Here is a 72,089-nt window from a genome sequence, read left to right as displayed (position 1 = left end):
TCCGGCCCTTCAGTGATGAGGGGAGTTCGGCTAGTCTCCTGACCTGCCGATAACACAGTCCTGTCCAGATCTGTGGTAGTGAGTCCCGTAATTGTGGAGAGTCCGGTGGGATCCGCACTCCCATCTTCGGACCCAGCAGTTTGCTACGGATCTAAGGCGAAAGCGCCGGTCGCCGTCGCGAACCCCTCGAAGATCAAGTCTCCTCGGATATCGACGACGTAGTTCAGATTTCCAAAACTAATTTGATGAACAGGGGCGTAGCTGTCGATCTGCTCTAGGTGTCTGCTACCTCTTGAGCACTGCGTTGGTTTTCCCTTGAAGAGGAAAGGGTGATGCAGGAAAGTAGCGTAAGTATTTCCCTCAGTTTTTGAGAACCAAGGTATCAATCCAGTAGGAGGCTACGCGTGAGTCCCTCGTACCTACACAAAACAAATAAATCCTCGCAACCAACGCGATAAGGGGTTGTCAATCCCTTCACGGTCACTTACGAGAGTGAGATCTGATAGATATGATAGCATAATATTTTTGGTATTTTTATGATAAAGATGCAAAGTAAAATAAAAGCAAAGTAAAAGCAAAGGAAATAACTAAGTGTTGGAAGATTAATATGATGAAGATAGACCCGGGGGCCATAGGTTTCACTAGTGGCTTCTCTCAAGAGCATAAGTATTTTACGGTGGGTGAACGAATTACTGTTGAGCAATTGACAGAATTGAGCATAGTTATGAGAATATCTAGGTATGATCATGTATATAGGCATCACGTCCGAGACAAGTAGACCGACTCCTGCCTGCATCTAATACTATTACTCCACTCATCGACCGCTATCCAGCATGCATCTAGAGTATTAAGTTCATGAAAACAGAGTAACGCCTTAAGCAAGATGACATGATGTAGAGGGATAAATTCATGCAATATGATAAAAAAACCCATCTTGTTATCCTCGATGGCAACAATACAATACGTGCCTTGCTGCCCCTACTGTCACTGGGAAAGGACACCGCAAGATTGAACCCAAAGCTAAGCACTTCTCCCATTGCAAGAAAGATCAATCTAGTAGGCCAAACCAAACTGATAATTCGAAGAGACTTGCAAAGATAACCAATCATACATAAAAGAATTCAGAGAAGATTCAAATATTGTTCATAGATAATCTTGATCATAAACCCACAATTCATCAGTCTCAACAAACACACCGCAAAAAGAAGATTACATCGAATAGATCTCCACGAGAGAGGGGGAGAACATTGTATTGAGATCCAAAAAGAGAGAAGAAGCCATCTAGCTAATAACTATGGACCCGAAGGTCTGAGGTAAACTACTCACACTTCATCGGAGAGGCTATGGTGTTGATGTAGAAGCCCTCCGTGATGGATGCCCCCTCCGGCGGAGCTCCGGAACAGGCCCCAAGATGGGATCTCGTGGGTACAGAAGGTTGCGGCGGTGGAATTAGGTTTTTGGCTCCTGTTCTGATCGTTTGGGGGTACGTAGGTATATATAGGAGGAAGGAGTACGTCGGTGGAGCAACAGGGGGCCCACGAGGGTGGAGGGCGCGCCCTGGGGGGTAGGTGTGCCCCCTACCTCGTGGCCTCCTGGAAGCTTCTCTTACGTAGGGTCCAAGTCTCCTGGATCTTGTTCGTTCCAAAAATAACGCTCCCGAAGGTTTCATTCCGTTTGGACTCCGTTTGATATTCTTTTTCTGCGAAACTCTGAAATAGGCAAAAAAACAGCAATTCTGGGCTGGGCCTCCGGTTAATAGGTTAGTCCCAAAAATAATATAAAAGTGAATAATAAAGCCCAATAATGTCCAAAACAGTAGATAATATAGCATGGAGCAATCAAAAATTATAGATACGTTGGAGACGTATCAAGCATCCCCAAACTTAATTCCTGCTCGTCCTCGAGTAGGTAAATGATAAAAACAGAATTTTTGATGCGGAGTGCTACTAGGCATAATTTCAATGTAATTCTTCTTAATTGTGGTATGAATATTCAGATCCGAAAGATTCAAGATAAAAGTTCATATTGACATAAAAATAATAATACTTCAAGCATACTAACTAAGTAATTATGTCTTCTCAAAATAACATGGCCAAAGAAAGTTCATCCCTACAAAATCATATACACACAAGAATGCTCTCATCATGCACAACCCCGATGACAAGCCAAGCAATTGTTTCATACTTTAGTAATCTCAAACTTATAAACCTTCACGCAATATATGAGCGCGAGCCATGGACATAGCACTATGGGTGGAATAGAATATGATGATGGGGGTTATGTGGAGAAGACAAAAAAGGAGAAAGTCTCACATCAACGAGGCTAATCAATGAGCTATGGAGATGCCCATCGATTGATGTTAATGCAAGGAGTAGGGATTGCCATGCAATGGATGCACTAGAGCTGTAAATGTATGAAAGCTCAACAAAAGAAACTAAGTGGGTGTGCATCCAACTTGCTTGCTCACGAAGACCTAGGGAACTTGAGGAGGCCCATTGTTGGAATATACAAGCCAAGTTCTATAATGAAAAATTCCCACTAGTATATGAAAGTGACAAAACAAGAGACTCTCTATCATGAAGATTATGGTGCTACTTTGAAGTACAAGTGTGGCAAAGGATAGTAACATTGTCCCTTCTCTCTTTTTCTCTCATTTTTTTGGCCTTCTCTTTTTTTATGTCCTTTATCTCTTTTTTTTTCTTTTTTTATTCCTCACTTGGGACAATGCTCTAGAAAACTGATGATCATCACACTTCTATTTATTTACAACTCAATGATTACAACTCGATACTAGAACAAAGTATGACTCTATATGAATGCCTCCGGCGGTGTACCGGGATATGCAATGAACCAAGAGTGACATGTATGAAAGAATTATGAATGGTGGCTTTGCCACAAATACTATGTCAACTACATGATCATGCTAAGCAATATGACAATGATGAACGTGTCATGATAAACGGAATGGTGGAAAGTTGCATGGCAATATATCTCGGAATGGCTATGGAAATGCCATAATAGGTAGGTATGGTGGCTGTTTTGAGGAAGATATAAGGAGGTTTATGTGTGAAAGAGCGTATCATATCACGGGGTTTGGATGCACCGGCGAAGTTTGCACCAACTCTCAATGTGAGAAAGGGCAATGCACGGTACCGAAGAGGCGAGCAATGATGGAAGGGTGAGAGTGCGCTTAATCCATGGACTCAACATTAGTCATAAAGAACTCACATACTTATTGCAAAAATCTACAAGCCATCAAAAACCAAGCACTACGCGCATGCTCCTAGCGGGATAGATTGGTAGGAAAAGACCATCGCTCGTCCCCGACCGCCACTCATAAGGAGGACAATCAAAGAACACCTCATGTTTCAAATTTGTTACATAACATTTACCATACGTGCATGCTATGGGACTTGCAAACTTCAACACAAGCATTTCTCAAATTCACAACTACTCAACTAGCACGACTTTGATATTATTACCTCCTTATCTCAAAACAATCATCAAACATCAAACTTCTCTTAGTATTCAAAACACTCATAAGAAAGTTTTTACTAATCTTGAATACCTAGCATATTAAGATTATTTAAGCAAATTACCATGCTATTTAACACTCTCAAAATAATCTAAGTGAAGCATGAGAGATCAATAGTTTCTATAAAACAAATCCACCACCGTGCTCTAAAAGATATAAGTGAAGTACTAGAGCAAAACTATATAACGCAAAAGATATAAGTGAAGCACATAGAGTATTCTAATAATTTCCAAATCATGTATGGCTCTCTCAAAAGGTGTGTATAGCAAGGATGATTGTGGTGAACTAAAAATCAAAGACTCAAAACATACAAGACGCTCCAAGCAAAACACATATCATGTGGTGAATAAAAACATAGCTCCAAGTAAAGTTACCGATGGAAGTAGACGAAAGAGGGGATGCCTTCCGGGGCATCCCCAAGCTTTGGCTTTTTGGTGTCCTTAGATTATCTTGGGGGTGCCATGGGCATCCCCAAGCTTAGGCTCTTGCCACTCCTTGTTCCATAATCCATTAAATCTTTCACCCAAAACTTGAAAACTTCACAACACAAAACTTAACAGAAAATCTCGTGAGCTCCGTTAGCGAAAGAAAACAAAAGACCACTTCAAGGTACTGTAATGAAATCATTCTTTATTTATATTGGTGTTAAACCTACTGTACTCCAACTTCTCTATGGTTTATAAACTATTTTATTAGCCATAGATTCATCAAAATAAGCAAACAACACACGAAAAATAGAATCTGTCAAAATCAGAACAGTCTGTAGTAATCTGTATCAAACGCAAACTTCTGGAACTCCAAAAAATCAGCCAAAATAGGACGGCCTAGAATTTTTTTTTATTGATCAGCAGAAATTGGAATCACTATTTTATCAGGTTCTGGTGATTTTTAGCAATTGTTTTCGTGAACAGAAAGTTTCTGGAAATTACAGCAAGATCAAATAACTATCATCCAAGAAGATCCTATAGGTTTAACTTGGCACAAACACTAATTAAAACTTCAAAACACATCTAACCAGAGGCTAGATCAAATATTTATTCCTAAACAGAAGCAAAAAGCAAAAAATAAAAAATAAAATTGGGTTGCCTCCCAACAAGCGCTATCGTTTAACGCCCCTAGCTAGGCATTGATAATTTTAATGATGCTCACATGAAAGTCAAGAATTGAACCGCAAAAGGAGCATCATAAGTCATGTGACAAACAAATCTAAGTCTAACATACTTCCTATGCATAGGCATCTTATAGGCAAACAAATTATCATAGCAACCAAAAACTAGCATATGCAAGGAAGTGAAAAGAAACAATAGCAAACTCAACATAACGAGAGGTAATTTAGTAACATGAAAATTTCTACAACCATATTTTCCTCTCTCATAATAATTACATGTAGGATCATAAGCAAATTCAACAATATAGCTATCACAAAACATATTCTTAACACGATCCACATGCATGCAAAGTTGACACTCTTCCAAAATAGTGGGATTAACATTAACTAAAGTCATGACCTCTCCAAACCCACTTTTATAAAAAAAATCATAAGATTGAACATGCTCCAAATATGTGGGATCTAAAGTTGACACTCTTCCAAATCCACTTTCAATATTATTGCAAACACTATTATCAATCTCATATTCATCATGGGGCTTAAATAAATTTTCAAGATCATAAGAAGAATCACCCCAATCATGATCATTGCAACAAGTAGCAGACATAGCAAAACTAGCATCCCCAAGCTTAGGGTTTTGCATATTATTAGCACAATTTACATCAATAGAATTTATAGTAAAATCATTGCAATCATGCTTTTTATTCAAAGATCTATCGTGAATCACTTTATAAAGCACTTCATCACAATTTTTAGATTCACGAATTTCAAGCAAAACCTCATAAAGATAGTCTAGTGCACTCAATTCACTATCCATCGAGATCGTAATGGCTAAACCCTAGATGTCTAGCCTATATGATTATGATTGCCTATACGGACTAAACCCTCCAGTTTATATAGACACCGGAGGGGGCTAGGGTTCAACAGAGTCGGTTTACAGAGAAAGGAATCTTCATATCTGAATGCCAAACTTGCCATCCACGCCAAGGAGAGTCCCATCCGGACACGGGGAAGAGCCCTCTATCTTGTATCTTCACGACCCACCAGTCCGGCCCATGTCACATAGCCTGGACGCCCGAGGACCCCCTAATCCAGGACTCCCTCAATGAGGCCTTAGACGAAGGGGTGAAGGGGAAACCCTAGCCCTTGGAGGAAATGGGGGATGAACACGACCCTCTCACCAGGCTCCGAAGTGGGGATAACATGATCTTTGTGAGGGACCATGTGCGCGATATCCACGGACAGATAGCTCGCTTTCCGGAGCTCCTTGATGTCCTTCTCAGTGATGGAGGAGGCTTCCCACTTGACCTTGGAACCGTACCCGACCATTGCTAGGGAGGGTGGCAGTGGTGAGAAAGATTGGAGTTTTTGGGCTCTAGAGGTTGAAGGTTGGAGGACAGAAGCTAGAGGAAGGCATGGGGGAAAAAGAAGGGATTTTTTACCCTCTTATAGGTGGTGAAATACCAAACACCCCCCCTCTCAAGCTTTAAAACTCACATGTTCCCAAAGAGATCGTGAGAAAGGCGCGGCTGGATTACCCAAAACCGTATTGATGAGAATCCCATAATGGACGGGCACGATCTCTGTTTTGACAAGACGTGCCAATGGAGGCTAATCCTGGAAACGCAAAATGGGAGGCGTGAAAACGGTTCGAAATGTTAAAGAGCCAAGTGTCACGCTTCGCCGAAAAAGTTGTCAGTAAAAGACACTGTTTTATTTTGACATCTTGCCTTCGTGGCTAAGGGTTGTATTAATTATACAGAGTCGGATACAGTTCCTTTGTGCAGGGAGTTATCGTAAAATATTCAGGAGAAGGAACCCGCCTTGCAATGCCGAAGATAATCCGTGTGCCGAACACATCATCATCGAAGACTGGTTCAGGGGCTATTGAGGGTGTCCTGGATTAGGGGGTCCTCGGGTGTCCGGACTATTTGATATGGGCCGGACTAATGGGCCATGAAGATAAAAGCAGAAGACTTTCCCCCATGTCCGGGTAGTACTCCTATATGCGTGGATGGCAAGTTTGGTGTCCAGATATGTTATTTCCTTCCCTACTTACCGACTCTGTACAACCCTAGGCCCCTTTGGCGTGTATATAAACCAGAGGGGTTAGTCTGTAGAGGCTATCAGAATAATCATAGGCTAGACAGTTAGGGTTTAGCCATTACGATCTCGAGGTAGATCAACTCTTGTAACCTTCATACACACCGAATATAATCAAGCAGGACGTAGGGTTTTACCTCCATCAAGAGGGCCCGAACCTGGGTAAACATCGTGTCCCTACCGTCCCTTGTTACCATCCATCCTCAGACGCACAACTTGGGACCCCCTACCCGAGATCTGCCGGTTTTGACACCGACACCAAGCACCCAAGAGGAATAAGCACTAGGGTACCAAGCACCCGAGAGTAATAAGCTTCTCAACTTTTCACTTCCATGAATCACCATGGAGAACTCAAACCGATGCAACTAATGCAATGGCAAGAACGCACGAAGTGGTAAAGTCCCTCACTCCCAAATCCCACCAAAGAAACAAAAGCTATGGAGGAATATGAGAGGAAGAACAAGGAGATCACCAAGAACTCCAAGATCTAGATCCAAGGGGTTCCCCTCACATAGAGCAGAAAGTGATTGGTGGAAATGTAGATCTAGATCTCCTCTCTCTTTTCCCTCAAGAACTAGCAAGAATCATTGGATGGATTGAGAGATAGCAAGTTCGAAGAAGGTCAACAATGGGGGCAAACACACGAGCTAAGAAATAAGGTCCATTAGAGAAGAAGTCCCCCTTTTATAGGTGGGGGGAAAATCCAACCGTTATGCCCTCTGCCCGTGCACAAGCGGTACTACCGCTCCTAGGAGCGGTACTACCACTTCAGGCGACAGTACCAAAAGGTACCGCGATACTAAGTTGGTTGCCAGAGCGGTAGTACCACATGAAGCGGTACTACCGGGACCGGGCAGTACTACCGCCCTAGTACCGTGAAAGCTGCGAGGGACTACAAAGGCAAAAATAAAAGCGGAAGTGCAAGCGGAGACAGAATGCGGCAGTACCGCACAAGCGGTACTACTACTCTACCTCAGCAGTACTACCGCTTAAATTCCTAGGGCTACAACAAGAGTTGCGGTAGTGAGGAAGAAGTGTGAGCCTTAGTGCCGCTTGAGCGGTCCTACCGCTCGCCACTACCGCCCTACTACCACTAAATCATCCAGTAGCTCGAAAACAAGCAGTAGTGCCCGCGACACTACATCGCAGAAGTACCGCACAAGCGGTACTACCGCTACCCAGGCCGGTACTACCGCTAGTGAGCTTCAAAATAGCCCAACCAAACAGATGGATGCAAGAAAACCAGAACTGCCATAACTTCTGCAAATGATCTCCGAATAAGAACTCAAGCTTGTTGGATACATGACGACAAGTACTATCCAACATCGATGTGAAACCTCCATCAGTGAAGAACCGGCATAAACTCCATCATCGAAAACATCATAGAAGATGCATATAAACTCCGTTTTTGATGAACTCGAGCTTGTCATGAAGATGACTACTAGCTCAGAAACTCACAAAGAGGAAACACCAAACAAGGACCAAGAAAGATGATGCAAGGATGCAATGGTTTGAGCTCTGTACGAACGATATGATCAAGCTAATCACTTAAGAGTCCCCCTTGATAGTATGGCAATCGGTCCTATAACCCGGTCTCCCAATTACCATCGTGAGACCGGTAAAATAGAAAACCTACCAAGGGAAAACCTTTGCCTTGTGCATAGTCCACTTGATCCAGATGATGACGATCTTGTCATCCTCAAGTAGGACCTATTGGGAAACGTAGCTTGCAATTTCAAAAAAAAATCCTACGCTGATGCAAGATCTATCTAGGAGATGCATAGCAATGAGAGGGGAGAGTGTGTCTACGTACCCTCGTAGACCGAAAGTGGAAGCGTTTGACAACGCGGTTGATGTAGTCAAACTTCTTCTCGTTCCGACCGATCAAGTACCGAACGTACGGCACCTCTGAGTTCTGCACATGTTCAGCTCGATGACGTCCCTCGAACTCTTGATCTAGCAAAGTGTAGAGGAAGTAGATGAGTTCCATCAGCACGATGGCGTGGTGACGGTGATGGTGAAGTGATCCGCGCAAAGCTTCGCCTAAGCACCGCGAGAATATGACCGAGGGTGTAATCTGTGGAGGGGGGCGCCGCACACGGCTAACAGATGTTGTTGTGTGTTCTAGGCATCCCTCCCCATGTATATATAGGTGGGAGCAGGAGGGGAACAGCAAGGGGGCGCCCCAAGTAGGAGGAATCCTATTTGGGCGCCTCCCCAATTCGGTCTCCCCCCTTCCATAAGTTCCGGAGGGGGAAGGAAGGAGGAGGGAGGAGGGAAGGAAGGGGGAGGACGAATCCCTCCCCTGCCTTCTCTCTTGCCCTCTTTCCTTCTCCTCTGGTTCGACCCGTATGGGGGGCGCAACAGCTCCTGTTGGCTGCTGCGTTTCCCCTCTTGGCCCATTAGACCCATATCTTTTGCCGGGGGTGCCCGGAACCCCTTCCGGTGCCCTGATATGTACTCGGTACCCTCCGGAACACTTCCGGTGTCCGGATACTATCGTCCTATATATATCAATCTTTACCTCTCGACCATTCAGAGACTCCTCATCATGTCCGTGATCTCATCCGGGACTCCGAACAACATTGGTCACCAAATCACATAACTCATATAATACAAAATCGTCATCGAACGTTAAGCGTGCGGACCCTACGGGTTCGAGAACTATGTTGACATGACCGAGACACCTCTCCGGTCAATAACCAACAGCTGAACCTGGATGCTCATATTGGTTCCTACATATTGTATAGAGATCTTTATTGGTCGAACCGTAATGACAACATACGTTATTCCCTTTGTCATCGGTATGTTACTTGCCCGAGATTCGATCGTCGGTATCTACATACCTAGTTCAATCTCGTTACCGGCAAGTCTCTTTACTCATTCCATAATACATCATCCTGTGACTAACTCATTAGTCATTTGCTTGCAAGGCTTATTATGATGTGCATTACCGAGAGGACCCAGAGATACCTCTCCGATACTCGGAGTGACAAATCCTAATCTCGATCTATGCCAAACCAACAAACACCTTCGGAGATACCTATAGAGCATCTTTATAATCACCCAGTTACGTTGTGACGTTTGATAGCACACAAGGTATTCCACCGGTATCCGGGAGTTGCATAATCTCATAGTCGAAGGAATATGTATATGACATGAAGAAAGCAATAGCAATAAAACTAAACAATCAATATGCTAAGCTAATGGATGGGTCTTGTCCATCACATCATTCTCCTAATGATGTGATCCCGTTCATCAAATGACAACACATGTCTATGGTTAGGAAACTTAACCATCTTTGATTAACGAGCTAGTCTAGTAAAGGCTTACTAGGGACACGGTGTTTTGCTATGTATCCACACATGTATCAAGTTTCTGGTTAATACAATTCTAGCATGAATAATAAACATTTATCATGATATAAGGAAATATAAAACAACAACTTTATTATTGCCTCTAGGGCATATTTCCTTCAGTCTCCCACTTGCACTAGAGTCAATAATCTAGTTCACATCGCCATGTGATTTAACACCAATAGTTCACATCTTTATGTGATTAACACCCACAGTTCACATCGCCATGTGACCAACACCCAAAGGGTTTACTAGATTCCATAATCTAGTTCACATCATTTATGTGATTAACACCCAAAGAGTACTAAGGTGTGATCATGTTTTGCTTGTGAGAGAAGTTTAGTCAAAAGGCCTGACACATTCAGATCCGTATGTACTTTGCAAATTTCTATGTCTACAATGCTTTGCATGGAGCTACTCTAGCTAATTGCTCCCATGTTCAATACGTATCTAGATTGAGACTTAGAGTCATCTAGATTAGTGTCAAAGCTTGTATCGATGTAACTCTTTATGACGAACTCTTTATCACCTCCATAACCGAGAAACATTTCCTTAGTCCTCTTTAAGGTAACTAAGGATAATTTTGACCGTTGTCCAGTGATCTATTCCTGGACCACTATTGTACCCCCTTGCCAAACTCATGGCAAGGTACACAACATGTTTGGTACACAACATGGCATACTTTATAGAACCTATGGCTGAGGCATAGGGAATGACTTTCATTCTCTCTTTATCTTCTGCGTGGTCGGGTTTTGAGTCTTTACTCAACTTCACACCTTACAATATAGACAAGAACTCCTTCTTTGACTGATGGTATGTACTCATTAAAAGTTTTATCAAGCGTCTTGATCTATCTCTATAGATATTGATGCCCAATATGTAAGCAGCTTCACCGAGGTCTTTCAGGAAAAATTCTTATTCAAATATCCTTTTATGCTATCTAGAAATTCTACATCATTTCCAATCAACAATATGGCATCCACATATAATATCAGAAATGCTACAGAGCTCCCACTCACTTTCTTGTAAATACAGGCTTCACCATAAGTCTGTATAAAACCATATGCTTTGATCACCTTATCAAAGTGTATATTCCAACTCAGAGATGCTTGCACCAGTCCATAGATGGATCGCTAGAGCTTGCACACTTTGTTGGCACCTTTAGGATTGACAAAACCTTTTGGTTGCATCATATACAACTTCTTATTTAAGAAATTCATTAAGGAACGCAGTTTTGACATCCATTTGGCAGATTTCATAAAATGCGGCAATTGCTAACATGATTCGGACAGACTTAAGCATCGCTACGAGTGAGAAAATCTCATCATAGTCAACACCTTGAACTTATCAAAAACCTTTTGCGACAAGTCAAGCTTTGTAGATAGTAGCACTACCATCAGTGTTCGTCTTCCTTTTGAAGATCCATTTATTCTTAATGGCTTGCCGATCATTGGGCAAGTCCACCAAAGTGCACACTTTTTCTCATACATGGATCCTATCTCAGATTTCATGGCCTCAAGCCATCTGTCAGAATCTGGGCTCATCATAGCTTCTTCATAGTTCGTAGGTTCGCCATGGTCTAATAACATGACTTCCAGGACAGGATTACCGTACCACTCTGGTGCGGAATGTGCTCTGTTCGACCTATGAGGTCCAGTAGTAACTTGACCCGAAGTTTCATGATCATCATCATTAGCTTCCTCTCTAGTTGGTGTAGGCATCACGGGAACGGATTTCATTGATGTTCTACTTTGCAATTCGAGAGAAGGTACAATTACCTCATCAAGTTCTACTTTCCTCCCACTCACTTCTTTTGAGAGAAACTCCTTCTCTAGAAATGACCCATTCTTAGCAACAAAGATCTTGCCTTCGGATCTGTGGTAGAAGGTGTACTATTGGTGTCAAAACCGGCAGATCTCGGGTAGGGGGTCCCGAACTGTGCGTCTAGGGATCGAGGGTAACAGGAGGCAGGGGACACGATGTTTACCTAGGTTCGGGCCCTCTTGATGGAGGTAATACCCTACTTCCTGCTTGATTGACTTTGATGAGTATAGGGGTTATAAGAGTTGATCTACCTCGAGATCGTAATGGCTAAACCCTAGATGTCTAGCCTATATGATTATGATTGCCTCTACAGACTAAACCCTCCAGTTTATATAGACACCGGAGGGGGCTAGGGTTGTACAGAGTCGGTTTGCAGAGAAAGGAATCTTCATATCCGCACGCCAAGCTTGCCTTCCACGCCAAGGAGAGTCCCATCCGGACACGGGGGAATGTCTTCCGTCTTGTATCTTCATGGCTCATCAGTCCGGCCCACATCACATAGCCCGGACGCCCGAGGACCCTGTAATCCAGGACTCCCTCAGTAGCCCCTGAACCAGGCTTCAATGACGATGTGTCCGGCGCGCAGATTTGTCTTCGGCATTGCAAGGCGGGTTCCTCCACCGAATAATTCAAAGCATCTGAACCGTAGGGCTATATTCGGCCCTTACATCTTCGGTCTTGGTAAGGTGAATTCTTCGAACAGCTCGGTTTTACATTAAATGTCATATCCTTCGGCTTCTGTGCTTCCGTCGCCTCAGCTTCCACGTGGCAAACGAATACGAAGGGTCCAAGCAGATAACCCCTCGACCGCGCAGGGATGGTGTCTATTTAAGGACATTAGATCTCAGATGCCATTCCATTCCAGGTGAAAATCCTTCGAACTTGCCTCAAGAAACCACGCAATCATGGCCATCGCTCCTAGTTCTTCCTCCCGCCCCCACTGTCGGAGTAAATAGCCACGGGTAGCCTAACCGACTGCCCCTGGCTCTTCAGAAAATTATCAGGCCTTTGGGCCTTCAAGCATTTCAAGCACTGGGCCGCCTTCCCTGGCCGGCTACCTTTGAAGCCGGCTCTCGGAAGACGAACCAGCATTAGCAACCTCCCCTCCAAGATAACCACGGGATGGCCGACTCCAGGGAGCCGACCATAGCGGATGCCGACTCCCCAGAGCCGGCCATGAAGAACGCCGACTTCCCTGAGCCGGCCACGAAGAGCGCCGACTCCAAGAAGCCGGCCAAGACCGCAACCACCAAAACCACACCCACATAACGGTGACAAGACGGGGCGTGGCCACAGTACGACCCACTACCCCCGAAGCCCGAGGCAGGCAGGGCCACAGGACGCCGTACGGGACGGCCATCTCCCGTCCGGCTCGGCACTGTAGCCATGCTAGCCTCAACGTCACCCACGACAGACGCCAGTACGGCCCACGGGCGGCGGGCCCCTTCAGCCAGAGAGAGGCGCGAAGGCGGCCCGGCCTCCCCCAGTCGGCCAAGGGTGTAGCCGGCCCCCAGAAGGCGGCTACTCCCTTCCTCGAAGCAGGAGCCACATTAAGGAGACAAGACGAGGTAAGGCTACAGTGAGAGCCCTCGAGGCGGCACACTGTAGCCACGCTTACCACGACGAAGCCCTCGTCATCAAGGATGAGGCTACAGTAAGCAGCCGCCGACAAGACCCTAGGCGGTGGGGCCGGCCTGTCGACCAAGAGGCCGGCAGCCGGCGGGACCCACCAGTCGGCGGGCCCCAACGGCCGGCGGAGAAGCCGGCGAGCATAGACACTGACGGCTGGGACCAGCGCCCAGCCGGATTACAATTGTACCCCCGGGGGGTAGGCCTATATAAACCCCTCGGGGCACCCATGCAAAGGGTTGGCTTCTGAGCATAGCACACACACCTTAGAGAGAGAAGCAAGAGCTAGCCTTGTTCTTCTTCTCCCTTGAACCCAACAGCTCTAGGAGCGATTGTAGCTACTTTTCCTGATCTAGTGATCACGCGGAGACCCCGCAGAGCAGGACTAGGGGTGTTATCTCCTCGGAGAGCCCCGAACCTGGGTAAGATCCGCCGGCGTGCATGTCTTCGCCTCATCCCGTTTCCAGGCACCGGCGACGTCTTACTGGCACCCACTATGATAAGCCACCCACTGGCATATGTCGCACCTACCACCCGACACCCACGGCCCTCAAAAGGGCGATTGGGAGAGCTGCTCTGTATCCCATGCCCAGCTGACCAAGCTCCAAGTGCAGGGATATCTCCCCCTGTGGATCTAGTCCCCATTCGGGCGGGATTAACTTCTTTTACTAGCGAAGCCCTGGTAGAAAATTTCCCGAATCCCTCAGAAGGGGAGCGAGTGTGCTTCGTTTCCTTTCTCTTAAGAGGTGTTGGGTTTCCAATCCATCCTTTCCTCCGAGGTCTCTTGGAGTACTACGGCCTCCAATTGCACAATCTTACGCCGGGCTCCATTCTACACATCGCGGGTTTCGTCGCTCTTTGCGAGCTGTTCCTAGGCTGCGAGGCCCATTTCGAGCTTTGGAGGAAGCTTTTCTGCCTCGTCCCCCACTCCCAAAAGGGATTCATATTCGAGGTGTGTTGAGGATATGGACCTTAGAGTCACCCGCCAGGAGGGGCCGGGTTACTCGTACGGTTGTTGCCAGAAGCCCGGAGCCAAGTTTCAAGACGATGGGCCAGAGATGGGCTGAGACCCGGATATGGCTCAAGGCCCGTAGTTATAATTATTATTGTAGAACTTGTAGCGTAAGGCAAGTATAGTTTAGAGTCCGAGCCGGATATTCTTATAAGCCGGCCGAGACTCTAAGGGCTGCTGGGCGTCAGCCTCCCTATATAAAGGGACGACCCGGCAGCGGATTGAGGACAACAATCTCATCGAGAGCCGGGCATAGCAGTTTAGCTCCCTGGTGATCGTAACCTTAATCAATACCACGTCAAACTGGACGTAGGCTTTTACCTTCACCGTAAGGGGCCAAACCAGTATAAACCCTCGTGTTCCTTGTCCCGCATTAACCCCTCCAAGCTTCCTAGCTGCGATGGCTCCACGACTAAGTCCTAGCTCGAGGACATCTGCCGTGACAATTCCACGACAGTTGGCGCCCACCGTGGGGCCAGCGCACGGTGGATTTGAGTTCTTGAAGGGCAGCTTCGAAGGGCTCAAGGGATACGCTGTAGGCCGGATGACCAGGAGTCGTCGCGGCAAGCTCTACATCGACGATGCGGACTAGGGCCCCGACGCCGGCTCAATTGAGTACGGGTACCGGGTCCCCTTCGGCGGAATTCATGTCTTCATTGGCAAGATTGGTGAGCCGGGCCCCGAGCCGGATCTCTGCGCCGATCTCATCGAAACGGCTCAGTGCGCACGACCCGCCCGGGCCCGGCCTGCCTTAAGGTGCGGTTTTGTGGGATGCATCCATGGAGGGCCCTCTGATCCATCTGGGTCTGGTGATGAGGTGGCCACCGGCTCTGACGGCGAGTCGGCCACCGACTCTGACGGCGAGTCGGCCACCGATGAATCAAACTCATTGTACCAACTTCAAGATGGCAGGCTCATGGGTTGTTCCGATGGCGACAGTATTCCGGACCTTTTTGAGCCGCCAAGTCAGGTTGGAGTTTTTATGGCTGGTGCGCAGCGTGTTCAGAACCACGCTGCTGGATCGGGAAACCCGGTGCCTTCTCCGGCTCAGGTGCTGATGGATCTCACGGACAAGATGACGGCCCTGTTAACTGCCATGGTTGACCCAACGAATCAAGCTCAGCATGATGCGGAGGTGGCACAGTTAAAATTGGATTTGATAAAAGCTAAAGAGGATCTTGCAGCGGAAGGGATCAGGCTGGCTGCGGAGCGGGCAGCTCTCGACGCCCGGACTCAGCTGATTCAGGCGTAGTCCTTCCAACTCACGATGTTTCAGAACGCGGCCAACGAGATCATGAGAAGGAGGCATCAGAAGGCCCAGTCTCGGCTTCCACCGGTTTACGATCCACGCAATCTCTTCAACACGCCGGGTGCAGGGTCTAGTAACCCACCAGGGGTCATTGCGCCCGGGTCTGGACCCCTTATTCAGCCACGAGTGATGGGGCCTCCCCAGGTGCCCCCTGCCCCGCCTCAGTATGTGCCAATACCCCCGAGTCATTATGATAACCCGCTGGAGAACATGGTGGCTGCGGCAGCGCGACTGGCGACTCTTCCCGTTGACGGCGACTCTCCGGCGGCCATCGAAACCCGCCGGGTCAGGGAACTCCTGCAGACGGCACTGGCACAACAAGAGGCGTACTCCTACAGCCGGGACAGGATCCACTCGACCCCTCGTCCAGGCCAGAGCCCGAGTTACAGCCGGCACATGGTCTCAGCAACCGGCTCAAGTAATGTCCGACGCCATGACCCGCCCCCTGGCCATGGCCCGGCTCATAATGGGGCCTTTTATGCGGCAAACCAAGCGCGGCAAGAGGCGGAGCAGGTGCCTCAATTGACGGCTTACCAGACCCCCCGGCTTATCCGACGACGTCCGTTGATGTGGGTATTTCTACCAGGACCGGGGGTGTCCCTTGTTTGGTACCAGCCATCCGTAATGAACGTCTACCTAAGGACTTCAAGGGCCCTAGGAAGGTGCCTAACTATACGGCGGACTTACAGCCTGCAGCCTGGATTGAGAGTTATGAGATGGCTATGGAATTGCTGGAGGTCAGTGAGGCGGCCATGGCCAAATATTTCACCATGATGTTAGATGGAACTGCCCGCACGTGGTTGAAAGGGCTACCGCCGAACTCCATTGGGTCTTGGGCTGAGCTAAAAGCCCGGTTCATTCAAAACTTCAAAGATACCTGCAGGCAGTCTATGTCAATTGTGGATCTGACTAACTGTAAGCAGCAGGAGGGTGAATCCACGACCCATTGGGTTCGCCGGGTCAAGGAGATCATACATTCATCAGATAAGATGGATGCCGGCTCTGCAGTCTTAATGTTGGAACAGAACTGTCGCTTTGTGCCCCTTAAGATGAAACTCGGGCGGCTTAAACGCGACTGCACCGATATGGGTACCCTAATGGTGGCTCTTGTCAAGTACGCCGATTCTGATGGTACCAAGGATCCCCCTTCAGACGATGAAAGGACAGGCAAGGGAAAGAAGAACGGCAATGGCAAGGGTCCTCAGTTTAACCCGGGGAACCAAGGAGGAGGCAAGCGTAAGGCCGATGGCAGCCTAGAGTTTGTAGCCAACGCCAACTCCCAAGGTAGTAACCCGCGACGCAAGGGGAGGCCCCCTCCCCGAGGCGGCGGGTCAGGTCCAACGCTGGAGCAGCTGTTGAATGAACCTTGTCCAAGGCATGGCTCTAGAGAGAAGCCAGCGACTCATCTGTGGAAGGATTGCACGATCATGAAGGCCTTTAAGAGCTACAATGGCCCGGGCGGCGGCTCAGGCGCCGGCGGTTTTCATGGCACGGGCGGCGGCTCAAATTCCGGTCCTCAAAACGGTCAAGGGGGCTTTAATCAACAGTCTGGTCAGGGTCATCAACAGCAGCAGGGGGGTTATCAGACCAACCCAAAGCAGCTTAGCGGTGGACAGTATCATGTGTTCACCACTAGTTTGTGCAAACGAGATCAGAAGCTTCACAAGAGGGCTGTGAATGCTGTTGAGCCGGCGGTTCCACGCTACTTGCGGTGGTCTGAGCAGCCTATAGTGTGGAGTAGGGAGGATCACCCCCCGGGTGGATAACCCGGGCCACTTGGCCTTAGTGGTAGCTCCTCAGGTGGGAGGTTATAAGTTCACAAAGGTACTCATGGATGGAGGTAGCAGCATCAACATCCTCTATTATGAGACTTTTCGCCGTATGGGGCTGGTTGATAAGAACCTCAGCCAGTCAAACACTATCTTCCATGGTGTCGTACCTGGTAAGTCGGCTTATCCAGTCGGCAAGATCAAATTAGAAGTGGCTTTTGGTGATGAGAACAACTACAGGGTGGAGAAATTGACCTTTGAGGTGGTCAAGATAAGAAGTCCATACCATGCTATATTTGGACGGCCGGCTTACGCCAAGTTCATGGCACGGCCGTGTTATGTGTACTTACAACTCAAGATGCCGGGTCACAATGGGACCATCACGGTTCACGGCAGCCGGAAAGTGGCTCTCGAGTGTGAGGAAGGTGATGCAGCTTATGCAGAGTCTGTTTGTGCAACAGAGGAGTTGAAGTTTTACAAAGACAATGTTGACCCAACAGACATGACTTCTTTAAAGAAGCCGACTACGGAGGCTGAGCCGGCGATGAAATTTAAGTCGGCTGATGAAACTAAGCTTGTTGATTTTGTTCCAGGAGATTCATCTCAGCAGTTTAGCATCAGTGCCAATCTGGATCCAAAATAGGAAAGCGCGCTCATCGAGTTCATCCGTGAGAATAGGGACATCTTTGCGTGGAAGCCTTCTGACATGCCAGGTGTACCTAGAGAACTCGCTGAGCATACTCTCAATATTAATCCAAAATTTAAGCCAGTCAGACAGTTCCTTCGACGGTTTAATGAGGAGAGGCGGAAAGCCATTGGTGAGGAAGTGGCCCGACTCTTAGCGGCCGGGTTTATTGTTGAAGTTTTTCACCCAGAATGGTTGGCTAACCCGGTGCTCGTGCTCAAGAAGAACGGCACCTGGCGGATGTGTGTGGACTACACGGATTTGAACAAGGTGTGTCCGGCTGATCCTTTTGCTCTCCCCCGTATTGATCAAATCATTGATGCTACGGCAGGTTGTGCACGCTTAAGTTTCTTGGATGCTTATTTCGGGTATCATCAGATTAAGATGGTAGTTAAGGACCAGGAGAAGACGACATTCATCACTCCCTTTGGAGCCTTCTGCTATGTTTCTATGCCCTTTGGACTCAAGTGTGCATAGGCGACTTACCAGCGTTGTGTACAGAATTGTCTTCATAAACAGATCAGGCGCAATGTTCACGCTTACGTGGACGATATTGTGGTTAAATCCATCAAGGAGGAAACCCTGATAGATGACTTAAGGGAAACCTTCGATAATCTCCGGGTCTACAAGATGATGCTTAACCTGGCCAAGTGTGTTTTTGGTGTTCCTGCAGGCAAACTGTTGGGCTTCTTGGTTTCTGACAGAGGCATTGAGGCCAACCCGGAGAAGATCAAGGCCATCACCTCCCTAGCTAAGCCGACATGTATTAAATGACGTTCAGCGTTTGGCGGGTCGCATCGCTGCTTTAAGCCGGTTTATAAGCCGTTTGGGTGAGAAGGCTATGCCCTTATATCAGTTGATGAAGAAAACTGATAACTTTGTCTGGAATGATGCAGCTGATACCTCTTTTGAGGATTTGAAAAAGCAACTGGCAGAGCCCCCCGTCCTTGCTGCTCCGGTTGATAAGGAGCCCTTGCTACTGTATGTGGCGGCAAACGCACGAGCCGTCAGCGTTGCTATTGTGGTGGAGCGCAAGGAGGCGGGTAAGGAGCATCCGGTTCAGCGGCCCGAGGTGCTCATTGAGTCCAAGCAGCGGTACCAGCATTGGCAGAAGCTCGTATATGGTGTGTTCATGGCGAGCCGGAAGCTCAAGCATTATTTTCAGGGTCATCCCATCACTGTGGTCAGTTCTGCCCCTCTTGGTGATATTATCCAGAACAGAGAGGCTACAGGGAGAATTGCTAAGTGGGCTATAGAACTTGGACCTCATGGCCTCAAATATGTGCCACGCACTGCTGTTAAATCTCAGGCTTTGGTGGATTTCATCAATGATTGGACGGAGTCTCAAGTGCCTGAGCAAAAGCCGGATAACACTTATTGGACTATCCACTTCGATGGGTCCAGACAGTTGGAGGGCTCGGGGGCTGGTGTTGTATTGGCTTCCCCTAAAGGTGACAAGTTCCATTATGTGCTACGGTTGATGTTTCCTTGCACTAACAATGCGGCTGAATACGAGGCTTTGCTCCACGGTCTTCGGGTGGCTAAGGAGATGAGCTTAAGCCGGGTAAGGTGCTTTGGTGACTCAGACCTGGTGGCTCAACAAGTATCAGGCACCTGGGATTCTAAGGATCTTCTCATGGCGGCTTATCGCCGTGAGGTTGATGCCATTGCTGGGCACTTTCAGGGATACCAAGTGGAGCACATTGATCGCCGGAAGAACGAGGCGGCTGATGCTTTAAGCCGGCTAGGCTCTCAGCGAAAACCGGTGCCGCCTAACACTTTCTTGGATGTCCTATATAACCCTTCGGTTAGGTTGCCTACGGAGGACTTGGCTATCCCTGACCCGGAGGCACGACTGGTGGCGGCTCTTCATGTCATACCAGAGTGGACAATGCCGTATCTGGCTTATATAACCCGGGGAGAGTTGCCTGAGGATGAAACTTTGGCCAGACAAATAACCCGGCGGGCTAAGTCAATGATCGTCATCGATGGCGAGTTACATCATCGCAGTGTTTCAGGGGCATTTCAACGTTGTATCTCCCCTGCGGAAGGCCAAGAGATCTTGCGGGAGATCCATGAAGGGGATTGTGGTCATCATGCCGGCTCAAAATCTCTTGTGGCCAAGGCTTTCCGTCATGGTTTTTATTGGCTGACGGCTCACGCTGATGCAGAGGACTTGGTCAGTAAATGTGATGGTTGCCAAAGGTTCTCACGACGGGCTCATGTGCCAGCTCAGGAGTTGAGGATGATCCCAATCACTTGGCCCTTTGCGGTCTGGGGGCTTGATATGGTTGGGCCTTTTAAACGGTCCAAGGATAAGAAGACCCACCTCTTGGTGGCAGTTGATAAATTCACAAAGTGGGTGGAAGCTGAGCCAGTTAGCAAGTGCGATGCAGCCACGGCGGTTCAATTTATGAAAAAGGTGATTTTCCGCTTTGGTTTTCCGCACAGCATTATAACTGACAATGGCACCAATCTCTCCAAAGGCGCCATGGAAGAATTTTGTCAACGAGAGCATATCCGACTTGATGTTTCTTCAGTGGCTCATCCTCAATCCAATGGTCAGGCTGAAAGAGATAACCAGGAAATTCTGAAGGGTATCAAGCCCCGGCTTTTGGTCCCTTTACAACGGACGCCGGGTTGTTGGGTGGAGGAGTTGCCTTCCGTCTTATGGAGCATCAACACTACTCCTAACAGGTCTACAGGCTTCACGCCTTTCTTCATGGTTTATGGAGCAGAAGCAGTCCTCCCCAGTGACATCCGTCACGATTCACCTCGCGTGGCGGCTTATGTTGAGACGGATAATGAACAGGCACGTCAAGATGCTCTGGATTTGTTGGACGAACAGCGTGATGTGGCAGCAGCCCGTTCAGCGATTTACCAACAAGACCTGCGCCATTATCATAGCCGCCGGGTCAAATCCCGGGTCTTCCAGGAAGGCGATCTTGTGCTCTGGCTCATCCAGGATCAAACAGATGCACACAAGTTATCCCCACCTTGGGAAGGGCCCTTTGTGGTCAGCAAGAACTTGCACAACGGGTCATATTACCTCATTGATATTCGGGAGCATGAAAATTCGCGTAAATCTGAGGAGGAGACCCGTCGGCCGTGGAACATAGCTCAGCTTCGGCCTTACTACACTTGAGCTACCGGCTCTCGTGGTGTACATATTTATCTCAGACATGTATATATTATGATAAGCAATAAAGCAGGACCTCTGTCCTTTTTTCTCCTCCAAATATGCGTGTGTTGCTTTTTACATGCTGACTTAAAGGAGGATCCGGCTTATGATCGTATTCGAATCTAGCCGTAAGCAGTAAGGTCACTTGGGGGCTTCCTGTTCAAACATGGGTCGTATTCGAACCAAAGAGAACATAGCTGTCGATACCCACTTGATTGGCAACGTGCCGAGCTCATTGGGAAGTTGCCTTTGGTCATATTTGAATCACAGCTTAACCCCTCTGAGAACCGACGTGGATCGTATTCGAATCAGCGTCGTTAAACAATTTTAAGAATCACTTGGGTTCAAACATGGGTCGTATTCGAACCAAAGAGAACATAGCTGTCGGTACCCTCTTGATTGGCATCGCCACACCCACTGGGGGCTATATGATCATATCCGAATCTTAGCTTAACCCCTTGGGGCCGGGTCTTTGGTCGTATTCGAACCGGAAGCCCCTAAGTTCTTCTGCTTTTTCACAAGTTTATTCTGAGGTATGCATGGCCGGGTCTCACTTGCCGGCTTAACTTTGGTTTACAGTGTTAGTTGCTCGTCATGGGTGTCATTAAAGCAAGTAAATCAGAGGTAAGGTGTCAACCTTACTGCCCGGGTTATTTAAACCGGAAGATGTCTACAGGCTGTTAAGTGTGTTATTTTGGCTATGTTCAGAGTATAATTAAGGACCAACCTTTTTTGATTCATATTCCGGGTTATTTATCTCAAACACCTGTTTCTCAGGGCGGTAAGCCGCCTCGAGACTTGTGATTTGCCTTTTCTATGCAGATATTTAAAGGCATCTTTTGAGGTTGAGAAAAACAAAGGGATGATTATGACCCGGAGAAACATCAAAGAGACAAATTCAAAGGGCTTTTGCATTCAAAACATGCACGATGACACGTCAGAGATAAATTGTTGCACTTACTCCATTACAATAATTTTTCAAGTCTAAAAGATGGAACAATGTTTGATAAGCCGCCAGCTAACTTATGATGCCCGCTGAGTTGAAGTCCCCGGCTCATTTCTGTCTTCTCCTCCGGCTGATCCCAAGACCTCGAAGGTCGATGATTTCCAGTTGATGCCGCTGAGAGCTTTGAACTGGGCTTCTTCGTCAATTAACCCGGCCGGGTCAATCTCCGGGGTGAAGGTGTGCTGACGAGCCGGAAGGATCAGATTGAGGGCTTCATAGCGAGGGGTTGGAATCCTCTGATTCTCCGCATCATAACCCGGCTGGTACTTGGTTAAGTCGGTGTCGTTCCCGATGAGGGTGGCCACCGGGCGTACAGCCTTCACACATGCCGCGAAGTCCTTCTGGTCGAAGGCCGAGCCGTCTTCCTTCAGGCTTGGGTAACCCAGGGCGATGTCTGCCGGGTCTAGCTCCGGCAGGAATGCTTTGGCCCGGCTCAGCGCGGCAATTGCTCCGGCTCTCGCGGAGGCCCGTCGTAGCTCCTGGATCCGCTGCGGCAGAACAGCGAGCCGGCGCAGGACTTCGGCCAGATGAGTTGGCACCTCGTTGGATAGGGCCACCACAGCTAAGGCACGCTGTGACCCGGTGTAGAGTTGTTCCACCAGGGTGTACACGGCCTTTAACTTGGTGACCACGCTCTGGTTGAGGTTGGCACTCCTGGGACCTGTTTAACAAGATCAGATAAGCCGATGACAAGGATGAATCATGACATATACAGACTTGTTGAAAGCCGGTGAGGCGACTTACCGAAGATAGCAGCCACCATTTGGGAAACCTAGCGCTTTAGGCCGGAGAGCTCAGCGGTCTTCTCAGTAAGGGCCTTCTCCGCCTGTTCTGCCCGGGTTACCAGTGCGACCTTCTCTTCGACCCAGGCTTTCCTCTCAGCATCAAACTCGGTCTTCAACTTTTCTTGAGAGGCAATGCTGGATACAAACTTGGCGTTTGCCTTCCGGGTCTTCGTCTCCTGCATCTTTAGCCGGCTCTTGAGATCCGCAAGGTCCGCCTCTAGTTTCTTGCCAATAGCCTGCATGTATTTCCGGGTTAAGTAACAGTTGTTATATAAGTCCCAAGCGCTTTCCAAGCAAAGGCACTTGGCACTTGGGGGCTAATGCATATTGAACGTATCTATCTACGTACTGCCGGCTCAGTTGCGTAAGCCGGAACCTAAGTCTACAACATATTCAAGTATAAGTCATCGACTTGGGGGCTAGCATGGCAAAGGTAACTATGCAGTAAAGTAAGAAGACAACAGAAGGGTACCTCAGATTTTTGTTGGATTTGGTTGACCATGGCAACCTCGGCGTCCCGGCTCTTGTGGACTTGGCTGATGTAGCCAGAGACGAGCTCTCCAATGCTCAAGTCGGTGTAGCCGGAGAGATCCAGGTTCACCTGGTGGGGCTGCAGTAACTCCCCCTTCGCGGAGCATTTGGCCAACGCGGTCGGTCTCCCCGGCTCAACGAATTCCGTCCGGGTGATGATCACGTCCGGGTCGTCTGCTGGTGGAGCTGAGCCGGAGGCCTCCGGATTAACCGAAGCTTCGGTTGTTGTCTTGGTAGTCGGGGCAGGGGCCTCAGGCGCCGTGTCCATTGGAGTGGTGGCTTCGGGGGCGGAGGCAGTTGGCGGCTCTTGAGCCGTCGCCTCCGGTTCAGGCAAGTCTGGCACTCCGGCTGACCTGGTCTTCTTTGCTCTTTTGGTGAGCTTTGCCTGGGCACTGAAAAGGCAGAAGTGTTAGGCACACAAAGAGTAAGTACAGACAGATAATGTAAGGAGATTGTTATTACCCGGGTGCAGTCTTGAAGGCCGGCAGACTTGACTGCATGGAGTCACCCGAAGAGGGGGAGGTCTCCTGATAATTGGAGTCAGAAGAGTTGAGTGGCTGACGGATAACACCCGCCAACGGATGAAAAGGGTACAGGTGAGAAAAAACCTCAGTGCGACGCTTCCTTGTTGCGTCAGGTAACCCGGCGGAGAGGTCGGTGTCCTCGCGGGCCCGGGTGTGACGCCGGCTTTCGTGAACCTGTTGCTTCAAAAGAAATTGAGGGTCTTGATGAGCTAATGGATGTGAAAAGCTTACTTTCCGGGTTACTCTTCGGACTTTCAGCTGTGGCAAAGGCTCCGAGTCGGAGGAAAGTGACGTTACCTCTTCAACCACCGGGTTACTGGCGCCGGTGTCATCCTGTCAATAAGCAAAGTGTTGATAAGGCGGACAGCAACAAACAGCAAATATAGCAAGAATTTAAAGGTTTAAGGATTACCTCTGACTCGGAGCTGTCGCTTAATTGCAGTAGCTCCGAAGCAGTGGGTCTGCTTCCCTTTTTGCGAGGGGCGGTTTTCTTGGCGGCTTTCTTTGCCTTCCTGGCCTTCTTGGCCGCCTCATGGTCATATTTGACCCGCCAGAATTTATCATCAGCCTGAGAGATACGATGATTGATTCTTAAAACGGTTCAAGGTTATATGCAGATGAAGATAAAAGTTAAAGTCAGCGGCTTACCGCTGGGGCTGGATTGGTCTTGCAGAAGGGGGCTAGCCCGGTTCTTCCGCAGTCTGCCAAGCTCTCATTTAGAAGAGCCTTGGTCTCTTCTTCTGCAACGTCTTCTGGAAGATCATTGCGACTGTGCCTCTGCGGGTCATCCTTTCGCCCGGTGTACTCACACATTAAGCCGGGGCGGCGGCTCAATGGGATCACCCGCCATGAGATCCAGACCCGGACCAGATCAGTTCCGTTCAGATCGTTGCCTAGCAGGGCCTTGATCTTATTGATCGTTGGAAGCAGAGGCTGGCGTTCCGCGGCAGTCAGTTTGTCGGATAGCGGATGAGTCGGCTCTAGGCGCGTTGGGCGAAAGCCGGGCAGCGGGTTCTCGTCAGCCGGGGACGTATCTTGGCAGTAGAACCAAGTCATATTCTAGTCCTTGGGGTGGCTTGGCGGCTCTGCGTAAGGGAACAGACAGTCCCTACGCCGCTGGATGGAGATGCCGCCTAATTCCAGACTTGGCCCGTTGGCACACTTGTTTTGGCGGTTTAAGTAGAACAACTCTCTGAAAAGCAGTAAACTTGGCTCTTCTCCAAGGTACACTTCACAAAAGACTTGGAAGTTGCAGATGTTGGATACGGAGTTGGGTCCTATATCCTGAGGCCGTAGGTCAAAGAAGTTGAGCACGTCCCTGAAGAACTTTGAGCCGGGCGGTGCGAAGCCCCGGCTCATATGGTCTGCGAAGATCACTACCTCCCCGTCCCTTGGCTGTGGTCTCTCTTCCGACGGGTCAGGGGCACGGTAGGACATGGTTTCCTTCTTAGGTAAATATCCGGACTTAACGAAATTGGCCAGGGTCTCGTCGGTGACGTTGGACCTCATCCAGTTGCAAGTGATGGGAGCCTTGGGAGGCATGGTGAAAGTTGGTGGTCTATGATAAAGAGAAAAGTGTCCGGGTTAAATATAAGCCGAAGATCTATTGTTCAAACTAAGATGGCGGCTTATGAAGGGGACTAATGATATATATTCAGATACAGTGGGTTATTTAAGCCGCAGGGGGACTCAGAGTAAGTTGGTTATCTATGGTTTTACCACAGTTAAGCCAGAGAATTCTACAGAGCATAGTTCTCTTTAAAACCGGAAAGTTCTATGGCGCATGTTCTCTTTAAGCCGGAAATGTAAGCCGCCAAGATTCAGTGGTTGCAGTTTTTACTAAGTGTGGTAAAACAGGTTTCACATATGGCAGTAACTTTTTTGGATCAAAATGGTCGGGTGGAATGAAAACTTTCTAGACCTAGAGACAGACGAGCGGATGTTTTTTGAGCTCGAACGAAGCATCTATATAGTAGAAGGAGATCTACTGGTACTTGAAATGAGGCCTAAACAACTACCGTGCTAGTTCTATGCAAGGCTAAAGATCAACCAAGTGCGGTGACTACGAAAGCTACTGAGGTTTGCGGCAATGGCGATGAACGCGAAGAACACAAGACGAACCCTACAGCAGATCTATCTGACAGGGCAAAGGAGACTCACTGGAGTTGGAAAAGAGCGGAGGTCGCTGCCGTAAATCTGGTCCGGATCAGGGTGATGCAACGGCCGGGTTGATGAAGACCAGGGGCGCGACGGCGGCGGCAGTGGCGGAGCTCGGGCAGAAGAGCGACGGCGCGAGGAGGAAGAAGAGAGCGTGAGAAGAACCTGTTGGGCCAGCCTATTTATAAGGCAAGGTCATAAGTGGGCGCGAGATTCAAGGAGACCGTGGCGTGATTATCTCCCCCCCCACGACGCCTCGATTTTCGGAATGACAGTAAAGCAAAGATCCGTTGCGGATCTGGCGGAGTAAAAAACGGACTTAATGGAGGATGACGTCATGGCGGATTATCTGGAGTCCAGAGGATGACGTCACTCCGGGTTATGGCCTTCCCATGAATGGTAAGCCGGAGATTTTTTCTGTCAGAAGAGTTGAAGATTGACATGAGCCGGCTCAAATCAATCTGGGGCGTAATGTTGAGGATATGGACCTTAGAGTCACCCGCCAAGAGGGGCCGGGTTACTCGTACGGTTGTTGCCAGAAGCCCGGAGCCAAGTTTCAAGACGATGGGCCAGAGATGGGCTAAGACCCGGATATGGCTCAAGCCCGTAGTTATAATTATTATTGTAGAACTTGTAGCGTAAGGCAAGTATAGTTTAGAGTCCAAGACGGATATTCTTATAAGCCGGCCGGGACTCTAAGGGCTGCTGGGCGTCAGCCTCCCTATATAAAGGGACGACCCGGTAGCGGATTGAGGACAACAATCTCATCGAGAGCCGGGCATAGCAATTTAGCTCCCTGGTGATCGTAACCTTAATCAATACCACCTCAAACTGGACGTAGGCTTTTACCTTCACCGTAAGGGGCCAAACCAGTATAAACCCTCGTGTTCCTTGTCCCGCATTAACCCCTCCAAGCTTCCTAGCTGCGATGGCTCCACGACTAAGTCCTAGCTCGAGGACATCTGCCGTGACAATTCCACGACAAGGTGGGCGGCGCCGAAGTATGGCGCATAGCCGAGACAGGATACCTATCCGGCACTCCGAAGAAGGCATCCGAAGAGTGGCCCTTGGAGTGGTTTTATATTGAAGACGTCATTCTCTCGGAGCCAATCCGACGAGGCCTTCCCGAATTTTCCAATGCTCCGTTAAAAAAGCGCCATAGCTGGCGCCCCCGGAGCCTTGAGGAGGCAGATAGTACGGAGGTTAAGATGTTAATGAACAAGATAAAAATACTCACCCAATCCGGACTGTCCATAATTGAAGTCATGGCGATTTCCCTAACGCGAGGTGTTCAGCCACTCCAATCCAGAGGACTCCCCATGTGGAACTACAACAAGGAGGATGATACATCTCGCTATGGGCGCAAGGGTCCGAACAACTTCGCCGCCCTAGCCGCCATGTTAGCTGATCTTTATAAAGGGGAGAAAGAGGAATTCACTCGCCTTAAGTGCCGAGAGGGATTTTCCATGTACAGCCCCCCTAGTTGGGTAAGCTTTTAATCCAGAACCTCACTCAATCCTCTTCCTGAGTCGCAACTAGTCGAACTTAACCCGACCAGTTTTAACAGGAATGGAGGAAGGCCACTGCGGGGATCTATAGCCCTGCTCTGCAGCCGGAGGACCATATTTGGGACCTAGATCCCGGATTTGAGGAGGATCCGGATATATCTGTGGAGCTCAAGGAGGGGGTCTTCTATCAGGCGAGCTACGACGGCACAGAAGTGGCCATTGTAGCCGATTACCCCGGCCTTCTCCCATAAGTGCCTAGGGAGCGTCTCCTCCAAAAGAGTTTTCCCATCACGCCTCACCCACTGCACTGTCTCGTGCTTCAAAGGGGCGGCGCTCGTCTCGCCATGCCGTATCGGGATCGTCCCTTAAAGAGGGGACGCCGACACAAGGCGGGTCTTCGAAAAGAAAGGCGGACGGTGATATTTCCAAGCCCCTACCTTCGTCAAAAAGGTATGGTTTTGAATACGTCCTGCAGCAAACAACAGAACTGTGACGTTTTCTGCTGTGCCATATTTCAGGAAGAGCATTCACCGGACTGTATCCGGAGACCCTGCCGGACATATGTCCACCAATCCAACCCCGGACCCTGCCTCAAGGGCTAGAGTTGATACGGGTGCAATGCCGGATTGTCCTCTCTCCGACGATTCAGATAATGTATCCGTCACCAACTCCGAAGTGGAGAGTGCAATGAACCATCGGCGCCGGAGGGCAACTATGCGCGACCCCAACTTCACTGAAGAGGCATTCAACGCCTTCAGCTCGGCGGATGCATACATCCGAACTGCTCGGGATGGGCTTGCCGGAGCCACTTACCAGCTTTCAATGGATATGCGGGTAAGATCAATTTGTATAGATTTAATAGTCAGATACCAGTAGCCCCCAATACTTAAAATAGTTGAAGCAACTGATTTTAAGGCTCGATGTATAATCAGGTACTCACGGAGAAGAACAACATGCTGTCTTAGGAGCTGTAGCAGTGTCAGACCCAGCTGACTGCTGTTACCACTGAACTGGAGAAGTCCAAGGAGGCACCGACTGGTAATGTCCCCTTCTGTCCGGAAAATATAATCATATGCCTGTAATGTTGATGCAATTAAACACTGTTGCATTTACGATGGAAGGATCGCCGGATCAGCTGGAAGAGAAACTAAAGGCCGCACAGGCGGATAAACAACATGCTGAAAGGCTAGAGGCCGCTGGTCAACGTTTGCTGGCACGGACCAGGGATGAGAAGAACAAGCTGCAGGACACCAATCACCCAGCTAGGCGAAGAGCTGAAAGACGTGTGAGCCCAACTGGCGGATGCCTTGAAGGAGAACCGAAAACTGAGAGGCGGCATATTCAGTATGCCCTTTAGCTTACCGTCAAACAATTTGCTGATGCGAATCCTAACAAGTTTATTTCTGTAGGTGTGTTGACTGGGCGGCCCAAAGAAGAGGTGTCCGGATTTCAAGGCGACCTGCTACAAGAGCTGTCCAAGGTGCATGAGCGAGCGCGGAAGGCAATGAGAAACATCGCCAAGGCTTTATGGCCAGCCGATTCTCCTCCAGGAAGTATGGAGGAACTCGTGAATTTATTCAAGGGAGCTCGGCGCCACTTTGGGCTGTGGATCAGCATGCCGAGAAGGTGCTCGGGAAGCTTGGGCCATGGTAAAAACACGGTACACCAGACTTGATCCAAACCATATGGCGCGGGTTGGACCTCGAGGATCCGATGGACAAGAAATTCCGGTCAGCCTGGTGTACGACCAAGTGAAGGTGGCCGCCAAGTTTTCACAACAAGATTGTATACTAGACATCTGTTAGAGGGTCTAGAGGAAGAAGAAGTTTTTGAGTCCAAGTAGCAATGTACTTTTATCAATAAAATTGTCTCCAGCCGAATTTGTAAAACGATTGTCATGGCAGACTTTCTGATTTGACCTCCGAAAACCCTAGGTTTGGAGTGTTTCCGAATACTATACCGTAGGTAAATACCAAAGTATGTTCGGAGACCGGGAAGTCCGGTCATAGTTGCTTGAACAGACAAGTTGTATTCGGGGAGTTATGTTATATTACATTTGATTGTAAGAAACATTTTCCAGAGAGAATAGTTCCGTTAAGGGTTCCTCTCCCTGGGCCGGTATGCAGTTTTTTTGTGCATACCGAAGCTGTGATGCTAAAAAATCACAGTACGCATTATAGTCTGAGGGTTTCGTATTGCAACGAGGGCAGTTCGTCTTTTGCTCACCGACCAATCATTCCCTTAAGAATGCTAGCTTTCGGCTCCACCCATATGAGGTACACGTCCGGATAACCCGGCTGTAACAATCGCAGAGGTGCTCCCTTTATGCCCTAGCCGAACAAGCGGGAACGTAGGGCATAAGCACAGGAGCCAGGCAACCCAGCTTGGCAAAAACTTAAGTCATATAGGTGCATATAGTGGCGAGGAAGAGACATATATGAATAGATGACACATATATATGGTGAGCTTGATGCTCAAAAAATAATAATAAGCTTCTTGTGAAAAGAAGCCCCCAGGTATTGTGGGGTATGTACATTTAAGGATCCAGTCACAGACGTGTAGATATATTTTGTGCGTGGGAGGAAGCGAGGTCAATCGATCACATATGGTCGTCGTGCGATCGAAAGAGTGAGACAGGTTGGAGAGAGTGACCTAGATAGACAATGTGCGTGAGAGAGTATACAATGTGAATAGGTCGAATTGGGCTCAAACATGGTGATATATCGTTTTTGTCCGAGAAAGAGCGAGGTCAATCGAGACATACAAAGAGAGAGAGAGAGAGAGAGGGAGAGAGAGAGAGATTGAGCGAGCGTGGCCCACCATGAGGTTAAAAGAGTGGGGCGGCTTGGATGGACTGACCTAGATAGACAATCTGCGTGAGAGAGTATAGAGTGTGTCGATCGAGGCCCGACAGGGAGATATATCATTTGTGTGTGAAAGAAAGTGAGGTTAAACGAGACTCAGATAAAGAGAGCGAGATTGAGCGAGTGTGGCCCGCCGTGCGGAAGAAAGAGTGAGACAGTCTCGAGGGAGTGACCTAGATAGACAATGTGCGTGCGTGCGCACGAGAGGTTGGGGGCTAGATAGGCAATGCATGTATTTAGCGCTAGAGGGTGAGAGGGAGAGGGAGAGAGAGAGCTCGGCATGGGGTGCAATGGCGGGTGTGTGAGGTAAATATATTTGGTAACAGAGTGGAAAAAGGGGGTTGTGTAGTTGAGAGAGTTAGAGATCGAAACATGGAGAGAAAAAATGAATGTGTGTTGGAAACCGATAGCTTCCTAAGGTGGTTAGGAGAGGAAGATTGACCGATACAGGAAGTATGTAGCGTGTGTGCGGGGGGGGGGGGGGCTAAAAACAACATTTGAATGTAGATAGTACGAGACTTAATATCGATGTTTCAATTCGGTGTACATTGTAAGATTTGAACTGAGGACCATGCATATGGGTAATTATTTCGAATTCATGCCATACTAGGTTTCGGAAAGTTGACATTGACTCGATTTGTTGTGCTATTTTGTAGGTCATATGTTTGAATCCATCCAAAAGTTTTCTCACTACCATGGTGTTCATCATATACATATGAATTTGTATGAAAAAAGTAGCGTGGATACAGTGAAATGCGAAATCCATGTTAGAATTGGAGATCGCTATGTGACACACACTCTAATTCAAATAACTAATTATGTGACACGCACTCTAAACCACATTAGTGTGGATACCGTGGATACCATTTCGTTTTTTTAAATAACTCCTCATTAATTAATTTATAGTATCTCGTTTCGAATGACTAATTATTTGCAAGGAAAACACGGGCATGGTAATACATACAGATTCATTTGCAAATGAAAGAAGATTCGTTTGCATTCTCAAATCTCCTCTCAAATGTAGGCGCACCAGGCAGACCAGGGTCGTGTCATGGTGGTCGCGTGTGTCGTACGGTGGCTTAGCACCCAGCCACCCACCCGGATGATGCTTCGGTGCCTTAAGGCACCTACCTTTGTGTCTATGACATGTGGGCCCAACAGGTGGCTGGCCCACATGTTAGTGACCCAAAGGCAGGTGCCTTTAAGGCACCGAAGCTGCGTCCCACCCACCCCCTCCCTCCCCCCCCAAAAAAGGACGACAACAAAATAAGTTCGCGCTTCCACGTTTCAGATTGAAATATCTAGCGGCCCCAATTCCAGCCCTGCAAAATCTCCCTTCTCCACCGTCCCCTTCTGCACCCAGATTGCTCAAATCCCTAATTCGCCACCAACCCAAGCAAAGTTCGCATCGCCCCTCGTCTCGTCTCTTTCCCCACCTCTGTGCCGGACGACGACGATGAAGACGACGGTCGCGCTTCACCACCGCACCAGAGCTACCTCATCTACGCCCTCGTCCACCGCACCGGGTGGTCCACCAACAACGTCGGCCGCCGCAACCAACATGCCTCACAAACACCGACTTCCACCGCATCAGGTGCGCTTCACCGACGCCGTCTCCCAGCTCACCGGGGCTACTTCACCGAGCACATCGTCGCACCTCCACCCCCCGAGGCCGCTGGGGCTTCACCAACGGTCTCGTCCACCACATCGTAGCGCTCCGCTGCCACTCAAGATCTGCATCCGTGCGTGGCCAGCCAACGCCAACGCATCACCCTCAACGGCTCTGAAGTGACCCGCACTCTAGCTAGGCGAGCATGCCCAAACGCCGGCCCGAACTAGGTATCCACACATCACTCCCTTGTGCACTGTTCCGACGATGTTTGGATATCCTTTCACTGCTCTCTTAGCTTACACGCCTATGCAACTCTGACTTTAACTCTTATTTCTTCTGGAGATATCATCTGAAACAAGCAAATCCATTTTTTAGCGAAGCATGACGGCGCTACGGGATCTGGTACACATCCTGCACACCTGTATAACCTTGTAAGTATCTGTCCTCCGGTACAACAGCAAGGTCGATTCCTCTTATTTGATCAACCATTCGCCGTGTCAATAATGCAGAGGGGGGGGGTGCAAGGAGCACAAGGCCTGCACATCCAAGCAAGTGGTAACATGGACTTGTACATGGAACATCCCAAGCGCAAGCAGAGCTGCAGTGAGCCTGTGCAACGAGCTAGCGTAAGTCCCTGCATTTCATTTAATTCGTACTGGCATTCGTGTATGATTTGTGTGCAGTGGCGGATCCACGAATTCAAGTTACCAGGGGCGAACATTTAACTTAAAAAATACGAAGGCACTTGCACTCCGGAAATCAACATAACTTGAGAAATGTGAAGCTACACCCACCAAATGGACGATAACGAGGCTAACATGTGTAGTGATGCTACATAATCAAACAGCTATGAAAGTAAGTATGGTCATACAGGGCAAGAGGTACTCACAAGAGCAATGCAGTGTGCAGTATAGTTGCGAGATTCTGTGGTCCCTTGAGAATGAATGTTCTTCTGCTATCAGTTTTCGTACAAGTGAGACGTTAAGGCAAATGCAGAAATGTAGTTCAAATTGTGATGTGATATCATAGACAGTACCTTACACTGCAGCCGAGACCAATGTGTAACAAGATTATTCCAGTCACCGTCGGATAAATGTAGCACCAGAGACTTTACAGAAATTTTGTTTAGAGGCTTTCCATCGAAGTGCGCTTGCCTCAGGTAGGAACGATACTTCATCAACGAGTGCTTGAAAAGCGCAACCAACCCTTGCTCGTCTTCACAATCCAGTTTGGTCCTCGCCTATTTAAAAGAATGAAATCTTGTGTCTTCTGTCAGCAGAAACATATGCAGTAATGACCATGAATAACATTAGTACATTACTTACAGGTAAGTTGCGGAGGAAGACTGGAAATTGTTCTGTGTCTGCGGTATAATCTTTCCATGAAGGAAAGATGCGCACAAAGTTCTTGACAACAATATAAGCTTCGTCTTCTAAACTAGGAAGAAATGGAACAGGGGTCCTATTTGCTGCAATTGGGGCTCTCTCTGGTTCGAAAAGGGATTTGGCAACTGGATTTGGTGTACTCTTTGCTGGAATGGGGGTTTTGCGTCGTAGAGCTGGTGCTATGTCAACTGGCATAATCATACTGTTTGCTGTAGTTGGGGTCTGCTGAGTTGGGGCATCAGAAATGACCAGTGTAGTAGGGCTAGAGTCTGCTAGAGTTGGGGTGTTTTGTGGGTCAGGTGATATTGCAACTACACCTAATGGGCTATTTGATTTATCAGGCTTTTCCAAATACTTTGCTTGTGCTCCTACACGATCAGCAATCGCCCTCTTCCTTTTGAATGTCTGATACACAAGAACAACATTTGAATGGATAAATATGGTATGATGACAGATGGAATATGTACTGAAAATGGATAGGCAGGGCGTATTCACATACACGATGTGTAAACTAAGCTAATGGCAGTTCAACAAAGTAGAAGCAATGCAAAGAATCAGTTGCAATATATGTGCGACCAATATAACCTTGGAAAATTAGAGCAAGCACCTTGATGGGTGAATAAGATAGGGCATCTTCCTCTAACTCCTCCACTAGGGAGCTACATTGACTTAGGTCTCCCTCTAGCTCAGAATCACTATTAGGATCATATTCTGAGCATGAATCTGTAGGTGGAGAGGGTTTGCATTGCATTGCATCCAGACTTGATTTCAGTCCCTTAATGCCAAGTTTGACAGCCATGGCATTGTTCTGCTTTATTCTTTTCATGCGTGCAAGCTCATAATCATTATGATGCTGTTCAGAATCTGAGATTCATGAAAACATAAAAAGTAGTTAGATTATCTATGGAATGCATTGCGGATTCAACTCGAAGAGTGTCTCCCTATAAACCCCTGCATATGCAAAGTTCACCCCAAACCGTGTTGACCAGACCACACACAGAAATACAAACCCCTTATGTCTCTATAACAGGCAGACACACATTTCAAAACTGAAGTAGGAACATTAGAATCATATGAAATTCGTATTTGAACAAATAAACTAAGGAATTATGAGTGGCATAATGTTTAGCTTCAAGGGTGGAGTGTTGGTAGTGCGACACAAAGCAAGTAGGCAGATTGTATTCCATGTAAAAGATCGAAGCCTATGTAAAAGCTGGAAATGACACTTTCTTTCTATACAATGCAGTGTTCATTGCCCACACATGATGGAAGAGATCACATAGAGAAATACTATTCACTCATGTCTACGGTTCCAGTATTTAGAAACAGGGTGGTCCACCCTAAAAGAATATTGACAACAAATATGACAAGGCAAGCATAGATGTAGTGAATCAATCATTTACTTGTGAGCTTACTAGGACAAGTATGCAGAATTGTAAATGCAGTAAGAGACCGTCCAAAATCTGAATCAAGAAGTTTGTCTAGCACTTATTGTTTGCAACTAATCGACGTGAATAATTGGATATTATATCGAATGAGTAAGAAAGACAAGTAAAATTGTCAACAAACTTGGCTTGCAGTAGTAATCTGGGTCAATGTCACTACGACCAACAGTCCAAAATGACTAGTGTCTGTTCCTAGGGCCGGAATTTTCAAGACCCTGTGAACTTTACAGGTACTAAAGATTACCGAAACACATCTGAACCATTAAGTGTAGGTAGCACTGAGCACACAACAAACCCTAATGACAGTCTTGCCTAATGAGTAATGAATCAATTAGAAAATGGGTGATGAGGAGTGGCTGCTGAGTGTTGAGGACGTATCTCAGGATAAATCGGGTTGCCTTAGTGGGTGCTGCATGCCTGAGCCCTGAATGGACTGGGAAGGTAGGCACGGCGGCGCGCCCGGGCAGCGGTGACGCTGTTGGGCGAGCGGCTCCTGACCTCCTGTTAGTCCGGCGTCTCCTGCTAGAGTCATGCCATCCGAGGACGGCAAGTCGCCGGCGAGGCAGGCGGCTGGGGGCGAGTAGAGATCGGAAACACGCAGCAGAACAGAGGGGAATCGGGGCCTGGGACGACCCAAAATCCCAGGGTGGGCCGGCCCACCATGGGCACCCTGTAGAGATACACACCCGAGCGGCGAACATGCATTTTCAAAACTAATTTAGGAACATTTAGCTGACCAATTAAACGACTCTATTTTAATAATATCATATTTGTATTTGAACAACTAAGCTTGTTTAGCTTGATGGGTGGGGCAGTGCTATTATGACACGAAGCATGTATTCTGGTCGTATAGTGATCAAAAAAGGGGGAAACTCTAAGCATATTTTTTTAGCAAAAGTGGGTTTCCCCTCCGATTTCTATTAAAGAAACCACCACGGAACCAACATGATCAATTAAACCGTATTATGACTGTGCCATGGCAGATTTGAAGCTGCAAACCGAAGAAATGATATTTAGCAGCCATTGTTTGCTTCGAACTAAGAACTAAATTCTAAGAGCTGAAAAGAAAGTAGAGTAACCAAGTTAAGATCTATTTTCTGGTTGAGATCAAAAAGTTGAGGAGATATGAAGTACCACCTCTCTTGCGGCGCCGTGTAGGCATCGGGGGTGCGATGGCTGCCGGTGGCGCTGAAGTAGATCTGCGACAGTAGACGGGTGCATCGGGGGATAAGTCCCGTTGCGGTGGAAGAGAAGGTCGTGTGAGCGGCCCCGACAAAGAGGACGACAGCGCCGATGAAGCGAGAGGACGTGATGCAAGGCTCTTAGTCTGTCGTCGTGGATGAGAAACGTCGATCTCTAGCAGTGGACGACGCGGTCTTGGTAGGCGCTCCGCATGGTGGAGGACGGTGGCGATGGATGTGGTGGAGGACGGCAGCGATAGATGGGGTGGAGGACGGCGACGATGGATGGGGTGGCGGACGGAGGCTGGTGTGGGGATGGTGTTCTAGCGCAGACGGTGTATGAATGGGAAAATGGAGGGAGAGGTACGGGGAACCATGTTTTTGGGACGCGCCTATCTGAAATATGGGAAAGTTACGAACTTAGCCCCCATTTAAAATTTGGACGCCTCGTCGGTTGGGGATACGACGGTAATCTCGCATCTCGCCAATATTTGCCCAGAGCGATTTCGGGCGAGGAGAGGGTGGTTGGCGCCCATGGTTGGCACCCACGGTGTATGAACGGGGCTGACAGGTAGGGTGGTTGTGTCACGTTTGAGTGAAGTTACAAACCTGCCCCTGCTGAAAATATTTGCCTACATCAATTTCGGCCGAGTCGAGTTTGTTTTGCCGCCCACCGTGTATGAATGGGGAAATGGATGGAGAAACAGAGGTCTTTCAGACGAGCTTGAATCAAATGTGTTTTGCCGCCCATGTTTGGCACCCACCGTGTCGGAATGGGCTCAGAGGCGGTCGTGTCACGTCTAATTGAAGTTACTAACCTACCCCTTTTTAGAGCAGTGGGAATCGGGCCGATGGATTGTCCGTGTAGACAGTAATTTCCATCTCCCTAACACTTGGCTTCGGGCAGCCGACGTGGGAGTGAGACATTTTGCCGCTTCTTTCGAATTCTGGGACAATAAGCATCCACGTTTACCCTGGCAACTAAATTCAAATCCATTTTGTATTCCTATACGAATCTTTATAAATCATTCTATGTGTTTTTATATATCTTCAAAAGGACGACAAAGATGTATTCCACTGTCATATATGAATATGGTTTACAAATGCCGATACTCAAATTCAGAAGCTAGAATCCAGTTTAAGGTGAATTCGAATATTGGAACACTTCATGTCCAACTCTAATGTCACACGCAGCATAATGTGTACTCCCATTTAGATATGTACACAAGCGATGTATCAAGATTCAAATACCGAGTCAATCAACCAAGAATGTACAGAACTAACAGACATATAAACACTTATAGAGTATATGGATCAATAATATCAACTAACATACATAAGCCAGGCCGCTGTACTTTTTTTTGCTACAACAGCATCCTTTTTTAGCCAAGCTACTATAGCATCTTGGCCATTTCCGATGCGTGCCACTTATGGTCCATCTATACTACTATTATTGTTGAATGCACATTCAGCCCGATTGGCATATTTGTAGGTCTAGCACAGCAATCAAAATGAAATTTCTCCGAGCCTTATCAATTAATACAGACTTGTGCTCAAATAAAATTACAAACCGAAAAACAAAAAACAAAAAACAATTATTACATGATCTCTAAAACAAATGGTTTGATTGATTACATGAACAAACAACACAAAGGTTATTCAACGATGGAAAGAACATTTCACCTATGATTTACCAAGTGGGAATTTAATTTCCTTTTTTCCTTCAGGACCTTAACAATGTGGTCAGTCTCAGCTTGCTTCGTTTTGAAATCCACCAAATATTTAATGGTTGTCTTGAGTACTGCTAGTGATTGTGCTGTTTGCTTCCTCAACATGTCAACTTCATCTCTAAGTGCAGAAGCAGAATCTCTTTCTACCACTAGTTTAGCCTCTAGAGCATCAGCAGTTGGCAATTCATAATGCACGATTGGGCTGGTGCCACTGCTGTGGGATGATACAACGTCCATGGGGACCTCGCTCTTTGATCTTGGGCTAACCTGTTTTGCCATTAAAGTTTCGATTGGATTCAGAAAAGTTGAAGTTAGCAAAACATCTCAACTGGGAGTTATAATAGCAAACCAGTTAAACAAATAAGGAATTAAAGAGTTTCAATTGGATGCTGAAAAGTAGTTATTAACATCATTGTAACCCGTTGTTGCAGCAGCAAAGCAGTTAAACAAACAAGTAGCTATTTAAGTTTAGGCAAACAGGTAATTCTTAACAGTAAGTATCAAACACATAGATAGGCGCAGTCTATAATAGGATTAACAGGCTGTGGCATTATGTAATCAGTAGCAAACTAAATTAAGCCAAGCAATGTAATTGAACAATTGTGCAATAAGTGGCTAACTAAAATTCCAAGAAGCAGGTAACTGAACTTATGCTAGTTCTTTGTACAGGCACACTGCAACTTCTTTTTAGCTTACAAGGTTGTACGAAGGAGTCCATGGCATCAATTGCTTGGATACGCAATCCCAATACTTCTTTCTTCCCACACTGCATTGGCAAGTCGAATGGTTAATCTGGTAAGATGGTGCGTCCTTGATATGTTATATGAGGACGTGTAGTTAGACTAGTTGTAGCCACACACATCACACTGGCTTTTACTGTATATTTTTCATGCGATTACTTTTGGCATAACGAGATCTAAGAAATCTACAATAGGATGAAAAGACTGGCATCCTTCACATTATTGGCGAACTCAGTTCATAGAAACAAGCAATTCAACCATTCTGTGGGTAAATCAAAAGCGACACTGGAATATTTTTCACTACCCCAATCATACATGCAAAAAGGGGCGACGCCACCATAGGGGCTAGTATAGGCGGCCGCCTCGGGTGGCTAGAAAGTGTGCACCTAGTTTGAGTCGTCCAGGTTGGCCCAGGCTAGTTTTGTTCGTCCCAACGCACGAGAAGGCAATGTAAAAAATGAAGAAAAATGTTTCAATTTGGATGGGCCAATAACATAAGTGCAAGGCAGGCCCTATAGCAGGCTCGCGGCCCAAACGAGCGCCTCCCATATCGATCGACAGCAGGAAAAATCCCAATTCATTCGCTCCAGCCTCCAGTCTGGTTCGCTCCTAACCTAGCCGCCGTTGGATAGACCGACACAACACTTCCTCACGCCCTCGTTGGAGGGCGGTCGCCGGGCTTCAAGCGAACGGAAGGACAAGAAGACGAAGATCCAATCCTGGGTGTAGCCTGCGTGGGAGGCAGCGGCGGCAGCACGGGCATGGCATCGATCTTGCGCAAACGGACAGTCGCAGCTTGCAAGAGTAGCATGTGCAACGAGCAGGTACATCACATCCCTCATTATATCTAATTCAACTCTTCAATTTCTGGCCAATAGTTAAACCTGACGGTGTTGTAAAACTGCTTGTATGTAGGGAATCTATGAGAAAATGAAACCAATTTCTACTTATTTTATAACTCCCCCAATCAATACTGAACTGACTGAATCTGATGTATCTAATCAAGTTTCCGGTGAAAACATCCAAGTTCATGTTGTTCTTGAGCCTGAAGTGTCTAATGAACAGACTGCTAATGAAGGATTTGATGCAAACATTTTACATGCTCCTGGTGATGAACATATAGTGTGTAATGAGGGATCTAATGCAAGCATTTTGCAAGCTTCCATTGAAGGATTTAGTGTCTAATGATGATCTGCTATGTTGAGAAAGACATAGAGATTTGCAGGCATTGATGACAAGCAAATTATAGTGCATTTTCATGGCTTGAGGAAACGTCGAGGTCATCTACTAGAAAGTCCCCGTATCATGACAACGTAGCATAAATACTTTTCTAATCTGTTGTTTGAAACTATTGGCATACTTGTGCAGGATAGATATATTGATATTCAGTTTGCGCACTGGTTATAGGTGAAATTACACTTGGATATTTTCAGCCAGAGAACGAATAATTCAAGCAGGTACAGACCATGTTTGTAGTCCTTGTACACCATGTTGCATTTTGTGTTTTTTGGTGCTTGCATCATTTAGTGTTTATAATCTGAACTACTTTGGATCATTAGCTGGTTTTCAAAGTGCATGTAGCTTCACATTTCTCAAGTTATGTTGATTTCCGGAGTGCAAGTGCCTTCGTATTTTTTAAGTTAAATGTTCGTCCCTGGTAACTTGAATTCGTGGATCCGCCATTGCACACAAATCATACACAAATGCCAGTTCGAATTAAATGAAATGCAGGGACTTACGCTAGCTCGTTGCACAGGCTCACTGCAGCTCTGCTTGCGCTTGGGATGTTCCATGTACAAGTCCATGTTACCACTTGCTTGGATGTGCAGGCCTTGTGCTCCTTGCACCCCCCCCCCTCTGCATTTTTGACACGGCGAATGGTTGATCAAATAAGAGGAATCGACCTTGCTGTTGTACCGGAGGACAGATACTTACAAGGTTATACAGGTGTGCAGGATGTGTACCAGATCCCGTAGCGCCGTCATGCTTCGCTAAAAAATGGATTTGCTTGTTTCAGATGATATCTCCAGAAGAAATAAGAGTTAAAGTCAGAGTTGCATAGGCGTGTAAGCTAAGAGAGCAGTGAAAGGATATCCAAACATCGTCGGAACAGTGCACAAGGGAGTGATGTGTGGATACCTAGTTCGGGCCGGCGTTTGGGCATGCTCGCCTAGCTAGAGTGCGGGTCACTTCAGAGCCGTTGAGGGTGATGCGCTGGCGTTGGCTGGCCACGCACGGATGCAGATCTTGAGTGGCAGCGGAGCGCTATGATTTGGTGGACGAGACCGTTGGTGAAGCCCCAGCGGCCTCGGGGGGCGGAGGTGCGACGATGTGCTCGGTGAAGTAGCCCCGGTGAGCTGGGAGACGGCGTCGGTGAAGCGCACCTGATGCGGTGGAAGTCGGTGTTTGTGAGGCATGTTGGTTGCGGCGGCCGACGTTGTCGGTGGACCACCCGGTGTGGTGGACGAGGGCGTAGATGAGGTAGCTCTGGTGCGGTGGTGAAGCGCGACCGTCGTCTTCGTCGTCGTCGTCCGGCACAGAGGTGGGGAAAGAGACGAGACGAGGGGCGATTCGAACTTTGCTTGGGTTGGTGGCGAATTAGGGATTTGAGCAATCTGGGTGCAGAAGGGGATGGTGGAGAAGGGAGATTTTGCAGGGCTGGAATTGGGGCCGCTAGATATTTCAATCTGAAACGTGGAAGCGCGAACTTATTTTGTTGTCGTCCTTTTTTGGGGGGGGGGGGGGGGTGGGTGGGACGCGACTTCGGTGCCTTAAAGGCACCTGCCTTTGGGTCACTAACATGTGGGCCAGCCACCTGTTGGGCCCACATGTCATAGACACAAAGGTAGGTGCCTTAAGGCACCGAAGCATCATCCGGGTGGGTGGCTGGGTGCTAAGCCACCGTACGACACACGCGACCACCATGACACGACCCTGGTCTGCCTGGTGCGCCTACATTTGAGAGGAGATTTGAGAATGCAAACGAATCTTCTTTCATTTGCAAATGAATCTGTATGTATTACCATGCCCGTGTTTTCCTTGCAAATAATTAGTCATTCGAAACGAGATACTATAAATTAATTAATGAGGAGTTATTTAAAAAAACGAAATGGTATCCACGGTATCCACACTAATGTGGTTTAGAGTGCGTGTCACATAATTAGTTATTTGAATTAGAGTGTGTGTCACATAGCGATCTCCAATTCTAACATGGATTTCGCATTTCACTGTATCCACGCTACTTTTTTCATACAAATTCATATGTATATGATGAACACCATGGTAGTGAGAAAACTTTTGGATGGATTCAAACATATGACCTACAAAATAGCACAACAAATCGAGTCAATGTCAACTTTCCGAAACCTAGTATGGCATGAATTCGAAATAATTACCCATATGCATGGTCCTCAGTTCAAATCTTACAATGTACACCGAATTGAAACATCGATATTAAGTCTCGTAATATCTACATTCAAATGTTGTTCTTAGCCCCCCCATGCCGAGCTCTCTCCCTCCCTCTCCCTCTTACCCTCTCGCGCTAAATACATGCATTGCCTATCTAGCCCCCAACCTCTCGTGCGCACGCACGCACATTGTCTATCTAGGTCACTCCCTTGAGAATGTCTCACTCTTTCTTCCGCACGGCGGGCCACACTCGCTCAATCTCGCTCTCTTTATCTGAGTGTCGTTTAACCTCGTTTTCTTTCACACACAAATGATATATCTCCCTGTCGGGCCTCGATTGACACACTCTATACTCTCTCACGCAGATTGTCTATCTAGGTCAGTCCATCCAAGCCGCCCCACTCTTTTGACCTCATGGTGGGCCACGCTCGCTCAATCTCTCTCTCTCCCTCTCTCTCTCTTTGTATGTCTCGATTGACCTCGCTCTTTCTCGGACAAAAATGATATATCACCATGTTTGAGCCCAATTCGACCTATTCACATTGTATACTCTCTCACACACATTGTCTATCTAGGTCACTCTCTCCAACCTGTCTCACTCTTTCGATCGCACGACGACCCTATGTGATCGATTGACCTTGCGCCATTGTTGGCGTACTCCTGGACGTTGGCCTAGCTTCAAGGAAGGCCAAAATGTTCTGGACTTCAGAGCGACTCAACTGGCGGGAGGAGGCGACTGGCGTTGGTGCAAGGAAGCGGTCGACGGCGGCCATCCATGCCGCTGAGGGGGGCACTGGCACCCACGCGGGGACATGCGTTGTCAACGGCACGGCGGAGACATTCGTGTGCACGGGCACCGGCACGGGCGCCCACGTCAGTGCACACGCAGGCGCATGCGCTGGCAGGTGCACGGGCACTGGCACAGGCGTGCGTATCAGTGCACGCGCAGGCGCATGCGCTGGCGGGTGCATGGGCGCGTGAAAGTCGGCGGGGACCTCGTGGAACCCCGTGGCATCAAGCTCGGCGACAATGTGCGGCTCCCAGCCCATCAATGCCACGGGGATGGGCGCTGGCGTAGTCGGGGCGATGGGAGTCGGAACGAGAGCGGGGACAGGCGCGACGTCTTCCCGCAAGGCCAGTTCAAGCTCGTCCTAAAACGCCTTGTGTTCTTGAGACTCCGGCTGGGTGTCTTCTTCAGGAAACTGGAAGACTAAGGGCAGATCATCGTGATGCGGCATGGCGTACGTTTAGGTCAGGCTGGCTGGAGGTAGACGACATGAGAATCGGAGAGGAAGAGAGAAGATTGTAGCGATACCGGGTAGTGCGGGGTTGATTTTAAACTGCGGCGCCGGCGACATTAAAAGTGGGAGCAGTTGGGACAAAGGTGGGCGGCGGAGCCTGGTCAAAGGGCTTGCTACCTCTTGAGCACTGCGTTGGTTTTCCCTTGAAGAGGAAAGGGTGATGCAGTAAAGTAGCGTAAGTATTTCCCTCAGTTTTTGAGAACCAAGGTATCAATCCAGTAGGAGGCCACGATCGAGTCCCACGCACCTACACAAACAAATAAGAACCTCGCAACCAACGTGATAAAGGGGTTGTCAATCCCTTCACGGTCACTTACGAGAGTGAGATATGTTAGAGATGATAAGATAATATTTTTGGTATTTTTATGATAAAGACTAAAAGTAAATAAAGCAAAATAAATGGTAATAGAAATAACTTGTTGTCGGGAGATTAATATGATGGAAAATAGACCCGGGGGCCATAGGTTTCACTAGTGGCTTCTCTCAAAATAGCATAAGTATTATAGTGGGTAAACAAATTACTGTCGAGCAATTGATAGAATTGAGCATAGTTATGAGAATATCTAGGTATGATCATGTATGTAGGCATCACGTCCGTGACAAGTAGACCGAAACGATTCTGCATCTACTACTATTACTCCACACATCGACCGCTATCCAGCATGCATCTAGAGTATTAAGTTCATAAGAACAGAGTAACGCTTTAAGCAAGATGACATGATGTAGAGGGATAAGCTCATGCAATATGATATAAACCCCATCTTTTTATCCTCGATGGCAACAATACAATATGTGCCTTGCTGCCCCTGCTGTCACTGGGAAAGGACGCCGCAAGATTGAACCCAAAGCTAAGCACTTCTCCCATTGTAAGAAAGATCAATCTAGTAGGCCAAACCAAACTGATAATTCGAAGAGACTTGCAAAGATAACCAATCATACATAAAAGAATTCAGAGGAGATTCAAATATTGTTCATAGATAATCTTGATCATAAACCCACAATTCATCGAATCTCGACAAACACACCGCAAAAAGAAGAGTTACATCAAATAGATCTCCAAGAGAATCGAGGAGAACTTTGTATTGAGATCCAAAGAGAGAGAAGAAGCCATCTAGCTAATAGCTATGGACCCGAAGGTCTGAGGTAAACTACTCACACATCATCGGAGAGGCTATGGTGTTGATGTAGAAGCCCTCTGTGATCAATGCCCCCTCCGGCAGGACGCCGAAAAAGGCCCCAAGATGGTATCTCACGGGTACAGAAGGTTGCGGCGGTGGAATTAGGTTTTCGTGGTGCTCCTCGATGGTTTGGGGGTACGTAAGTATATATAGGAGGAAGAAGTAAGTCGGTGCAGCCACGAGGGGCCCATGAGGGTGGAGGGCGTGTCCAGGGGGGTAGGCGCGCCCCCCTACCTCGTGTCTTCCTCGTATGTTGCTTGACGTCCACTCCAAGTCCTCTGGATCACGTTTGTTCTGAAAATCACGTTCCCGAAGGTTTCATTCTGTTTGGACTCCGTTTGATATTCTTTTTCTGCGAAACACTGAAATAGGCAAAAAAACAACAATTTGGGCTGGGCCTCCGGTTAATAGGTTAGTCCCAAAAATAATATAAAAGCGTATAATAAAGCCCATTAAACACCCAAAACAGAATATAATATAGCATGGAACAATCAAAAATTATAGATACGTTGGAGACGTATCAAGCATCCCCAAGCTTATTTCCTGCTCGTCCTCGAGTAGGTAAATGATAAAAACAAATTTTTTGATGTGGAATGCTACTTAGCATAATTTTCAATGTAATTCTCTTATTTGTGGTATGAATATTCAAATCCGAAAGATTCAAGATAAAGTTTAATATTGACATAAAAGTAATAATACTTCAAGCATACTAACTAAGCAATTATGTCTTCTCAAAATAACATGGCCAAAGAAAGTTCATCCCTACAAAATCATATAGTTTGGTCATGCTCCATTTTCGTCACACAAGAATGTTCTCATCATGCACAACCCCGATGACAAGCCAAGCAATTGTTTCATACTTTAGTAATCTCAAACTTTTTTCAACTTTCACGCAATATATGAGTGTGAACCATGGATATAGCACTATGGGTGGAATAGAATATGATGATGGGGGTTATGTGGAGAAGACAAAAAAGGAGAAAGTCTCAAATTGACGCGGCTAATCAATGAGATAGGGAGATGCCCATCGATTGATGTCAATGCAAGGAGTAGGGATTGCCATGCAAGGGATGCACTAGAGCTATAAATGCATGAAAGCTCAACAAAAGAAACTAAGTGGGTGTGCATCCAACTTGCTTGCTCACGAAGACCTAGGGCATTTGAGGAAGCCCATTGTTGGAATATACAAGCCAAGTTCTATAATGAAAAATTCCCACTAGTATATGAAAGTGACAAAACAAGAGACTTTCTATCATAAAGATCATGGTGCTACTTTGAAGCACAAGCATGGGAAAAAAGATAGTAACATTGCCTCTTTTTATTCTTTTTTTGTGGCCTTTCCTTTTTTTATTTGGCCTTTCTCTCTTTTTTTGGGACAATGCTCTATGAATGATGATCATCACACTTCTATTTATTTACAACTCAATGATTACAACTCGATACTAGAACAAAGTATGACTCTATATGAATGCCTCCGGCGGTGTACCGGGATGGGCAATAAATCAAGAGTGAAATGTATGAAAAATATGCTTGATGGCTTTGCCACAAATACGATGTCAACTACATGATCATGCAAGGCAATATGACAATGATGAAACATGTCATGATAAACGGAACGGTGGAAAGTTGCATGGCAATATATCTCGGAATGGCTATGGAAATGCCATAATAGGTAGGTATGGTGGCTGTTTTGAGGAAGATATAAGGAGGTTTATGTGTGATAGAGCGTATCGTATCACGGGGTTTGGATGCACCGGCGAAGTTTGCACCAACTCTCAAGGTGAGAAAGGGCAATGCACGGTACCGAAGAGGCTAGCAATGATGGAACGGTGAGAGTGCATATAATTCATGGACTCAACATTAGTCATAAAGAACTCACATACTTATTGCAAAAATCTAAAAGTCATCAAAAACCAAGCACTACGCGCATGCTCCTAGGGGGATAGATTGGTAGGAAAAGACCATCGCTCGTCCCCGACCGCCACTCATAAGGAGGACAATCAAAGAATACCTCATGTTTCAAATTTGTTAGACAACGTTTACCATACGTGCATGCTACGGGACTTGCAAACTTCAACACAAGTATTCCTCAAATTCACAATTACTCAACTAGCACAACTTTAATATCACTACCTACATATCTCAAAACAATCATCAAGCATCAAACTTTTCTTAGTATTCAACGCACTTATAAGAAAGTTTTTACTAATCTTAGATGCCTATCATATTAGGACTAATTTCTCAATTTAAGAAAATTACCATGCTGTTTTTTAGTGCTCTCAAAATGATATAATTGAAGCATGAGAGAACAAAAGTTTCTATAAAACAAAACCACCACCGTGCTCTAAAAGATATAAGTGAAGCACTAGAGCAAAAACTATATAGCTCAAAAGATATAAGTGAAGCACATAGAGTATTCTAATAAATTCCGAACCATGTGTGTCTCTCTCAAAATGTGTGTACAGCAAAGATGATTGTGGTAAACTAAAAAGCAAAGACTCAAATCATACAAGACGCTCCAAGCAAAACACTTATCATGTGGTGAATAAAAGTATAGCTCCAAGTAAAGTTACCGATGGACGAAGACGAAAGAGGGGATGCCTTCCGGGGCATCCCCAAGATTTGGCTTTTTTGTGTCCTTAGATTTACCTTGGGGTGCCTTGGGCATCCCCAAGCTTAGGCTCTTTCCACTCCTTGTTCCATAATCCATCAAATCTTTACCGAAAACTTGAAAACTTCACAACACAAAACTTAACAGAAAATCTTGTGAGCTCCGTTAGCGAAAGAAAACAAAACACCACTTCAAGGTACTGTAATCAACTCATTCTTTATTTATATTGGAGTTAAACCTAATTTATTCCAACTTCTCTATGGTTTATAAACTATTTTACTAGCCATAGATTCATCAAAATAAGCAAACAACACACGAAAAACAGAATATGTCAAAAACAGAACAGTCTGTAGTAATCTGTAACTAACGCAAACTTCTGGAACTCAATAAAATCTACCAAAATAGGAAGACCTAGATAATTTGTTTATTGATCTATTGCAATTGGAATCAGTATTTTATCACGTTCTGGTGATTTTAAACAATTGTTTTCGTGAACAGAAAGTTTCTGGAATTTTCAGCAAGATCAAATAACTATCATCCAAGAAGATCCTATTGGTTTAACTTGGCACAAACACTAATTAAAACACAAAAACAAATCTAACCATAGTCTAGATCAAGTATTTATTCCTAAACAGAAGCAAAAAGCAAAAAACTAAAAATAAAATTGGGTTGCCTCCCAACAAGCGCTATCGTTTAACGCCCCTAGCTAGGCATAAAAGCGAGGATAGATCTAGGTATTGCCATCTTTAGTAGGCAATCCATAAGTGGCTCTCATAATAGATTCATATGGTAATTTAATCTTCTTTCTAGGTAAGTGTTCCATGCCTTTCCTTAATGGAAATTGGAATCTAATATTTCCTTCCTTCATATCAATAATTGCACCAATCGTTCTAAGGAAAGGTCTACCAAGAATAATAGGACATGAAGGATTGCAATATATATCAAGAACAATAAAATCTACGGGCACATAGTTCCTATTTGCAACAATAAGAAGATCATTAATTCTTCCCATAGGTTTCTTAATGGTGGAATCCGCAAGATGCAAGTTTAAAGAACAATAATCAAAATCACGGAATCCTAGCAAATCACACAAAGCATAGCATTCATGATCTTTAATTTTAATTTTAATAGTAGGCTCCCACTCATCATAAAGTTTTCTAGGGATAGAAACTTCCAACTCAAGTTTTTCTTCATAAGATTGCATTAAAGCATCAACAATATGTTTAGTAAAAGCTTTATTTTGACTATAAGCATGAGGAGAATTTAGCACAGATTGCAACAAGGAAATACAATCTATCAAAGAGCAATTATCATAATTAAATTCCTTGAAATCCAAGATAGTGGGTTCATTGATATCTAAAGTTTTGACCTCTTCAATCCCACTTTTACCAACTTTTGCATCAAGATTAAAAACTCCGAATTTTTGGGATGCCTTCTAACTAAAGTTGACTCATCTCCAGTCCCATCATTATCAATATTCATATTGCAAAACAAAGATTTAATAGGGGACACATCAATAACTTTTAGATCTTCATCTTTATTATCATAAAAATTAGAAGAACACGCTTTCACAAAGCAATCTTTCTTAGCACGCATCCTAGCGGTTCTTTCTTTGCACTCATCAATGGAAATTCTCATAGCTTTGAGAGACTCATTGATATCATGCTTAGGTGGAATAGATCTAAGCTTCAAAGAATCGACATCAAGAGAAATTCTATCAACGTTCCTAGCCAATTCATCAATCTTAGGCAATTTTTCTTCAAGCAAAGCATTGAAATTCTTTTGGGAAATCATAAATTCTTTAACACTAGTTTCAAAATCAGAGGACATCTTATTAAAATTTCCATAAGAGTTGTTGTAGGAATTACCATAATTATTAGAGGAATTACTAGGATACGGCCAGGGATTAAAGTTTCGTCTATAAGCGTTATTACCAAAATTGTTCCTACCAGCAAAGTTCACATCCATAGATTCATTTTTATTCTCAATCAAAGTAGATAAAGGCATATCATTAGGATCAGAAGAAACACTCTTATTAGCAAATAATTTCATAAGTTCATCTATCTTTCCACTCAAAACATTAATTTCTTCTATCGCATGCACTTTTTTACTAGTAGATCTTTCGGTGTGCCATTGAGAATAATTAACCATAATATTATCTAGGAGTTTAGTAGCTTCTCCTAAAGTGATTTCCATAAAAGTGCCTCCCGCAGACGGATCTAAAAGATTTCTAGAAGCAAAATTCAATCCGGCATAATTTTTTTGTATAATCATCCACAAATTCAAACCATGAGTAGGACAATTACGTATCATTAACTTCATCCTCTCCCAAGCTTGTGCAACATGTTCATGATCAAGTTGCTTAAAATTCATAATATCGTTTCTAAGGGAGATGATTTTAGCGGGAGGAAAATACTTAGAGATAAAAGCATCTTTGCACTTATTCCAAGAATCAATACTATTTTTAGGCAAAGACGAAAACCAAGTTTTAGCACGATCTCTAAGAAAAACGGAAATAGCTTCAATTTAACAATATCATTGTCCATATCTTTCTTCTTTTGCATATTACACAAATCAACAAATCTATTTAGATGGGTAGCGGCATCTTCACTAGGAAGGCCGACGAATTGATCTTTCATAACAAGATTCATCAAAGCATCATTAATTTCACAAGATTCAGCATCGGTAAGAGGAGCAATCGGAGTGCTAAGAAAATCAATGTTGTTGGTATTGGCAAAGTCACACAATTTAGTATTATCTTGAGGCATCGTGACAAGAAAGCAATCCAACACACAAGCAAACAAGAAGCAAGCGAAAAAAGTGAACGAAAAAGAGAGGGCGAATGAAACGGCAAGGGTGAAGTGGGGGAGAGGAAAACGAGAGGCAAATGGCAAATAATGTAATGCGAGGGATAAGAGTTTGTGATGGGTACTCGGTATGTCTTGACTTGTGCGTAGACTCCCCGGCAACGGCGCCAGAAATCCTTCTTGCTACCTCTTGAGCATTGCGTTGGTTTTCCCTTGAAGAGGAAAGGGTGATGCAGTAAAGTAGCATAAGTATTTCCCTCAGTTTTTGAGAACCAAGGTATCAATCCAGTAGGAGGCCACGCTCGAGTCCCACGCACCTACACAAACAAATAAGAACCGCGCAACCAACGCGATAAAGGGGTTGTCAATCCCTTCACGGTCACTTACGAGAGTGAGATCTGATAGAGATGATAAGATAATATTTTTGATATTTTTATGATAAAGACTAAAAGTAAAGAAAGCAAAATAAACGGTAATAGAAATAACTTGTTGTCGGGAGATTAATATGATGGAAAATAGACCCGGGGGCCATAGGTTTCACTAGTGGCTTCTCTTAAAATAGCATAAGTATTACGGTGGGTAAACAAATTACTGTCGAGCAATTGATAGAATTGAGCATAGTTATGAGAATATCTAGGTATGATCATGTATATAAGCATCACGTCTGTGACAAGTAGACCGAGACGATTCTGCATCTACTACTATTACTCCACACATCGACCGCTATCCAGCATGCATCTAGAGTATTAAGTTCATAAGAACAGAGTAACGCTTTAAGCAAGATGACATGATGTAGAGGGATAAACTCATGCAATATGATATAAAACCCATGTTTTTATCCTCGATGGCAACAATACAATACGTGCCTTGCTGCCCCTGTTGTCACTGGGAAAGGACACCGCAAGATTGAACCCAAAGCTAAGCACTTCTCCCATTGCAAGAAAGATCAATCTACTAGGCCAAACCAAACTGATAATTCGAAGAGACTTGCAAAGATAACCAATCATACATAAAAGAATTCAGAGGATATTCAAATATTGTTCATAGATAATCTTGATCATAAACCCACAATTCATCGGATCTCGGCAAACACACCGCAAAAAGAAGAGTTACATCAAATAGATCTCCAAGAGAATCGAGGAGAACTTTGTATTGAGATCCAAAGAGAGAGAATAAGCCATTTAGCTAATAACTATGGACCCGAAGGTCTGAGGTAAACTACTCACACATCATCGGAGAGGCTATGGTGTTGATGTAGAAGCCCTAAGTGATCAATGCCCCCTCCGGCAGGACACCGGAAAAGGCCCCAAGATGGGATCTCACGGGTACAGAAGGTTGCGGCGGTGGAATTAGGTTTTCGTGGTGCTCCTCGATGGTTTGGGGGTACGTAAGTATATATAGGAGGAAGAAGTAGGTCGGTGGAGCTACGAGGGGCCCACGAGGGTGGAGGGCGCGCCCCCCTACCTCGTGGCTTCCTCGTCTGTTGCTTGACGTGCACTCCAAGTCCTCTGGATCACGTTTGTTCCAAAAATCACATTCCCGAAGGTTTCATTCTGTTTGGACTCCGTTTGATATTCTTTTTCTGCGAAACACTGAAATAGGCAAAAAACAGCAATTTGGGCTGGGCCTCCGGTTAATAGGTTAGTCCCAAAAATAATATAAAAGTGTATAATAAAGCCCATTAAACATCCAAAATAGAATATAATATAGCATGGAACAATCAAAAATTATAGATACGTTGGAGACGTATCAGGGCTCTCCTCCCGGTGAGCCTGCACAGTAGTGTGCTCGCACGCCTCCCTGTCAGCCTGTGGAGCGGTCTGCTCGCACGCCTCCCATCGACTCACACGCTTGCTCGGACAGCACCTGCCGATGAGAAGCGGGACTCTTGGCGGCACGTAAACGTCCACGGTTTCAATAGTGAAAGCGTTCGCCTTAACGTGACAGGTCTTCGTTCCGAAATACCTTGGCTCTTCATTTGTGAACTTGTCATAAGCAGCTTGTCTCAAATTGAATAAAAAAATTACGAAGTAATATTTGTGCCATATCACGTGACCATGGTCAGTTTCAAGAATTTATGGTCACTTTTGGGTTTTCTAAAATTTAAGATCTAGGATTCGAAACAATATCATAACCTGCATCATGCAATAAATTTTCAAGCCATACATCTGTCCTGTTGTGTTTCTTAAGAAAGGATTTGGTCAAACATTTTGCTTACTTAGACTTCAGACAAGTTATATATGCAGAGTAAAAGGATAATCCCTCCGTACCAGTGCATTACCTGATATATTAACTCAAGTACTAGGCACAAACAAACGGGCTCAATTCTGTGCTCATCCTAGTGTAGTAGTAGTAGTCGTAGTAGTACTAGGCAATGCAGTTGACGGGTGACCTTGGCGAGCGGCGACCGAGGGAATTGAACCGTGCTCGGCACGGTAGGCAACGTCGTCTAGTTACTAAAGCATCCCTCCGTTGTTCATCGGTAGTCATTATGGACCGGGGACATGAGGGGAATTTCCTAGGGCTGGAATTCTGGCCGCCGGATATTTCGACTCGAAACGCGGGGGCTCGACTGGTTGGTGTTGCCTAATGTGCGTACCACGCACACCACCAGAAGGACATGAGCCCGTTTTTTTTTAATTTTTTTTTAGGATCAACACGAGCCAAGGTCTGGCTGGTAAGCCGTTGGGTCCTACCATTCGAGAATACGAAAGGAACCTTTTAAATTGCCGAACGAATCTATGTGTATTACAATGCCCGTATTTTCCTTGCAAATACTAATCTCAACGTGGTAATTTATTTATGACGAGTTGTTGAATTAGAGTGAGTTTGTGATATAGTGATCTCAACGTGGATTTCACATTTCATGGTATCCCTAGTAAGTTTTTCAATGCAAATTCAAATTTAGAAGATGAACAATATGGAGGTGAGAAAACTTTGTATGTATCAAGCATATGACCACACACACACACACACACACACACACAGAGACACACACACTCACTCGAACACAACAACAATCCAATAAGTATAGTGCATCTATTTTTCCAAACCATGCATGTATGACACGAATTCAAAAATACTCCTTCTGTTCCTAAATATTAGTCTTTTAGAGATTTCAACAAGTGACTACATACGGAGCAAAATGAGTGAATCTACACTCTAAAATATGTCTATATACATCCGTATGTGCCAGTCAATTTGAAATCTCTAAAAAGACTAATATTTAGGAACGAAGGGAGTAAAATGTAAGACATGCATGGTCCTCAATTCAATATTTAAAATCAACATGAAACTGAAACATGAATATTAAGTCTAGTACTACAGTACATGCAAATGTTGTGTTTAATTAGGCGGAGCTATGATTGTCGGGGGTCAACCCCTCGACCTTAGATAAAATTGTGATGCTCTGTTTAGGATTGTTTAGATTATATTTGTCCCCACCCTCCCAACCACCGATTGGTTGTGCACCCCCACCCCTCCTCCCCGGGAGAATATCATGTGCCCCCATACCTTAGATGTTATATGCCGATACGAGTTGCTTGGAGCTTGTAGATCTGAGATATAGCAGCTCACATGATGTCTTAATATTTTTACAGGAAACCTTGATGAGTTTGAGAATTGCACACAATTTGTACAAAAACTACTCAGATGCCCTTGGATCCCATATCCAACTACCTCGAAGGTCGTATCACCGTAGCATCTAAGATGAAGGAGGACATCATATTCTCATGTATGTAAGAATATCATGTGCTACCACACCTTAGATGCTTTGGTGATACAAGCTCTTCGGAGCCGTTGGATTTGTGACCCAACACCTCCTCGGTGGTTCGAATGTTTTTTTGCAAAAAAGCCCCCAAAGAGTTCGGCCACTGCTTACAAGCACAAAGACTGCTCAGATGCCATTGGATCTCAGATCAAACGACCTCGAAGCTCATATCACCGTAGCATCCAAGCTGCGAGAGCACCTTATGTTTTCTCGCACGGGAGAATATGAGGTGCTCCCGCACCGTAGATTCTATGGTGATACAAGTTCACGGAGATCTAACGGCCCACAGTAGGAGGTTTGAATGTTTTTGCAATATACGGCTGAGAGAGTTTGGGAATTGCGCAGAAAGTACAAGTACTACGCATGTGACATCTGATCACTGATCATACGACCTAGATTCTCATATCACCGTAGCGGGTAATTAAGCTACGGGGAGCACCTAATATGAGCAACGGGGAGCCGTTGGATCCAAGATGCAGCGGCACACACGAGGCCTGAATGTTTTATTTGCAAAAAAAAACATTGGAGAGTTTGGAAATTGCGCATAATTACAAAGACTACTCCCAAGCCATTGGATCTCAGTTCCAACGGTGTAAAAACTCGTATCACCATAGCATCTAAGCTGCGGGGTGGATGTGATATTCTATGCCGCTGTCATTTTTGTTTGTAAACTTGCAAAATACGTGTAACTCGTGCCGTTACTTGTCTAACCGCGCAAAGTGTTTGTTCAAAAAAACCATCCTACACTGAAATATCGGAACAACACACGGGGGTCCCACTTGTCATTAATCAAATTTGGACCTAAAACTAACAAATCTGAAAGACGAGATTCGAACTGGCAACCTGGACTACAAAGCGTAAGTCGATAGCCTGAAACAACAACGGTTGTTGGCTTTGTCCCATTACTTGATTTTATACAGTATTACGTTGAGTAGAGTAGAGGGAGTGCCTCGTCAACATGTGCATGACCGTTGACTCACTTACTGGTGGGTCCCAGGTCTGCGATCTCTCTCTTCTCTCCATCGTCTAACCTTTGCACGGGCACACAGGAAGAGCGGCGCTAGCTTGCCGTGGTGTTATTACAACTAAAAAAAGCTTGGAAAATACAAGAATCGCCTAGAACAAGAGACATTGTGGCTGGTCGAGACGAAGCTAACCACACCTATCCTCCGTGCCATGTTAGCATGATGAAGCTGTGTGGCTAGTGGGGTGTTTTCGACCAACTGGTTGGGTCCCGAGGTTGAACCATAGGTACTACGTCTGATACAGTATATTTTTCCACGCACATTTTTCCTCCGTGCCGAGACATGGCACACCCTACCGTGCGGTTTCGTGGTCCTCCCGGGTGGTGCATGCATATATTCTTCCTGATGTGGGACGCTGTGACGCCCCCGATTCGACCGTACACTAATCATACACACAAATGTGTACGACCAAGATCAGGGACTCACGGGAAGATATCACAACACAACTCTAGACACAAATCAAAATAATACAAGCTTCATATTACAAGCCAGGGGCCTTGAGGGCTCGAATACAAGCTCGATACACAAGAGTCAGCGGAAGCAATAATATTTGAGTACAGACATAAGTTAGACAAGACTGCCGTAAGAAGGCAAACACAAAAGCAACAATGATCGAAGAGGCAAGGCCTCCTGACTGGGACCTCCTAACTACTCCTGGTCTTCGGCGGCCTCCATGTAGTAGTATCCATCGGCGATGGCATCTGCCTCCAAGGATCCACCATATGGTTGCATCAACCGGAAAGAAGAAAGAAGGGGGAAAGGGGTAGCAAAGCAACCATGGGTACTCATCCAAAGTACTCGCAAGCATCAGATCTATACTAAGTATGCATTGGTATCAAATGGAAGGGCTGTATCTGTGGACTGAACTGCAGAATGCCAGAATAGAGGGGAAGGCCTAGCCTATCGAAGACTAGCATCTTCAAGCAGCTCCAAGCATCTTGCAGCATGTAGAAGAGTAAAGAATAGCAGTTTATAATTAACAAGCATGTTGTAGCATTAATGCCCAGAGATCCTTCCTCGACTCCCTGCGAGAAAGCAATCCCGGAGCCACATATCCATCACATATCTCAAGTATCCATTTCTAGTTATATAAGATCAGGATACAAATCTGAACGTCCATTACCGTGGACACGGTATTCGAATATATATCTTCCCTGGAGGGGGCACCACGTTTTCCAACACGCTCGATCACTCCGGCCGGACACACCTTTCTGGGGTCAATGCCCGGCCTCGGAAGGTCAACACGTCGCAGCCCTACCTAGGCTCAGCAGAGAGGTCTCCGCCGGTCTACATCCTAAGCACTCCGGGGTCAGGGCCCATCGCTCGTTGCACTCCGGGTCGTTGTGTGCAGGGTGGATACCAGCACCACCCGTGTAGTGGATGGCACGATCCGACCGTGCCACAATGCTGAACTGGACATCTGACAAAGCTTCGGCTGATACCACGACGTCGAGGCCCATAACTATTCTCGCGTGGTGGTTAATGCGTAAAGGCCAAAGGCCAATTCAGAACAAATACCCGAACCTGTTTGTGCATTAACAATTAAAGTAGGGACGTCTGTCGGGACAAGTCCGGAGCTATCACCCCCTCCCGGGTGATACCGCTAAACAGCCAGCCGCCACTGTCACATCGCACGGGTGCTCTCCGGGCCCGCCCGGCTTTCACATCAACTCGCGGGTACCCCTCAGGGCCGACCCGACTTCCACAATGGTCTCAAGTAAAGTCAAGGTAACTGTGTGTCCAAAACATCTAGGAAGAAAACCCGAGGAATCACCCCCAGTGGATTCCACTCAATGTAATCATCAAGGTGGACGTAAGAGGGACCACCCTCGAGGTTCACACTTGAGGTGTTGCACGACAGAGCCGTATCGGGAATGGTGAAAGAGGAACCACCCTCGGTGACCACACCGAATAGCTACACTACATAATTATCATCAGGAGTGCATTATGAGGGATCACGCTCGGCACTAGATAGTAGCTCTGCAGAGTCGAGCAACTAAAGGGGCGTGATGTGATGTGAGGTGTCAGGCTCTGGTCGTCGATCATGTTGATCGAGTCATTGATGATGAAGCAGGGGCAACAAGGACAAGGTGGAGGTCACTGATGGATCACTAACCAACCTATACTAAGCAAATTAGGATAAGCAGGTAGGTAACAATAGCAGGTACAAAAGCAGGCTATGCATCAGAATAGGAGCAATCAATAATAGTAGCAAAATCTAATGCAAGCATGAGAGAATGGAATGGGCGATATCGGGATGATCAAAGGGGGGGCTTGCCTGGAAGCTCCGCTGAAAGGGAAGAAGGGTCGTCGTCGACGTAGTCAATCACAGGGGCATCAACAGCGGTCTCGGGGTCTACCGGGGAGAAGAGGGGGAAGAAACAGTAAATATAATGCAAATAGATGCAACACGGATGCATGACGGCGGTAACACGTAGGGCTAGGGGTGTTCTAACGCAGTGCTACACGATACCGGCGAAGGGGGAAAACATCCGGAAAGTTTTCCCGAAGTTAGGCTTTTTTTGGGCAGATGAAACGGAGGGGGAAAGTTGCATGTTATCTATGCTAGGGATGCGTGGCAGACGAACGGACCACGTATTCAGATTCATCATATTTTTCTGAGCAACTTTCATGTATAAAACTTTCTCATCCGAGCTACGAATTATTTTATATGATTTTTCAAAGTTTTAACAATATTCTGCAATTTTAATTTAATTCGAATTAAATAGCTAAAATGCTAAGCGCACCCAGCACAGCGTACACAAAAGTGCACATAGTGGCTGACAGGTGGGCCAGGGGTCCCAGTTGACCAGTCAACGTTTGACTGGTCAACAGGGGGTGGGGCCCCCTGTCATTGACTGAGCTAGTTAACTAATTCGGTTTTAACTAATCCAGTGATTAGGCTAATTAATCCCAAGTTAATTAAGTTAACTAACTTTTTAATTAACTAATTAATTAATTAATTTTTAACTTTTTTACAGGAAAGGGGCTGGTGGGGCCTACTGGGCAGTGGCCCATAGGCCAAGCGGGCGTGGTTAACGGGCAGCGGGCGCCCGTGCCCGATGGGCGGTACGCCCGGGCGCGGGGCGAGGCCAGCGGGGGAGCCGACGCGGCGCGGCCAGGGGGCCACGACCGGCCGGAGCAGGCGCGGCGGACCGATGCGGTGCGGCCCCGAGGACGCGCGGTTGGGCGCGGGCAAGCGGCGCGGTGCCGGGAAGCGAGGCCGGCTGCAGCAAGGCGAGTGGGCGGGGCCGGCGGCGGCGTGGCTTGGCAGGTGCAGCCAGTCGCTGGCGGGGCAGAGGGCGCGAGCGGGGCTGCAGGGCTGCGGCGCCTGGCTGAAGCGAGGCAGCGGCGCAGGACGGGCGCGGCCGCGGCAAGAGGAGCTGCAGGGGGCGGCAACGACGAGCGAGGCGGGCGGTGGCCGCGTCGCGTAGGCGACAGTGGTGTCGGGCGCGGGCTCGGCCGGCGAGCAGCACGCGGGCCGGAGCCGTGAGTGGCTGCGGGGAGGCGGGCGTGGTGGTCGGTGACAGCGGTGAGCAGCTGGTGGAGGAGGCATGCGGCGGCTTTCATCGACGCGCGAGAGCGCAGCAGGCCGGGCGGCAACTACGGGCGGGAGCAGCGCTAGGCGGCGGGGCGGCGAGCGGGACCGACGACGGCGTGCAACGGCAAATGGCGGCGGCAGTTTACGACGACTACGGCGTCCGACAGGGAGGAAGAGGGGAAGGGGAAGAGGGCTCACCCTCCGTTGATGGGAAGAGGGCGGTGAAGCGTGAGGGAGTCGGGTCGGGGAGGTCCGGCGACGACGTGGTGAGGCAGCGGAGTGACGGGGCGGAGGTAGATGACGACGAGGATTCGGCGATGGAGTGGCCTCCGGCTTGTTCTCGACGGCGCAGAGGACATAGAAGAGCACGGCGGGGTTGTGGGGCACGGTCTCTGGGCATGAGGACGACGGAGAGCTCGGGGCGGCGTCGCGGGGCGCCCGGATCCTTGTAGCTCGTCGTAGAGGAACAATAGGACGAGGCGGGGCCTGTGGGCAACCTGGCAGCGCTCGAGGTGGCCGGTGGCCGCGGCAACGGCGACGGCACGGCGACACAGCGGGAAAACGAGCTCGGGGAAGGCGATCTGGCGAGGGGGAGAGGCTGAGAGGGAGGAGGGAGTGGGAAGCGAGCGGGCAAGTGGGAGGAGTGGGTGGAGGTAGGTGGGGTGGAGGCCCGAGGCGTCGGCCTCGCCCTTATCCTACCCGGGTGTCGCCGGCGAGGTGGTGCGGTGACGCCTGGATGCGCCCCTGCCCCGCGGTCGGAGGAACGGGAAGGGGAGCGACCGGGAGGCTAGGTGTGGGCTGTGGGGTTGGGCCGCCCAGATGGCTAAGGTCTAGGGGCAGTGGGCCTCTCTCACGCTTTTGTTTCTTTCCTTTTTCTTATTTTTCTTTTCTGTTTTGTGCTTTGCAAAATGTTTGGCCACAAAATTTCTCTTGGAAAATATGAAGTGGTGCCACATAATTACTTTACAATATTTAGTGCTGCCATAAAAAGTTTGGTGCAATGATAAAACACTTTGCATAATTTTATTATTTAAAAGGCTTCTAATTAATTGTTTTAGCTACTGTTTTATTTATTTGTGTACTTAAGTATTTTATAAAATTTTGGTTTCTCCACCAATAACACCTATGAATTATTTTCCCGAGTTTGCACATTTTAGATTTGATTTTTGAAAACTTTTATTTTTGACTTTCCTTTTAAATTTGAATTTAGACCGTTTTGAATCTAAACGAGATTAGCAACAGTAACAGTGGTGATGTGGCCTCATTAGCGTAGGATTACTGTAGCTTAATTATCCGGGCGTCACAGACGCCCTACCGCACGTTTTCGCCGAAGCAAGTAAATGAGTCGTCAAATCACGAAAGACCACCTTTCCCGCCGAGTACATCAGTGAAGCACGGTGGCTAGCTAGTTGGGCTAGTTCGACCGATTAGTTAGGCCGCCGCCACATTTGTTTTTTTCACCCCTTTTTTTATCTACTTGCCGGCAGGTAAATTTAAATATCCACCGCGGCGTTGCACTGGTGTTTGGGTGCGGCAGGATTTTTAATTTTTTGATTGACGGGAGCAGGCGCGACAGGATTTTTAATTTTTTGATTGACGGGAGCAGGCGCGACAGCAATTAGTCACGATGACTCTGTCTGTAAAACCCACTGCTCCCTGTTGTGAGAAGTCATCGACTGGTGTTTTACCATGGTGAAAACCAAAAGATTCCCCGCTCCTCGGCTGGCTCCCTCCGCCTTCCCGTAGATTGCATTGCCTTTCAGCCGTTTTGCCCCCTGCATCACCAACATCGTGCGCCTCGAGAAGCAGAGGGACTTCGGTGGTGTTTAGGCGCCCTCTGCATGGGCATGTCCATGTCTCGGCGCGACATGACCGTTGGATCAAACTCAGACGATGCAGATCAGTCACTGTAGCACAAAGCGTGTGGGTGTGTTTGGTTGCATTCTCATCTCAATATAGTTGTTTCCTCTTCGTGTATTTGTGTTAACCTACTAGTGTGGACTCATGCACCCTTGATGCACTCTGCCAAACACCCAAAAGTGGGTCGAGAAGGGAACTTTTGCTCCCATCCCATGCACCCTTCATACACCCTGCCTAACACTATTCGTGCTTCATATGGTTCATGTTTCATGGAGTACTGTAGCACCGTACTCTCCGTGCGCTGTGACCTAGTTCTGTTAACATTGATCTCACATTTCATTCTCGACCGGACAATCAAAAAAGCGGTACTATGTTACTACATTACTGTTCATATCGTCGACATGCGCACAACATCATTTGTTGTCGTCATATCTTACTACACTAGCAACAAGATTATGTAGTATTGACGTATGAACCACTGCACATGCCTAGTAGTAGGAGCACTGTGTATGTTCAAGTGGCTTCCGTGTTTCGCACTCCTCCGTCGTAAGAGTGAAAACGCTTGCTGTAATCATTTTTTTCTTCAGAAAAATAGTCGACACGCTCTACCGTGCGGATCCTCCTCTAGCCATGCACTAAATTACTCACTTTCGCCGACGTGTGGGACAGCCAGCATCGCAGTCCACCAGCCATGCACTAAATTACTCCGTAGTAGAGTGACGGTAGACTACCCCGATATAAGCACCGCAGTAATGCTCAATGAGTCGTCAAATCACAAAACCCCCTCCTTTCCAGCAGTAAGTTGGACGGACGAAGCAACCATCATTTCACTCTTCTCTCTCAGCTTCCTCTCTACCCAACTCGCTTCTCCCTCATCTTGTTCCTCATTTCTTCAAGAAAACCCCGACCTGCTTCTGCCATTGTTCTTCTCTCCCAAAGAAGGAAAGGTGAGCGCATCAATGGTGTTGATTCTGGCCAAGGCCCGGTCTTGCAACGCCGAGACTGATCCTATAACTCCCTCTCTGTTCTTCTTTTGGGTTTGTGATTATGGTTTCTTTTCTTTTATTTCTATTTGACAGTTTCTTGATGGACGCTCGAGCACCGGCCGAAGTGATGTCTATGGCTCTGGCCAAAACCGTCGAGGCTCATGGTATGAAGAAGCGCAAGCACCCCGCCGAGACTACCGCAGACAAGCTCAAAGCCATGGCCCTGTCCAAGCCCCCCTCTCCGGGATCCCTCATTAAGCAAGTCCAGGTAATATCTCTTCTTGACGATCTTTTTCTCGATCTTGATCGTGTTTTTTCATCTAACACGCAGTACTAGTACTAGTAGTACAACTTTCTGGGTGATCTTGCATGTGATTTTTGTGTGCCAAATGACGGTTCTAAATTCCTATTTTGACCAAAACATGTGAGAGGTTGACACTGATTTCTTATAGATTACTTTCAACTAGTACTTTATGAACATCAATGCTACCTTTGAAGAGGGTATATTTGCCTCAGTAACTTGTGTTATGGATATTGCAAGTAATCCCTCTGCTCTCATGCCTTTGAAGACATGTTCTAGTGTCTTTGTTCAGTCATTTCTGTGCGTATATGTAGTCATATATGGAGTATAATATCGAAAATCATCTTATATTTCTAAACGGAGGTAGTAATAAAATATGGTTTCTGTTTGAATTAGAACCAGGTCCACGGTGGAGATGAAGTTCTCAAAGTCATGCCGTGTGAACTGGAAGACCTGAGGATGAGTTCTACTACTAAACTATCCAGCTGTTGTGTCCTTGTCGCCACGTGTCCTGAACTAGTGTTTTCCTGTAGCATTGTTCTCAGGCGTGTTCTCGAGGCTGTACTTGACCACAACAATTTCCTGGCTGTGCCTTCTATTACGAAGGGTGTGGTTCTTGTAAAGCTTCCCAACAAATCTGATGCGGCATGTGTTCATCATCATGTTTATGAGTGGAAAGACCACTCTGTTAGGTTCTCCAAGGTTGACGAGATGGTGATGGTGCATGTAGACATCTCTCACGAAGTCCATGGCCTAGTCAGTTATGCGGGATTCATCCCGTAGGTCGGTGGCAAGAAATAGTCTGCAGAGTTTAATTAGTGCAACTTTGCTTGTCTGTAGTAAGTACTATTGTTCAGTACTTGATTTGTGTTTGTGAACCCTGTATTGTTTATTAGTACTGCCGCTTTTGGTGTGTGGTCAATCCTGAGAATGGTCTATGTTAATGTCTGTCCACTCAATTCAGTCTGTATATTTTGAAGTATCCAGATCATCTTTTTTGTGAGGACGGTTTATCAATTATGGTTACACTCCAATATCTGTATGCATTGCAGGGTTTATCGCACCCACCAGGATTTCCAGTCCCATGGATGTTCGGTCCATACGATTTGTCACGACCTTTGGACTGTCCTGCTTGTGGGAGTAGGCGGGCCCCCTGCATGCCACCCATAGTTGGGTGATCAATCTTCTGTTTAGTACTTCAACATAGTGATTTCCTGGTAAGGATTCACTCGTGTCACATCAAATAAATCTTATTGATTTACTGTCTAAATCTTATTGATTTAATGTCATGTTTTCTTTCTTTTCCTGCAATTTTACGATGCAGGTTTTGCCATGTGACATTCATCACAGAATAAACCGCTTGGTTTGCTCTACGATGGCTATTTTTGCAGGTTTCACTTCTTATGTCGTGTTAGTAACGAAGGCACTGTCCATCACTTATATTACTGGAAAAAATTGGATCAGTCTGTTGTCTGAGTACAAGCTGAATCCCTATGATGAACTGCAGTTTGGTTTAACAAAAACGCCACAATTAGTCCATCCGCGTTTAAAAGAAATGAAGCAAAAAACTGGATCATGGTCACGGAGCCTAATCAAGTTAGAAAGCTGATCATAGCAGACCAGACACGATCACCGCTGTCTCGCACATCGGTACCACCTTCAGCAATGGATCGAGCACCGGCAGTTGCTCTAGCACTGACAGTGGCAGCAGCTCAGTGTGATCCAGCTGAGGATTGGGCACCGACCGCGTCAGCGGATCAGGCTGATCTACCGGGGGATGAGGCATCGACACCGGCACCTGCTCCGACACCGTCACCAGCTCTACAAGGAGCACCATCTCCAGCAGCAGCGGCGGCTTCAGCACCTGCACCAACACTTGCACTTGCATCTGCTCCGGCCCATGCAGCGGCAACCGAACGAGCAGTTGCACCGGCAACAGACTAGGCTGCAGTTCGCACTTCATATACCAAAGTCCTTACAAAAACCGACATGTCCACCTTCTTGGTAAGCATTGGCCGCCCAAGTGCTTCATTCTTTTTTCTTTCCATGTTGTTTCGCATGATTCATTGTGTTGATCTAACTGTTTGGGTATGTCTTCTTGTTTGCAAACAGAGAATTCCTAGAGCAACGAGGGAGTCGTTCAACAATCCGGGCTACAGCGGCCAAGTTTCTCTTACCATGCGCAGCCTTGGTGTGAATGAACCTGCTCAATATACCGTAAGTACAAAGGATGGTCGCATGATGATTGATGCTAAAGGATGGTCAAGGTTCAAATCTAAATCATATCTTGCAGTAGGGGATGATCTCAAAATAGAACTTTCTCGGCAAGGAGAGCTGGTCCAAATCAACTTTGAAATTCTTTAGTAGCAACACACAATTGCCGAACTGATCTATCCTCCGAGAGATTTTGATGTAATAATCTGGCATGGTGAAACAAGTGTCCTGTGTTTATAAGTAATACGACAGTATTATTTATCACATGGTATATCGTTGATAGAATTGCAACTCTCATTGCTGGTTAGGAACTGTCGTTCGACTTCATTCCAACAGCTGCCATGCTTTATTCAATTTTGTGTATTCGCCTTGCGACAGCATCTAAAACCAGCGCCGTACTGATCGCTTGCAATATGAAAAGCGCTGAGGTAGAACACATGGGGCCCCAAACATGCAGGGTGGGCCTGCGGCCCAAAGTCCAGAACCGTGAGCCTGTCTGAGTATTATATTCTCAGCTGAACCCCCATAATGCCCGTGCATTGCACGTAACATCAAGATGTATTTGTATGAGTATTTTATCTTGTGAGAGAAAAGGATGAATGAGGGAAGGCCTTATTTGCAAATGTGGAGAGGTGTGTGGGTACCTTTTTGCAAAATTGCCATAGTTTCCTTCCTATCCGTCAGATATAAATCGGACGACCTATATTGTAGGATGGCAGGCACACCATCATCACCAACTCGTCTATACTGTGTTAAAAACAACTCTGTTTCTTTATAATTATATATGTTATATATATTCCCCTTGATTTTTCTTATGTATAAAGTTGTGATATAAAAGATTTGTATATTTCTTTACAGAGGGAGTATCTCTCTGTCAAAAATATATTTATGTGTAACTAGTTACTCCTGTCTTTCTACTTCCTTTCGCTGATATGTGGGGCATCCGGCAACGCGGTCCATGTGCCATATGCACAAATTAGAGTGCACAACTGCACGATAGACACACCCCGGTCGTAGCGCCGCAGTAATGCCCAATGAGCCGTCAAATCACAAAACCCCCCCTTTCCAGCTTTAGCAGTAAGCTGGACGGACAAAGCGGCAATATTTCACTGGGCCTGAATCCCCTTCTCCCTCGTCTGCTTGTTCGGAGAAAAACCCCTCTCGGCGATTGCATAGGGTTTTCTTATGGAGAACCAGGTATGAATTCTTCATCCATCCCCGGTAAATCCAAGTCCCTTGGTCGCGGGTAATCCTAGGATAGCAGCCGCCGCCGTTGATGCATTTTTCTTCCTACTGAATCTAGTGTGTTTCATTTGTAGTGCCCAAAGTGCGAGGACCCTACAGGTTTCTGCGCCCTCTGCGAGACGCCACACTTGTTCCTTCTCATCCTAACACATGATTTTAAAACGCGCACAGTATGTTCCTAGAATCCTCTTTTCTATCCGGGAGGGTGGGGATTTTTTGAACATGCTGGCGACTAATTTGGAAATTTGGATTGCTATATTTGGATAAAAGGTACTACCAGTACGATGGTCAACACTGACGTGAAGGAGGAAGTTATTTCTAGATTTGGATAGGGAATACATTGTGTTCTCATATTATTTTTCCTGCAGTGCATTATTTGCTCTGCCAGAACACATGTACTCAAGATGATCGGCCTTGCCATAACTGAATACACCAGTTTAATGGTCACAGTGAAGACAAGCCATGGATATAAGTTCCAAGTTGGGTTCATGAACCAAGAAGATCGCTGCTTTTTTATGGCCGAACTTGGATAAACTTTCTCAAGTGTTACGGACTGAAAGTTGGCGCACGAATGTTGATGGAAATAGCAGAACCTGGTCTCATCTTCACTACGATATTCCACCCCGACGTCGTTCCAATTGTTCATCCATGTTAGTTTTGTATCTGGTTCTTGCTTGTTGCCTCGATTACTTCTTAATCCACCTATTTCGTCTAACTAATCACAATTTAACTTTAGAAGTAGCAACGAATCTCTCACGAAGATGCTACTTCTAACTAATATTTTCTTATAATTGGTGGCACGTGTAGGTTTTTTCAGAGTTAAGCAGGCTGCTCATTTGTTATTCTGTAACAACTCGGCTGTTACTGATGGCACTGAAGTTGACTGGGACGACATCCACAAGTTCCTACACTTTATTGATCGTCTTGAGGTCCTTGTGGGGCGTTTCAATGGTGGAAGGCCACGTGGGATATGTGTGCCACTGCTGCACTCGTTGAACATGTCCAACTGTGTCGAGAAACTTATGCTACGAGTTGTTTTCTGTTATATATGTTGTTCATAAACTATTGCCTATACATAGTTTTACAGCTGTGATCTTCTTGAAACAGAAGCTGCCCAGTTCTATTGTTCCTATACAGATGCCTGACCATGGTCGGGTCAGACTTGCGCTTGGTCACAACATGATGTTTATGTCGACCTACTCCATTCCCCTTGGAGGTGAAAAGATACTTATTCATGGGTGGTCTCAAATAATGAAGGCCCGTCCATCTTGGAGAATAGAACAGAAGATTATGTTCCTGCTTTCCCATGGCTCTAAAGCGAATATCCTGTTTATTGACCACATTGCGAGATGAAGCCGCTTTCAGAAGGTTGTGGATGCGCGGGGTGGCTCCTGGGCCTTGTCCTGGGGCTTGGCGGCCTCACCCTTAGTTAACTGTAGGCAAAGTAGCACTGTTCGAGGCGTCTTTGTACGATTGAACCTGTATAAGTACTCATACTGCTTTCAGCTATGGTTGTTAAGTGGCCCTACTAGTTTCAGTTAAGGTTGTTAAGTACTCCTGCTGCTTTTACAGTCTGTCGTGTTTCTTCAGCCATGTCTTCCTCCAGCCGCCAAAACCGAACCAGCGCCGGCGGGGCCGCCTGCTTCCGCCTCCCACGGCTGGCTGCGCCTCAGTGCACGCATCGCCGCCCCACCGTCTCCTAAATCGTTAACGCCGACGTCCGAGGCCTCGCCATCATCCTCCGCGCTCTTTGGTGTGCTCGCCGCGGCGCCGCCCTCTCGCGTTGTCAACATGGTCAACAAACAACAGGAATCGGCAGAAGTACGTGGAGAGGATAACAGTAGGGGCCCACCATGTCAACGTATGGAAAAATAAAATGCTTCCTCCTAGTGTTTTCCTGACATCTGGGACCCACGACATTGTGAGCGTATATAGTCAATAGACAAGAGAACAGCACAAGATCGGCTGACACCTGGGACGTAGCTGATCGAGCAGTATTTTTTTTGTTATTGTTGAGACGGAGGAGGGTTTGAACTGGGCTGTGGCCCGTCTAGCCCAAGCTTATATTTTATGTTCACCATGTGACCAGCCCAGCTATTTTTTCTTTGTGAAAATGAGCCCAGTTTATTTTTCTGAAGAATACCCAATCCAGGCCTACTTATTTTTCTATGCCCTGATGGGCTGCAACTCTTTCAAGACGCCTACAAATCTTGAAAGTAATATGAAATGGGTTGTAAATATAAAAACAGATGACAAATTGGCAATTACTTTATAATTTCTGAATTTTTTCACATTTTCAAATTCCTATTTCACTGGGCATTAACCTAATTTAAATATATCTTCAAAGTACTTTAAATCTGGCTCGACATTTCGGTATTAAAAATAGTTTGGAACCCACAGAAATATGCAAAATTGGCCCTGGCCAACCAAAAAACGGACTGCAATAAATTGCATAAGAAGTCGCAATGAGCTATATATAAATTATTAAAAAAAGAGGGAATGGTCTGACTTGTGGGCCTATTAAGTTGACGCGTATGCAAGATTTTTTTAGTTATTATATACGTCAACAAACGATTCTAGCAGACGTAACCATTGGATGTCAATCCAACGGCCGTCATGTTTCTTCAATCTCTGATCTTCTTGCTCCAGCCGCCAAATCCAGCGCCGGCGGGACCGCCTGCTCCCGCCTCATGTGGCCGGCTGTGCTGCCGCGCAGGCCTCACCGCCCCCTACTACTCCATCGCTGGCCAGGGCATCCCTCTACTCACCCACACCCTCTGTTATTCTGCGGCGATGGCAGCCTCACACCGCAGCCGAACTAGTGAACCCTCGTACTCCTCTCCGCGTGGGCATCCACTACCGCGTCTTCCCCGGCTCCGCGTTGTCCCCTTCCTAGGCCTCGCCGTCGTCCACCGCCCTGGTGCTCTCGGCGCGAACGTGTACATACATACTGGTCGATGTAGAGGCGCGCACGTGTCGTAGTAGAGGCGCGCACGTAGCATGTACACGTACGTACAACGGCCAGGGTGCAAGAAAGTAAATACGGCCACGTACGTACATACGGGCGGGGTCTCGAACGCCTACTCGCGCGTACGTACGGCAGGCTCGTGTACATGGCTGGGTTGGAATGGAGAAACTGCGTCGTCGTCGTGTTCATCGGGAGGCAACAGAATGCGTCGTGTTCATCGGGAGGCAACGGAACGCGTGGGAGCCAACCGGCTTGGACGGGATAGCCGATGGAAGCGAGGCCTGGCGTACCGCACAACGGAGGAAACGGCCTTGTGTTCGACCGGCCACATTCGAAACGGGATCATGTTCGTCGGGAGGGGTCCGGCATACCGCAAAACGGAGGAAACGGACTTGTGTTGGACCTCCTACGGTCGAAACGGGGTCCTGTTGAGCGGGAGTGGTGTGGCGTACCGCAAAACGGAGGAAATGGACTTGTGTTGGAGCGCTTGGTCGAAACGGGGGTCCTGTTCATCGGGAGGGGTGTGGCATACCGCAAAACGGGACTCCACGGGATACTGTTCATCTCCACCGTCGACCCCCTCCAGCCTCCACGGGCTACTGTTAATCCACCGTCGACCTCCTCCAGCCTCCACCTGCGACTGTTCATCCACGGGCTCCTTTCATCCAGCCTCCACCGCGCGCTACTCCACCGGCTACTGTTCAACCAGCCCTCTCCACGGGCTCTTGTTCAACCACCCCTCCACGGGCTACTGTTCATCCAGACCTCCACCGTCTACTGTTCATCCAGCCCTCCACGGGGTCGTCCTGTTCATCCAGCCCTCCATGGGGTCCTGTTCATCCAGCCCCAACCGGCTCGAACGATCGGGGTCCTGTTCGTCCAGAGGCAACACCACGGGGTCCTATTCATCCACCCCCACCGGGAACTGGTCATCCAAACCCCCCCAGCAACGCACAATGTTCATCCAGAGGCAGCATCGATCGGCTTCAGTTAGCAGCAGTAGCGAAGGAATCGCTCGATCGGGTTCAGTTAACAGCCAGCGATCGACCGCTCGGGTTCAGTACCGTGTAGCCTGCAGTGCAATCGCTCGGGTTCAGTAGGCGAACGCCTCGCTCGGGTTCAGTTAGAGCCCAACGCCTCGCACCCACGCGTGTGCGTCTACGAGAGAAACACGCAAACCTCCGTGCATCGCTCGGCCCCGACCACCCACCGTAACCGGGAACACCCCGATATTTTCCTAGCCCTCGCTTCTACCACGGTTTTTTCTGTCATGGACGGCCCAAGGAATGTCATGCAGCTGCGTCTCCGGCCTGCCAGGATGATAAGCCTATTTTCTGTCATGATTTTTTGTCATAGAAGTAGGAGCCCACCACATCTATGATGATATCGGGTTTTGTCACAATTATCGTCATAGAAGTGTCATAAGTATGACAGGAAAAAAATTCGTTCGGCCCAAAATGTCATGGATGTGTCTTTTTTTGTAGTGGTATCCGGTGCAACGGGCTCGGAAACCCGAACATAGTTCATCCTCAATGTTGGAGAAGAGTTATTGTTGGCCTGTTCCTCCACAACCGCCACAAGATGGGTGATCGGCGGAGATTTGATTTCTCTCTAATCGGGTTTAAGCCCAATCCGATCATAGTCGGTTCCGACTCCCAAGGCGGCGATGCGATCTAGCAGCTCATTCAAAGATTTTGTATCTGCCAGAACCATCTTTCGTAGTATTCGGGGCCGATGCGGAGACGATTTTTGGTGACTTGGGGGGCGCCTTTGGCTTAATGGCCGAACAGGCGCCCATGGTGAAGCTGCCGAGTCGAAGGGTCTGCCCTGAAACTAGGGCTCCTCCAGAAGTGATGTTGTCATTGATGACAAGGCGAGCCATCAATCCCTCTATCAACGACATAGAGGAACTCTCAATGAAAGCACCAATGTCAGTGTCAAAACCGGCAGATCTCGGGTAGGGGGTCCCGAACTGTGCGTCTAGGGATCGAGGGTAACAGGAGGCAGGGGACACAATGTTTACCCAGGTTCGGGCCCTCTTGATGGAGGTAATACCCTACTTCATGCTTGATTGACTTTGATGAGTATAGGGGTTACAAGAGTTGATCTACCTCGAGATCGTAATGGCTAAACCCTAGATGTCTAGCCTGTATGATTATGATTGCCTCTACGGACTAAACCCTCTAGTTTATATAGACACCAGAGGGGGCTAGGGTTGTACAGAGTCGGTTTACAGAGAAAGGAATCTTCATATCCGCACGCCAAGCTTGCCTTCCACGCCAAGGAGAGTCCCATCCGGACACAGGGGAAAGTCTTCCGTCTTGTATCTTCACGGCCCATCAGTCCGGCCCACGTCACACAGCCCGCACGCCCGAGAACCCTGTAATCCAGGACTCCCTCATGTACCCAATTGTTTCCTTAGGGTATCCTATGCAGATGTACTTCTTGGATTAGGGTTCGAGCTTATCAGGCTTAAGCCTTTTGACATAAGTGTCGCAACCCCAAACTTTAAGAAACGACAACTTAGGTTTCTTGCCAAACCACAGTTCATACAGTGTCGTCTCAACGGATTTAGACGATGCCCTATTTAACATGAATGCAGATGTCTCTAATGCATAACCCCAAAACAATAGTGGTAAATTGGTAAGAGACATCATAGATCGCACCATATCTAATAAAGTGCGATTACGACATTCGGACACACCATTATGTTGTGGTGTTCCAGGTGGCGTGAGTTGTGAAACAATTCCACATAGTTTTAAATGAAGGCCAAACTCGTAACTCAAATATTCGCCTCCGCGATCAGATCATAGAAACTTTATTTTCTTGTTACGATGATTCTCCACTTCACTTTGAAATTCTTTGAACTTTCCAAATGTTTCAGACTTGTGTTTCATTAAGTAGATATACCCATATCTGCTCAAATCATTTGTGAAGGTCAGAAAATAACGATACCCGCCGCGTGCCTCAACACTCATCGGACTGCATACATCGGTATGTATTATTTCCAATAAGTCATTGGCTCGCTCCATTGTTCCGGAGAACGGAGTTTTAGTCATCTTGCCCATGAGGCATGGTTTGCAAGTATCAAATGATTCCAAAAGTCCATCTGCATGGAGTTTCTTCATGCGCTTTACACCAATATGACCTAAACGGCAGTGCCACAAATATGTTGCACTATCATTATCAACTTTGCATCTTTTGGCATCAATATTATGAATATGTGTATCATTACGATCGAGATTCAATAAACCATTTACATTGGGTGTATGACCATAGAAGGTTTTATTCATGTAAACATAACAACAATTATTCTCTGACTTAAATGAACAACTGTATCGCAATAAACATGATCCAATCAAATTCATGCTCAACACAAACACCAAATAACATTTATTTAGGTCCAACACTAATCCCGAAGGTAGAGGGAGTGTGCGATGGTGATCTTATCAACCTTGGAATCACTTCCAACACACATCGTCACCTCGCTCTTAACTAGTCTCTGTTCATTTTGCAACTCCTGTTTCGAGTTACTAATCTTAGCAACTGAACCGGTATCAAATACCCTGGGGTTACTATGAACACTAGTAAAGTACACATCAATAACATGTATATCAAATATACCTTTGTTCACTTTTCCATCCTTCTGATCTGCCAAGTATTTGGGGTAGTTTCGCTTCTAGTGACCATTCCCTTTGCAGTAGGAGCACTCAGTTTCAGGCTAAGGTCTAGCTTTGGGCTTCTTCACAGGAGTGGCAACTTGCTTGTCATTCTTCTTGAAGTTCCTTTTATTTTCCTTTGCCCTTTTTGTTGAAACTAGTGGTCTTGTTAACCATCAACACTTGATGATCTTTCTTGATTTCTACCTTCGCCAATTTTAGCATCGCGAAGAGCTC

Source organism: Triticum aestivum, chromosome 6D (assembly GCF_018294505.1).
Source record: "Triticum aestivum cultivar Chinese Spring chromosome 6D, IWGSC CS RefSeq v2.1, whole genome shotgun sequence".
NCBI classification, from domain to species: Eukaryota; Viridiplantae; Streptophyta; class Magnoliopsida; order Poales; family Poaceae; genus Triticum; species Triticum aestivum.
This window is presented reverse-complemented; position numbering follows the sequence as displayed.